We start from the raw sequence: 72,089 nt of genomic DNA on the forward strand, positions 1-72,089 counted from the left end.
GTAACAGGAAGCGGAAGCATTCCAAAGACGACGTCTTTCGCCTTGGCGAGGTTTCCTGTTTAATGACTAGTACAAAATATATAGCAAATGAAAGTGTTGGGTTAATCTGTCTGTCAAAATAATACCTATATGTTAATTATTTTAAATGTAAAGGGCGTTGTATTTAATGTACCCCGGCACATGTATTGTATGTTTGGATAATAAATCCCTTTTCACACAAATAAGCCCAGTGGCATTAATCTTTCCTTGAAATGCAGCTCGATGTCGCACTTTTCGGAAGCTTTATGAAATACAGGGAAAATAATGGTTTTGTTTTTCATATTTATGTTGTTTAACGACGGCACTCATTAATACTCCAGCTATTGGGCAACGGCATGTAAATGATGTTGTGGGGTCAGTCAAAATTAATTACAGAAATCATGAGCACCAATAAACGAGATTGGTGCAAACTGAAACTACTGACGTGCAGTCATATAGAAACACTGTGTGGCTTGAAGTAGACGATGTAAGTCAGCAAATTCCGATTGTATAACACCTTTGCCGTAACTGGACGCCAATGTTAAGGACGAACAAGATCTATAAACTTTCCAAATGCATCAGGAGGCATATGAAACCGACTTTATGTTCTTCGTGGTGAATCGATCATGATAACATCGACATGCGTGATCTTTTCGTGTTTGTGCTTATCGTTCGATCAAATAAACCCTCGACTGGCAAATACTTCGTCGTACTGAATGCCCGTAGCAGCTTACGACAGGGCGTAACCTCCCTCAAATGTGGTCTTAAATGTATTAATTCTTCGAATAATGAATTCTTAGTCCAACGAAAGTTTCGAGAACATGCACTCAAGTCCTCTTTTGTCCAAGCGACAGTCTCTCGAATTACGAGCGCCTTAACAGCCAAAGTTCATCATCGATTTACGACAGTCATAGCGTCAACACTGTGGGAAATTAGTCTCTGGTCGACGTGTCATTTTTTTACAATCTACATGTCTGTTATTTTCCTTTACTCCTATCGATCTACCAAAAGAGTGAGCATGATTCATCACGAAGTTATCAGGTAATCAAACCTACGACTCCACGGGTAAGTGCCTTACAAGCACTGAAATCCCTCCTTCATGAAGTTCTTGCGAAGTCTGCAGAACCACCAAGTTTTGAAAGTGAATCTATTTCCTCTGTCCGTGAGATATATAGAGTGTGAGCAGTGACAAGTGAATAATTACACGACTTCTCCAGATCCTGGATAGGAAGTCTGGATCAGCCATGTTTGATCTACCGCCGGTGGTATTGATCGGGGGATTTATGTCATGAGGTTATGTTTACCTGCAAATAATCACGCCAGTTATAAACCCATCAAATAGACGACTGTTTTCTGTCTATACACAGCAACTGACCAGCCGTGATTGCAAAGGCAATTAACCAACGTAAATTGCAATGTATATTTCTGTCAGACATCTAGTTACAGTGGCATTTCCTTTCATTTCATGACAGGTCGTGTAAACCTTCACATGATTAATGGACATTTGCCATGATTTCATTTCTCCCAAAGCAACGCTCTGCGGAATTATATGCTTGTCCAGCAACGTCGGGTTTTACCAAACAAGTGGCGATTACAGAGCATAGTTGAATATATCTATAACATTCCACCAGGTTTCATTTTATCTCTCACTGTAGAGCTTCACATCTGTGACTGTGGGCAAAGTTAAAAAAGCAGGCTTCCCCTTCCGGAAGACATACTACCTGACAGACAAAACCATAGTGAAAATACGAAAACTAAAAGATAAAAAAGCAGGAAATGTCGCCGTTTGAAGTCTGGTAATTTATTCCAATCCATTGCTGATATAATTAAAGCAGCTATTTCGAGGGAGGTAAACATGAATAGAGCATGCACACATTTATCAATTTGGGGTTGCTCATGCATGTTATTGCTTGTAGTATATTTGTAAGACAAAAATAACAAATGTGGAAAATATTTATTTGTTACGGGGTTTATTGGTATCCTTAATTGGTTAATACGGTATATATTTTAATAGTTCCAACGATTTCACAAGTGACAAACGGGATTCGAATTTATATCATTTTATGAAATAACATAACCAAGACAATCCAAAATTGTTTGATTATATACTACAACGTTCCAATCAACTTGGTAAGTGTTTGCCGAGTGCAATCCTCGCAAATGTTACTAGGATGTATTCTATTCTGACAATATCGCGAATGGGGAAGCCGGAAACGGGCTCCTTATTTTGTACCAATGGGAAACGAACCCATCTCTACGTATTGACAAGGAACGGCTCTAACAGACTGTTCCACCTACTTGGAACGGACAAGATAGACAGACACGTAGTCAAGAAATAGTTTACCAATCACCAATCACTCAATACGTAAGATGAAAATATTGTGCCCTGTACTCTCTATGGTGTGGAGAGTATAAAGGGCAATGTTGCATGAAAGGTACTTGCATTGATTGAGAAAATATTAGTCGTCACGTCTTGTTGCCCACTGAAATAAAGGGGCAAATCTCTTCACATAATTAAATTTACTGATTTAATATTTTTGTAAATACAAGGGTTCATTTCTGTAATACTACGATTCCGGTAATCATACATGTACTTCGGAATGTCAGCAACGAGAACAAGTGTATGCGAGAAGTTAATTATGGGTTCATTTACATGTGATGAAATGTTCACCTTTCATTGTTCAAATGGGGCGAAAATACTTTAATGACTGAACACAGACCTAAATGTGGCCCAAACCGATGTGCAATGAAAACTTAACTTTCACTTTTGTTTGGTACTTTTCCTGAACTTTTCTAGCTGATAGACGGCAGTCCAGTAAGCCCCGCATGGGCATTGATCTACGCAAATGGGATTTCATGCTATTTGTCAACCAAGGCAATGAGCCTGACCACCCCATTCTGTAAATCGCTTTTTGCGAAACGTATGGGCTGCTGAAGACCAATTCTAACCCTGATTTTCACGGATAATAATCTTCCAAGTGGCGAGTACCGAATTTGTACATATACACAGACATAAGGCTTATTCTATGGCGGACAGATTGTAAGTTATTCACTGGTACGTCGGGGAGCATGTATTGATGGTCTTCTGGACCACGGAACGTAAACAAACATCAAGGCTACCTCAAACCATGGTTCCCGGGGGACCAGTGAACAACGTATTTATCTTATCGGACACTTCAATGCTAGTTTGGAACTGTTTTAAACATGGGCATCGGGTCGTACACTTCAGCCAACCAGTGCGACTCACACGATTCGAATTTGGCATCTTGCTGTTTTTTTCCCCGTAGGTATTGTCTTAGTAAAGTCGCCGCGATGTAATTCCCCTTCCTGATATTCACAGGGACTATACTTGAACGTTTTGTAAAAATGTATGTATTGGAAAGAGAGTCAAATGTTTTCGTAGCCATCGCTAAATTTTGCGCAAGGCACAAGAAAAATATATTTAGAGTTATCTCCATTCCATCGATTTCCATTTCGCAAAACATTGGTAATTTCCATGCTTCATGCATCATTTAATGTTATTCGAGATAAAAAAAAATAATAACCACCACGAAATACCTAATGAGCTGCTATTGACAGAGTTGTGTATTGCAATGCATTGAAAATAATAGAGGAGCTCTCAGCCTCAGCTCTCAGCCTCTCAGCTCTCAGACAGCGGCATTTATGTGTGAGGTACGATAAAATATACTGTCAGTCGGTAAACGTGTGATACAGAACAAAATGAATGAGACGGTCGATGTTAATGTGCACGAATTAAGCCTTACTTAGAAAGGTACTGTGTATTAATCGGAACAAAAATCAGGTTTTCCGGAAAACTGGTTGCAACCTCACTGGACACTTCTGTATGTGCCCAATGCGTCATCCACGACTGTGAGTATCGAGTTCAGCAGTGTGGAATAATTACAAAGACCACGGGTCGAAAATAATCGTACAGTCAGGAACATCCCCTGGGTATGTTTGCCAGAACCTTGTAATTTCCTCTCGACCAGTGTGAGGTCAGAAAATGTTATTCTGGGTACTATAGAGAGGAAGTTGCACATCAATAGGATTGAAATTGACCACGTACTTACATCCAGCAGGCAAGATAAACATAGAAACAAAAGTCACCCTCACTCTTACACAAAACCTATTACCGAGTGGTAGCTAACTCCTGGTTAAAGGATTCGCTCCTTTCACTGAAGACCCGGTTCGATTCCCCACTTTGTGGAAACCATTATTTGGTCTTCCCGTGACATTGCTAGATTATGTAAATATATGTGTGTGTGTTTCTAAAAGAGAGTGTAACAATGCTCACATAGAACACAAGACGTACCCTCTACACATTGTCTAAATAAAACTGACATTGAAATCCACCTCATCTTGTTTGTCTAAAGAATAGCGGGTCTCAAATGTCAGGTGACCATTTAATATCCTTCCGAGAAGTGTTTTGTAAATGTCAAAACATCTGATCAGGAATTAGTCAGCAGCTTCTGTCTCTTAGCATGTGATCTTAAGAAATACAAGTTGCAACCAATGGTCAATGTATTGACATTCTTCCACTGTAGACGCACATCCTAATTCTTTCCTTGGCACGTTTCTTTGTACCTAAGTGTACCTAAGTAAGTACATGGTTGTCTGTCCATTTAGTATGTTTGAGCTTTAGCTGCCATGCTAAGCGTCAATTTGGGCTTTAATCTGTTCATTTCAATACTTAACAGTTTCGAGATCAACGTATGTATGAACATGTAAGTTCGAATCCGTGGTTTAGCCGTTAAATGTGTATTTTAGCCTCTGCATTTTAATTATGCCAATTTTACGTGACAATTGTCTATTGTGTTTTAACGCCTTTAATTGCAAGCATGTAAACAATCGTGCCTGGATCAGACAATCAAGTGTTTAATGTTATGACAGCGAGGAATGATGAAAGGGATACAATGGTGATCAAAGATATATTGATTTCAAATTCGATTCATATAAACGTTTTGGGATCAAATTTCTCTGCCTGATTTGTTTCTCCATGAAAGACAGTACCTATATTCGTGTATATATACTGCAAAATGATTTTACACAAGCTCCGTGGCCTGTTTGCTTGTCTTGTCCCGACGCAAAGAGTAGCATTGTAGATATATAAAGACGGACTGTAAATAAGTGGAACCAGACAATTCAATGATTGTCACCATGGGAATAGAACCACGCAAATCGGATACAGCGATAAGCGTAGACACAGTTGCAGTAGAATGTGAGATACGTATTGGTTGACGGACTAATTGCAATTAAATCACGATTGAAAATGTCTTTATAGGACACACCTGAAAGTGATGAACACCTCGATTTGGGTCAGATGCTGTATGTCGGCGAGCAATCAATACTCGAGTCTGGACCAGACAGTCTGGATTACATTACTCACCTCTTAAACGACCAGTCTGCTCGCAGGTCCACCCGACATGGAGTGAGTGAGTTTAGTTTTACGCTACACTGAGAATATTTCAGCTATATGGCGGTGGTCTGCAAATAATCCAAGTCTGGAAAAGACAATCCATTGATCAGCAGCATGAAAATCTATCTACGCAACTGGGAAACGATGACATGTGTCAACTCAGTCAGCGATCCTGATCACTTGATCTCATTAGTCGCCTCTTACGACAAGCATGCATGGGTTACTGAAGATCAGTTCTAACCAGGATCCTGCACGGGTACCACACAACAAGGACTAGAATAGTAGCTAGTTCTACATTTCACGTACACCTTGTGAAACATGACAATCATTTGTCTGTGGCCATGTTATATGGAACGCTCTATGTCAAGCAGATAGCGGCATGTGCTTATAATTCTCTTTTCTAAATTGGTACTAATTAAACGGCCAAGTGCTGACACGAAACATTATTTTTTGCAAAGAGCAAAATGCAGATATGTCAGTGAAACTCTGTCATTATTCCCCATCTTTAAAATTGAATTAGGGAGTAAATATTCCCCATTGATGTGAATTTTCCCATAAACGTAGAAAAGAAATTCTGTTTTACAGAAAGTATATCTTTGCATTTCCAAAACACCATTGAAATGCCTCAGCAAGCTGTTAGAACCACCAATATAGACTGAAGCGGTGGTAAAAGTTTCGTATTTATCCTTTCTCGGGTCGTGTTTCTGTTCCAAGAATTATCAAGTATATATCGCTCCCTGATTACACTCCCTGAATAGATATATTGTACTGCCTTGAGCTTGTATGGCATTATTACTGACATACTTATTGCTTAACCATGTTTTTCAATGGATGAAAAGTTTTGAAAATTGTATTACAGAGATTAATGTGGATAAGACAAACAAAGTATCATTTTGACAATATTCGTCACTGGGTGCTCGATGCTGAAGGATTGTGCCGAAGCTGATATACCAGCCAAACATCTGCGGATCCTACACACAAAGGAGCGCAACTGAACAGTCAAGTGTGCCCGATTTCCTTCCTTGGAAATAGTATCAGAAATACATGCAGATGAATCTATACCACAGTGCTTAATTACTATGCATAGTGTTACATTGACTGAAAGTGCTGGTTTGTTTGTTCTATGTACCTATCCACCTATCCAACGCAACCACTCATTCCATTCCTTTGTACCTTCTCATTCATTCATCCATTCATCGTCATAATTCAATATACTCGTCAACACGGAGGTGTGATCTACGAAAGTATATCTAATCACTAACACTATCCGTGAAGATTCGTGCCTTCAGCAACCCATGCCTGTCGTAACCGGATCAGGAGGTCAGGATCGCTGACTGAGTTGACACATGTCATCGTTTACCAGTTGCGTAGATCGATGCTCATGCTGGCTTGTCCAGACTCGAGTATTTACAGACCACCGCCATATAGCTGGAAACATTGATACCCGCGTTAAACAGCAATTTCATTCACTTCCTAAATCACCCTAACGTCCACTCACTCACTCACTTACCAACTTACTTCCCAACTCTGGGCGATGCCGAATTATACGTCATACCTAAATCACCCCTACCGCCAACTGATTCACTCTGTTTACATAGAATGTGATTGTCTCCGTGTACAAACCCTGGAATATTGCATCAAATCACACTGCATTCCATAACGTCAAGGGAAAACTCTCCCATCTCATTTTTATATCTAATCATGAAAGTGCTTTTATCAACCGCATCTTTCAGAATATTAGCAAAATATGATTTATCATCATAATAACAAACCCTATTGTATCAGATGAGTACACATGCAAGAACAAAGCAAACAGTCTCATAATTGCAAAATGCCATAACAAACATCATGTGTTTAGACCCATAAGACCTAGCAGCAATAAACAAATACGTTAATACTGACATTCAGCGTGTTTATTATTGCCACGTGGGATTACGTCTAGACACTGGTAGGCATGACTGGACCAGAAGCGTTTGTGTTAAACTGATCGTATAAGTCCTCAATGCAGCATGTTTGGGCGGCATGTCAAGGTAAAGTCATGGTGACTACGTTATGAAAGATTGCCGCCTGTGTGATGTTCAGTTCATAGGATCCTTGGAATGTGTTATATCGTATTGAAATTATGCACAAATGGCTGAACCTTACATAATTCTTGTAAAAAGACAGACATTGGAAAGACGAAGTTGTCTATATTAGCAGTCCACCCATGCCATAACAAACTATTCAACTATTCACTCAACAACCTTACCCACGCACTCATTTACTCGTATGCCGCTTGTCACCACTGATTGGGCGGTGGGGTGGCCTAGTGGGTTAAAGCGTTGGCTCCCAACACAGAAGTCCCGGGTCGATTCTCCACATGGGTAGAATTTTTGGTGTCCATTTCTGGTGCCCCGGCCGTGTTATTGCTGGAATATTGGTATTAAACCACACTCACTCAGTCACTCACTCAGACTGATAAACGCTCCCTGTGTTATATAATCTGCTGTATATCTATCATTATTGAACACCTTTCACGTTCTGTCCCTCATCAAACTGACACGTCCTGATACAAATGAAATAGTGTCAAAACGGCATTTCACTCACTCACTCGCTCAACAACTCACCCCATTCACTCACTCCACTGGATCGTTTCCCACAAGCCACTGAAACGGAAATGAACACCGTCAGTTTTGAACATTTCTCGGAAGTAACCGAGTCTTACCGAATGAAGTCGAGTCATGTCGACAATACCGAGCATGACTCACTTCCCAATAACACGCAGACCGGCATGTACCGTCACATCTGGAGGTGTCATTCGCACAAAACCCTGCTTCTGAGTATAAAGCACAACAAGGTAATCAATCATCAAGAACATGCAAATATCAAGTAAATCGTTATTGGAGTTTTTTTCTCCAACGGATTTTTTGGGTAGTTTTTCAGTAGTTTTGGGAAAATGTCGGAAGCAGCCCCAAATTAAAAACAACCCATGCTGTAACTAGGCCCTGGTTATTGATTACATTGATTATTTAAAAAAAAAACCCAAAAAACAAAAACGGGAAGAACTGTCCGAGGTCAGTGTGAACGTGACCAGTCTTCCTTCTAATATCGTCACAAGATATTCACAAGGTAACATTAACCACAAAACTAATCATATGACTCGTGTGTTTTATGAAATAACCAAATAAAAAGAAGAAATTAATTTACCGAAATATGCCAACCGGTTACGACTATTAGGGAAGTAGAGTATTATATTTCGTTCTTGTGATAACATGATCAATATTGTAATGTCCACTCGTTTTGGAAATTTGATATGGTTTACGCCGCGTTCAATAAACCCATTGCGGTGTGAGTGACTTAGTGGATGGGAGGATGAGTAGACATACGGATTTTCTTTTTAACAGTAATAATCGAGTCTGAACCAGACAATCCAATGATCAATGGTATGAGTATCGGTATATATGTCAACCGATCCACCCGATCCAGTTAGTTGCGACAATCATGGGTTATTGAAGACGAATGCTAACCCGTATTTTCACGGGTGGGGTTATTGAGAGACTTCTTTGGTTGTTTGGGTTGTCAGTGCTTGGATTACTGAATTCTTCAACATGAAAGTTTAATGTTTTGTGACATATGCTGTATATACTGTGTATTTTGTGACGTATGCTGTATATACTGTGTATTTTGTGACGTATGCTGTATATACTGTGTATTTTGTGACGTACTGATCAATGAAAATTGAAACTATAAGTTAAATCTACACGCAAAAGAATTTAATATGAACCAACATCATTGCTGTTAATGACTACGTATACTTTACAAACGTAACTATGATTCTGAATTAATACAAATTATGGAAATGCTTTACACAAACAGCAATCCAAATGTGACAGTCCAAAAAGTATTGGCCCGTGAAGGTCCCAGGGTAAAATAGGCCTTCAGCAACCTAGGCTTGCCGTAAAAGTCGTAAGAGGCGACTAACGGGATCGGGTGGTCAGGCTCGCTGACTTGGTTGACACATCTCATCGGTTCCCAAATGCGCAGATCAATGCTCATGCTGTTTATCACTGGATTGTCTTGTCCAGACTTGATTTTTTATAGACCACCGTCATATAATTGGAATATTGCTGAGTGCGGCGTAAAACTAAACTCATTCATTCACTCACCAAAATGTATTGCCCGGATATAGAAGGTAGTTATAACAGTAAAGTCATTAATACATGTTTATCTTGCAGCAACGGTTACTGTAAAACTGTCCAAATAAGGCTTGGTTAGAAAGTAGTATCTTCTTACAAACGGCATTTGTCTTTTATGCTATATCGTCTTAAAAATGTTTTTGCTTGTTTTGTACTGTTCAGGATTAGTCTATGCTGTTCTGGAAGAATCAGATTACTGGGTATAGCAACTACCACATGACTGCCAATATTTAATAATAGGTCATTCCCAGCTAATTATAATAATTAAAAACACAATGTTATGAAGCAATACCGAATTTCAACACAATGTTATGAACCAAAACCGAATTTCAACAGAAACAGAAGTCCTAAATACTCCCAGGGGTACACTTAACAAACACGCCCGCACAGACACACACACACACGCGCACACACACGCACACACACACACACACACACTTTTGTTCTGAAATGTTGTTAAATGACCATGGACATTCGATTGAAAATGCAGCCACCATTTCTCGAGAACCTGTATACGTCCCTGATCTTGACCAGAAACATTTAAGCACTTTACATCTGACTTGGTCATTGGTACCCGGTATGGATATAACAAAATGCTTCGTTATAATAGTGCCCAGTCTTTACAGATGTCGCCCTCGTGTTGCATACCAAAGCAATACGACAGAGCAAACCTTTTCGCAGTGTTATCGCTGTTGATTATCGGTAATTGCTATCAGTATTATACCACGAGAACCGCACGTGGAACCATGGATGGCGTATATGGCATGACTAATTGAGTAGATCATCCCTCAGGTTTCTCTTGCCTGCCAGATGTTTCCAGCTTCGTGATGTTTATGCTTTTGCTGTTATTTTTAATGTGTTTTAGAGTCTGCCTTATATGTTTTTATCACAATCGATCTCCTGTAAAACGACTCGCGTTATTACCTGGTTGCACGTTCAGGGTCGTCCACGACCTTCACATCAGCGACGAGTGTAGTCATCAATCCCAAACCATACATCAACAACGTCTTCTTTCTGGATAATGCACAATGTCCATGCGAGTGAGAAATAATGGGTGTAGCTGTCACCATTACATGCCAGTCTTATTACACCAAGAACATTTCAAAACCTTACTATCTTCCGTGCTTTAAACACGTTGTGAAAGAGTCATGGTAAAATATATACTCATGGAAAGAAATAATGGAACACATGAAAATACAAATGTTCCTTCATTTTTTTTCAGTTTTCTTCACGAGGTATATACTGCACTGTTTGTCTGGCGCGGAATTACGGTTTATGATAGTTCGTGAGGGTTAGTACTTATAATCCACTTTCTGACAGGCGATGGACAACAGAAAAGGCTTCACAGAATCTACCCATATGGGGAGTCGAACCCGGAACGTCGGCACTTGAACCACTGAGCTACCCCAACGTTGATTCTGGTATATTATAATAGCCGTGATTATCTCACCTGTGAACTGGTGGTGGTGGGGTAGCCTAGTAGCTAGAACGTTTGCTCGTCACGCTGAAGACCCGGTTCGATTCCCCACATGGGTACAAGCTAAACTCACCCACTCTAATAAGATACAATACGTTTAAAACGCTATGTATCTAGGTACGAGCATTGATATACCACCGCTCTCAAATGAAAATGCATCACTTGCACAAGTGATCAGCGTTCCGCAAACATTGCCCATATTATTAAAGCGTTTGCACTTCAGTAATCTAAGAAGGCATTGTGCAAACCCATCGTACCATCTCTTATCTGCACTAAAACGTGACTGAATTAACGAAAGGTATTTTATACACACTCAGCAAAATTGCAGCTGTGACACAATAAACTGCAAATAAACGTGATTAACACCCTGTCTGAGCAGGTAACAAAACACATACAGAACAACTATAGGTACAGCGCGTGGTTGGGATTGGTAGGGATTGGTTTTGAGACTCTTTTTAATTATTGTTTATTATTAAAGACACTTATAAAAAAATAATTCTTATCATCAACAATGTGTTGTTTAGTCGCCCACACACATGTGTACTACCACTCGGATATTGCCATAGCAATAAATCTCGTCATAAACGTCTGTTCTCACGTGAGTTGGTGAGTTTACGTTTACGCTTCTGTTAGCAATGTTTTAGCAAAATCAAGACCAGAAATAGTGTTCACACATTGTGCCCATGTGGGGACTCGAATCTGTGACTTCGTTGTAAGGAGAAAACCGCTTTAACCACTGGGCTACTTCACCGTCCCTTGATGAGAGAAAGGGTTATCTTTATTATTAAAGGTAGTAAGTGAGTGGGTTTAGTTTTACGCCGCACTCAGCAATAGTGCAGCCATATAGCGGCGGTCTATAAATATTCGAAGCTGGACAAGACAATCCAGTGATAAACAGCATGAACATCTATCTGCGGAACTGGTAACCGATGAGATGTGTCAACCAAGTCAGCGAGCCTGACCATCCGATCCCGTTAGTCGCCTCTTACGACAAGCATAATCGCCTTTTACGGCAAGCATGGGTTGCTGAAGGCTTATTCTACCCCGAACCTTCACCTTCTATTAAAGGTAGTAAGTGCAGCATGTGCAACATGAAACAACGAGGTCACCACACACATATTTTCCATGGGGACCTATCGCTATCTTGTCATTGGTATTTGACGGATCGTAAATGCAAGCAGCCTTACTCGTCAATGGACAGACTGGATCGTTAATGTATACAGCTGAAGACCCAAGGCTGACAGCCGTTAGGTCGCAAAGTAATAAATCCCCTGGTGTAAGCTCAAGGTAACTACCAGCATTATCCGCCTCACATTTCTAGCCAGTCTGATCCCGTAATCTCTCAGCGTAAGCTCTCCGTTTTATCCACCCCGCCACTCTTCCTCTGTCTGAAGCTTGATGACATAATCGATTCCTTCCTGGTTTGCACTCGTTTATCCATTCCGCCTCTTCCAAGTGCCGGGATCCAGGACAAAGGATTCGTTATCTGATCACAAGTTATTGAAACACATTGTCCTCCACAAGCGTCAATTTTGTTAGGAAATAAGATATAGGTTATGTGACGGAAACACAAATATTGTATAGCGCATATGTTACTCCCATAGCGTTGGTTAACTAAGATCAATTCCAAGCAGCCTCCGGCTAGTCGTTGCCAACAGGTGGGACGGCCTCGCGATACTTCCCTACGCTCTCTGTTCATGGGAACATAAATTGGAAGTCACGTTCCATAACAAGGCCCAGCTTTGTCGTAGGGAAGCTATGGTGGACGTAGTGTGGTGTGGAGTTTGATGAAGGTGCATTGCAATCTTAGATCGGCCTCTTCTGGTGGCACCGACCGTGGAGCATCAGAAGACAGGGGTTCAGTTCTTTTGTTCAGCGATCATTGATCTATGACGACATGGGCAAAAAGGTAGGCCCTTCTCTTGTATCATCGTAATCTGTTATTACATGTTATTATATGGCCACCTGTTTCATGATATATCCATTGACTACCTGGACTATATGTTTTCAATTTGTTCTCAAAATGGCTCCAATGGCTCCAAAGACGTATGATCACCTCGTAACAGTGCATCATTGTTGTGTAAGGAATGCGATTATTTGCATAAAGTCAGTGTTTCCCTACTCGATTCCATTATGGAACTGTAGGACCGTTCATGTTTCCAAATGATGCCAGCTGATTTGAGCCTATAAAAAACAATCGCGTCATGAAGACTGGTAGTATATCTTATTTTGTTATTTTGATAAGGATGGTTAGTGGTTAAATTGTCGACGTTTCTTCTCGAAAGCCCGCAAAGTATTCCCGGATAGGTACAATGCGTAAAGCCCACTTCAGGGTTCAACTGGCTTGGAGCATTGCTGTATCTAGATCTTACGAGTTTTCTTCACTTGTAAGAAGGATGGTTTTGTATCTCTTATTATCATCGTCAAGAATTTATCATTCTGACACATTCAGAATCAGATTTTCAACTTTTCAACACACTTAGTATCTGATCAGATATTTAGCATGAAAACACCATTCCGGCATCATATATTCTTGGTTGTTTATAAGTGATAGTATTTGTTATAAAGATATTCATTCGTCTATGAACTATTTCAGGAAGAATAATAAAAAGTAGGTCAATATGATGCCTGCTTGTGGTTATTGTTTTCGATTACTTGGCAACATATGGTTTTAAGAGTTGTTTCCCAGTCAGGCGCGATGAGGATGACTGCCATTTCGCCATGAGTGTGATCCTGTCCCACAGGTGACAGTCATTACTCTCACAGCTAACAGATTGTTGTAGATAGGAAACTGAATGATTCGCGCACGGAAAGTGTCCGCTAGTGAGGTTGTGAAAGTCTGTTAGCTTTGACTGTTGCAGAATATTTACTGGTTTTAATGTGAATATGTATGCTTCGGACATGGAACATGTTCGCTAGTGAGGTTTGTACTTTCAAAATAATTTTGGAGGTAGAATATTTACTGTCAGGGATATTATTGTTACGGATTTTTTAATTCTTTGAGTACTTACGTTAAAATGGTATGCTTTGTTCACTTTTAGGGATACGTTAAGGTGCGATTAGAAACTAATTTCCTAAATGACCTACGCAGAAAGATATGAAAAGAATGGAAAGACTCACTCTGGTATTTTTTATAACTTTTAAAGAACAGTTCAATAGAGGAAATCATTTGTGAATAGATCACATTCTGCCTGCACTGCTTGAACATAGCATTGTTATGTTACAGACATGCTCTGATGCTTTTCAAAAACGTTTTGCAAAATACGATACAATCGATATGATACACATTTCTGATCATGCTTCTTCCTGAGTTTCTATGTTTGAATTGGTGTTAAAACATATTCATTTCCTCAATACTGTGTATACTTGTATTCCCAAATATGGTGTACACAACAATCTTTAATGCACCAAGTAGTTTAATGCCACAAATCCCACACATCCTATTGATAATTTTAGTTTTTGAAAAAGGTTCCTTCCACAGATGTGTGACATTCATATAATTACCACATATACATGTATGTGCTATATGTATGTGCATATCAATATAGTATATTCACACGCTAAAAGATGTTTCAGCTTTTCTTTAACAGATGAAAGTAAAAATCAGTAACTAACTCTGGCAGCAAGATTATAAAACGATAATATTTAAGATTGTTAACAGCTTCAGTTGCCTTAATCGTGGACATGCTAATAGGATCCTGCCTCAGTTTATGGTAAACATGAAGCATGGTATATATCTTAAGTATAGGAGGTCATCTTCATTCAATTACAAGCGAATGATTAACTATGGTTTCTCCAGTAGTTGTGTCAGTATATCACATGCTAACTGACACGGATGTTTTATAGGAACACCAACGCATGCATGGAAACACTGGATGAAATTGTGGTATTCATTCTCTGTGTTAATTGTTAAGTTTGCTCCAGAGTCTGCAAAGATTTCCAAATGTGGCAGATATGAGTGAATGACTTTCAATGTTAGCACCCCTTTTAACAGTAATGAACAGCAAAAGAAACGCAACTCTGTTTTTTTGAACACCCGAACGCATACCTGTATGAGATTTCATTTTGTTTCGGAACATGCGTTTCTTTTGCTGTTCAGTATTTATCTCAGCAATATCACAGCGTGAGAACCCAGAAATGGACTTCACGCGTTGTAAGCATGTGGTGAATCGAACCTGTGTCTTCGGCGTGACGAGCGAACGCTTTAAACATCTACCATACAGCACCTGTAGTACACGTGAACACTTGAAACATATTTTTAAAAGTCGAAACGCTCGTTAACTGTTGGGATTATCTCATCCAGATAATGGGGCAAATTTCCAAATACGAAACTACAACTTGATGGATACCAATGATTGTTCTCTTTGCCCATGGCCAGTGATAGGTGCCGGTGCCGGTGACGAAAACACCTTACAATATTCAGGCGGCGGTACAATGTTCGGTTTGCTATTAGTATGAAGTCCTTTCAGTGTTCTGCTATTCTATGGGCTCAGATGAGTAGCCGTTGTCATCCTCATCAGTGCAACTCGAGATGTATATTTTTACTGAACAGCAAAGGAAACGAAAGTTTCGAAAATGTTAAATCTCGTTAAAATAGTCGTTCATGTTTATGTTTTGTGTTTGAAAACTTGACAAAAAGCCTTTTGCGTTTATTATGATGCTCAGTATATATGCTATAGTCATATTGTGAAATCAGCCACTTCGTGCAGTGAATAAAAGGGTCAGTCATTTCGCGTCATTTTGTGTAATAACAATCAATATTCTTCAGTCAATTCATGAAATTTCCCTTAATAGCTTAATCTACAAAAGTGGATCACTATTTCAACATCACCCATGGTCAGCAACAGTTTAAACTATTGTGACAGAAACTGTTGCACTTCAGCTGGGTTTTGAAGCATTTGCACCAGTTTGTTTGACACCTGTTGCGTCCAGAGCAGCCACCCCTCACAAATCCCTGTCCACCACATATAGATAAAATGAAATTTCATGAAATGTCGCGAAATGGCTGGCCCTCATAGTCACTTCACGAAATGACTGATTTCACAATTTTAATGTAACATATAAACGTTCAAGTCAATGTGTAAAATCAGTCAGTTTGCAAGCTGAAACTTTCAGTAAATGTACAAATTATCTGATTTTACACATGGACTGTACCATACGCTATTTCAAGTATAATTGGTGACTGTATAAATTACATGAATTGATGTGATGGTGCGGTTATATTTTAGTGATTGAGTGACCGAGTGACTGAGTGACGTATGCGCCTGCTTGACAGCTTTACACAAGAACCAAGTACATGAAATGTTACCGAAAACTGCCCAATACGAAAGATCTATTATTATGTTTGTTTCTTAAATCATCATTTCACTTTAAATGTTATGCGAATGAGAATATATCTACTTGCTGTCACTGATTTGTATTATCAGTCATCAAATTACCTAACTGTCATTACCAGTTTGAATATTTGTAACGTTTCTAGCTTATGATTATTTGTTTCTTGTGGTGTTCATGTGAATGGACCAAAAGCTCTCAGTGCTAATGAATGTATTGTACATCGACTTTTACATTGCACGTTAAGATGACATAGTGATAGGGATGCTTGAAATACGTAAAGATGGTTGTTCTTTACGTAGATGGATGGGTTTGAGTACTGAGTTGATGAGGCTTTCCGTCGACTGTATCAATGTTCCAGAAGTAATATGAAGTTAACTGTAATTTTGTGTCCCTTTGTGCATCATAGGACATGAAAATCTTTTGAACCTGCATTCAAACTCAGATCTTAAGTGTCTGGTTCGCCTCGGCGACACAGATATGCACAGCTAACTGTGACAAAAGTGATGGATCCCTATTTTCGTTAACCCCTTTTTCGTCTAAGTAAACAGAAAGCTAACCGGAAATGACTCCTATCACCATGAATTTTACCGAACGTATCCAAATAACTGCATCTGTCATAAAAATAATGTTTGGACGTACATCATATTTAAGTGACACGCTCTATTACGAAATCATTTTCACAAAACCATACCAATGACGATTCAGTGGTACAGTTGGGTCGCTCTGTTAAAGGCAAAACGACACATAATCTTCACGTTGGTACTGTGGTTATTCGTAACGTTATAACCAGTGTGGAATCGTGTATTACACATTCTCAGCGTCGGCACATGTTATGGCACCAAAGGCAATTCATTCAGTCTACTGATTCTTGCAGTAACATTGACACCTTGCAGCATTTTCCCTTTCATACATTCTCATCTAGACATGTGACCGTTTGGACACAAGTGTCAAATCGAATGATACTGAGTATTATGCGTTAACACAACTTTCCCATTTACACCTTTCGGTTGAGGCAGTAAATGAAAGACATGAAATACCTGACACATTTCACCCATTAGTAACCGTTATTGAATGCCACCTCGATGAGTTCCATTTGTACGAAAACAATTTTGTGTTCAATCGAATAGTTCATGCAATCATATTAGATTTGTAATATCATTTCTCTGTTGAAGTTATATTTATATTTTTAAATGTTCCACAAATCTGATTGCCCCAGATGTTATGTCGATTATGTTACCCCTTTCAGTATTCAATCTCTGTTTCAAACACTGCCTTCCTATCCCTCAGAATCCCACAGGATCCCATACCCCCGTCTAGCCTGTACTATCGTGATGCTCAACCTCATCGTCACTTGCCACTCTCAGCTGGTATCAAATCAGTTCATTCAGTAGCATTGTAGCCAATATTCAAATATAATCCCAATGCTCCTATCATTTCCTTATCTCAGATTCACATTAACATTATCCTAATCATAACACAGACACACAGATCATAACACAATCCACTTCCATGCCCAACTCCCAGTTCACATTACAATCACATCCCAAAGTCATCTTAAACAATATCACCATCTAATGCCACGCTGCATCCCTCGATGTATACCCACATGAAGTGTCAGCTACTTGTAGCCAATCCTCGGATGACACCACTTCTACGTAAAGGCTAAATGTTGTTATAAAGTATCGCATGATATTTCATCGATCACAACAGACGCAAAGGAGAGGCGGCCTATTAAACATTTACAATGTCAAACGTAGGCCGGTAGTGTCTGGTAAACCTTATTTCAAGATGTACCAGAATACCAGTGTATTACTTTAAATAATACTGATTTGATGCAGTTTGGTATACACCATTTGGAACACTAAATACATAAACTGTACTTCCTAAATGATCAGCGGAATGAAATGATGTATTGTCTGTTCACACTAGTTTGAATTTTAAAAATACTTGGGTCTGATGAAGGTAACTGTTCATGAGCTATAAAAACCATTATCCGCACAGCTGCTCTCGAGTCCTCTCTCTTGCTAACTAACTGTTTTATGGCAGTGCATTGTATCAACGACATTCATTTGAGAATTTGTTAGTAGAAAATGTATTTTTGTTTGATAATGTTTTCAAGATGTAAAGTCGACTATGTCAACCTAATTCGATCATTGCATCGCTCCATTCTCTGCGCTCCCTCACCCCAAAACGTATAATTATGTATACACACACACACACATAAAACCACTCACGCAGATAGATAGATAAAGAGATAGAGATAGAGAGAGAGAGAGAGATGTACTCTCCACTCAACCGAATCTGTCTGATTTCTGTAATCCTTATCCCTAATCCTATCCCCATCACAATTCAAACCCATCTCCACCCTTACCTCGACATCTGATCCTTCCCATCCTAATCCATCCCCAGTCTCGTCCCATCCTAATTTCAAATCCTTTTCTTGTTTCCACTTGCCATCCACAGTGGCTATGCCATTCCCGTCCACCATTTCATCCCCACGCCCTTTCCCGTCATGATCCATCTGCCGTCCCCAATCTCTTCCCATCACAATCCCGAGTTTTTCTGCCATCACAAATTGAAACAATTCCATCACCATCCACAAAGACGTCTCCAGTCTATATTCACACATATATTAGTACACACCCACCCACGCTCATGTCTCAGTCCTCATACACCACCATCACCACCATCTCTATTCGTACCCTAAGCGCATCTATACCTCAATTAAAATGAGTTTTTACACAAATCCTCTGAGGATACATAGGGAGTATATATGTGAGGTAGCCTAGGAGTTAAAGAGTTTACTCTTCAATCTGAAGACACTGGTTCGAACCCCAGATGGGTATAATGTATAAAATCCATTTCTGGTGTTCCCTGGTGTTGCTGGAATATTGCTAAAAGCTGAAACAAATCACTTTAAGTACTAGTATGTACAAATGTATCTCTAACGCGAATGTATTCATGATTTTGTCCTTTCGTGCATTCATTTTCTAAATTATACCTTAAGAAAACTGATCGCAACGATCAAACGAAAGAACACTTGTATAGCGTACTCAGACAGCCTTGTCAGGTAAAGTCCACAATCGGAAGGAAACTGACCTTTATTCGTTATCGACATGCGCCGTTACCATAGAACGTATTGTGTGAAGCTAATTCAATATAATCGACACACAGGGTTTAACGTCGTACGTTTTTCCGAATGACGTCTGGCTGGAATTTGAGAAATCAATAAGACATTTGTCATTTAATGACATATCACAAGAGGGCACTGTGTAATACTTATTGAGCAGTATTTATCGTAAGTAGCGACAGTCGTACCGTTGTGAAAGATTGTTAGTTACAGATGGTTGAACAAATGTACCTCAGTCCCTGTTGTGTTTAACTGTTTTGCTTTACACGTCTAACTAACGTTCTTGTTGAAGAATTGATGGCGTAATGAATTATGCATATTTGCATCTTTATGTCTTAACGCTGCTTATTTAACTGCATCATCTTTTTATATATGTTGCTCAACATATGGATGCAGTTTTATTCATAGAGCGCAGATGCATTTTACTGAAGTAATGATACAGGGTAGCAAATTAATGTTACCGATATCTCGAGGTTTTGTTACCGATTCATTAGGAATTCATAAGAGGACCTAAAACAATGTTCCAGAACTTCTGAAAAATATTTATTCTAGCACAGGACTAGGAAATAATGTGTTTGTGTTCGAGGAAGTGATGGACATATACAGAGGTCAGGTTCTCTGAGCATTGTTGGATGTCCTGAAAATTCTTTTGTTTCCCCATTTGAGACCAACACTTTGACAAACTGAAATGAAGCAGACACCTAAAATGTCTGACAATAACAATTTAGCTACATTCAAACACGTGTGTGTGTACGAAACAATAACATTCAAACACTTGTAAGTATACGAAACACTAGCTGTCACATATGTGTATAGTTCAAGACATCTGATTATTTTCATTCAGATAATTTAACGGATTCAAGAACTTTTTGATTTGAATCGAATGATCCATTATCCTACCTCGAACTTATGTAGTGCGGATTTATCTAAGATGTTTTGACGATATTTGCCGTTTCCTTATGTGAAAACTGTTGGAGGTCACCTGTTCTGCGAATATACCAAGGTGTTATTGCAGTCTACCTGAAGTGGTAATTAAATAAGGATTAGTACAGTCACAATGTAGAGTTTTCAGCCAAACATTAGTTGGGTGATCACGCTCGCTGACTAGGATCATTGTTTCTTTGTGTGTCCCGAATCCCTAGGGCGTTACTTATGGCATCAACCACTAGTTTGTCGAGCAAACATCGAGCGAACATCAACAGACGGTCGTGTTATACCTGTAGACCAATGGTGCTATCTGGGACGTAAAACACCAAAGAAATAGACAAAGACAAAGCTAACTAAAACATAAACGTCATTAAAACACAATCATGCCTTTTGTCAGTCACGTTTTGATATTCATTCATCACTTGATAGTTTTCTTGTGGATTTAAGCTTTCAAATACAAACGCCTAACAGACTGTAATTCATAGTGACAGAGTGAAGCCTAAGGTACCTCGAGCCACACGTTTTCATTCATATGTCAGATCAAAGACGCCATTACCACGTATAAGTCAGCACCATATTACGCCACCAAAGGAAACAATTTTATTTGCATCATTTTTCACTCCACATAATCATCTGGGAGACAGCATATCAGCCAGACCCACCACGCAGCTGGCGACAGGCCCTTCTAATGCCAATTATTATATCAAAAGCTGTTGAATGCCGGATCAATGGACGAGGTAAAGGTATTCTCTGCCGCAGAGTGCCGTTCACGTCCTCGCGTTTAATATTCAAAGCCCATAGAGAAACAGGTTGGATAAATCTTTAATCAATTTTCAATTTGAGATTACTTGGTCTTTGTCAATGGTTTTGAATAGGCGACGTGAATAGGAAGGAAAACACTGTCACATTAAAAATGTAAGAATGAACCAAACCGGAAGTAACAGTCGTCATTAAGTTATGGCAGCAAACATATGATGAGTCTGCAGTGGCCTCTTTGTTCCCCGAGATAATGTAATATGCAACAATGGAATAGCAGTCGATTTATTTACGTCAGCGACGAAAATCCCATGTACTACAATCTAGACATAACAGTTTCTATCTCATATTATTTTGATACGGTTGTCACAGTTCTTAGTTTTTCTCAAAAGTTTTGTTTCATTTGAATCTGTCTAAATCAGACATGCGTGGCCCTGCAATTCTGTCCGCTTTAGTCTGTAGTCCGGATTAATGGGTTGTTGGCAGGAGATATACTGATACTGAAAGTAATGTTTTTACAAGGTTTAAGCTCACTGTGCTTTCTATGTTTACTGATTGTTTGAAGGAAGAAGTGTAGTGAGACGATGCTTGAACACAATCCATATGAATACTGCGAATTAAAGACTATAAACCGGGACAGTAAATCTAGTCGGTGTTGCGGTTTGGACACTTTGTTGTATTCTTTGTCCTGAAGCAATAAACGTTGGTACCTTGTTTTCATTACGACTACTACTGAAAGATCTGGAAAAGCAGGCCACAATAGTAGGTTTCCAAGGTGATTACTCATTCACAGCTGTCTTAAAGTAACAAACCATTTGAGCCGCTTTATGCAGAGTCGGTGCTGGTCCCCATGGAAGCTAAAATTACATTGCTGAGACTCAGTCTGACCTTTCGCTTTCCAGTGATCCCACATTGAAACAAGATATCCAGATCACGCACTGGCTTGGGCATTAGCAAAACGGTGATGGGGTAACAATATCACCCAAGGCTGTTTCGACTCTCGATATGGGTGCAGTGTGTAGAACAATATTCAGATGCATCATGCACTGTGGCAGGATTGTGGCCGTTTGAGAAGAGGACGTGACAGCTGCATTTCACCTCCCCCTAATCCGACGTGACATGCTCTACAAACGGAAGACATCTGACACAACAGAGCTCTACTGACGAACAGCTCTGAAATTCTCATGACAATGTTTAATTGATCGATTACTAGACTAGTTATGATTCGGTATTGCTTCTTACATTTACAAAGTTTGTGTCAATACCGATTCCCCTACTGTAATATGTAAAACCATTGCATCGAAGTTGAGAGGAGCTATATAAAAATATACATGTATATACTTCGAGTTGTCCGAGGTTCGACACAACCGCAAAACTATTAGATATGAAATATGTAGGGCCCAAACCTTAATTTCGAGACCAGCGTAAGATCGACACCAGAGAGTTTGACTGAATCAATTTCAATGGATGCCTGTGCAGTAGAGGCAAACCCACGTGGTTCACTTTGAAAGTTCAAAAATACAATGAAATTCACTCGTTTTTAACACAGCCTTGTGAGAGCTTATGCTGTACCATTTACTTCAAAATATGAGTGAGTTTAATTTACGCTGCCTTTAGCAATATCCCAGGAATATCACTGCGGAGGACACCAGAAATGGGCTTAAAACATTGTACCCATGTGGGGAATCGAACTCGCGGCTTCAGCATGACGAGCGAACCCTTTAATCACTAGGCTATCCCACTGCCTGTTCATAATATAACCGTTGGTCATATGCGCAATATAGTTTCACTTTAATTAACATGCCTCTGCTTGAGGTGGCACGACAGTCAGCTATCTGATGTTGGGAGTTTCAGTGTCATCCAATGATCATCTCTGTTCATGTCAGTGTGAGTGAGTGATTGGAATTTAAGTCGGCAGTATCCCTTCCACATTTTGTGACTCAAACAAGCTACACATATTCAAATAATATCTTCCAAACCAAAACCAGTCAACAAAGGTTGAATAACCTGATGATCACAGACACAACTTAAAAGCAGCATGCAAGCATCCAAATGTGACCGTTCATAACAACACAATATAAAACTGGTGTCAAGATCACCCGAAGCCAAAGGACACTCACCAGAGGGATATCACCGTTAAGACTGGATCTCCAGTCCTATGCAGGCCTACGTAGCGACAACACTGATTGGGTGGTCAGGCTCGTTTACATTGATAATCGAGTGTCGGCTTCGATCTTTGGTCACTATATCAGTCCTTAATTGTCAACCATGTTTGCCGCCATAGAAATGGAATATTGCCGAGAGCGTCGTAAAACTAAACTCACTCAGTCATGACTACCTTACACACGAACTCTCGGCATGTACACCGGAAACTGTAAGCGTGTATGCACCCTACTGCACAGCTAACAATAAAATAAAGGTAATTTTGAAGACGACATTAAGCCTAACTCAATCATTCTTTGTCTTGAAATATGCAGACACTGGACGACGAAAAGAGCCTATGTAGAAGCGCCAGCGAATTCTCCGAAGGGGATCAGTATGGCAACGGTGGCGGTAGTTTCTATGGCTCAATCTTCCATCAACTCCAAGAAGTAAACGAGGAATCTGAAGATCCGTGTGAGTTCCTGGGTCGGGCATTCGACATTATCTGGAATTCATGTAAGTTATTGTGTTTCATATTAAGTATTGCGATATTTTATATAGGAGGATAAATGTTAAATATATTACAGTCGTTTCAACTAAAAGAAACCTGTGCAGATCCGGATCTTCAGTATCCCATGTTTGTCGTAAGAGGCGACTACCGGAATCAGATGATCATTCTCGCTGACTAGATAGACACGTCGTTATTACGTAAATCTATGTTCACGTTGCTGATCACAGGATTGTCTGGTCCAGACTCGAATATTTACAGACCACCGACATATATCTGGAATATTTCTGAGAGCGGCGTACAACTAAACTCATCCACTCACACTGAAATGTAACCTATTTCAATAGCTTAAGGTTTAAGATGATGTGTTATGAAATATACAGAGCAGGATGATATGTTACAATTTCTTAAAAAGGATGGTAGAACTGTAACATCACATTAGCTTAAACTACAATAGATATGTTATAAACATGTCAGTGAATACATATATCATTATTCATTATTTCAAAATTTACATAAATGTCCGACTACTTTTGTCCAGTATGTATTACAATAGGCCAAAGCGATACGCCTATAAACAATACCGTATGCTCATAATGAACTCGCATATATCGAACTGACGGATATAACGGAGTGCCATTTTGATCCCGGACACTTGTGCATTAAACAAATAATTTAATTAGTGGTTCTTTTGTGTTTGGTATAACCATAGTTCACTGTAACTCGAACATACATATACCAGTCACCAATATCTGTTTGGAAACCCTTTTCCATATGCCCTACCTACCGACCAGAATTATGGTCACACAGGCATTCGTGGCTCAAGAAAGGCGATGAATATATAATTCATGTTGGGAGATGTCCCGTCTGCTCTAGCCATGGCAACACATAAATAAAAAAATAATATTTTGTCATTTAAGCATTATTTAACTCGAAGTTATACATCATTTTGGTGGTTATTGATTATTTTGTGTATGTTTGTCAGAACCAAATCAATAGCGGTACCATTAGCGTCAGATGTGCCTTAGATAAACATTCATCTCTGTAATACTTAATACCGAGTGACAGGTTGTACATAATTCATACACAGATAACAAGTTGTGTTTCATATGTGCTTGAAAACTATAGTCTGTGGAATGGCTTAATTAATGGCACACCATCAGATTCAGATCGTGGCATTGCAAATTTTCAAGTGACTTCCATTTGAATAAGTTTAAAGTATTTCATGAGTTATTGTTTTGTGTAATTACGTGTTACTTGTGGTCAGGTTGTTCATGTCCGTTAAAACACCCACTTTGGTAATACACACACCACACACGCACGCGCGCACACACACGCACACGGGGTCAGGGTTTGAACTGATCTGCAATAACTCATGTTTGTTGAAAGAGGCGACTAACGGGATCGCGTGATCTCCCTGATTTGACTGACAGATGTCATCAATTGCGAAGATCGATGCTCGTGATACTGACCACTGGTTGTCTAGTCCAGTCAGACTAGGTGCAAAGCAAGTTGCTTACTGCTCGTAAAACTAAACTCACTCACATACATGTAATCATGCGTTTATACTTCTCCTGCTTTTCTTCCTATTTTTTCTATAACTTACCTTGGGAAATATCTACTAAAAGTTGCAAAGTTTACACGAACGCTCTTATCCAGACTCAGACTCATTTATTCAATACTGCAGGCCGTAAGGTCACACCAGAATATATTATTTGTCACTTGGATTTGATATAATAAACAAAACTAATAAATAAAAACGGCATGCATTAAATACATGCTTCAAATATAGTTGTAATAATTCGATTGGCTATGGATTTTCTGAAGAAATTAGTTTGATGAAGTTACATTTGTTTGGCACAACATGGGCTGACCAAGATTTCAATCAGAGTGCAGAATATTTGGGACAGGAAAATATCATATGAACTTCATCTTCAAAGTTTCTTCTGCAACTTTCACAGCAGATGACGCATGTCTTACTCGGTATTTTCCGACCAGATTCTACAATAATTCTTTCCAACGTGTAAGCCAAGATAATACTTTATAGTTGTCCAGACCCAGAAGAGTCTTGTAAGCCAGGTTCCAAAGTGTCTTGTCCCATGCTGTCAGTAACACCGGAATGGACTACGAATGACGTGAAGATAATCGTGACGTTGTATGTCAAGGCACGAAGGCTGGGAGCGAGAACTGAGAGGCAGGCATCTTGCTATCTGTAGCACGAGATATATTGATCTGTTTATACCGAATGTCAGCATACACAACACATACATCACCCCGACCATTATATCGTCAAAATGACTACTTAACTAGACGATCATAGCCCGAACAGTATGTATATTACCAAACCCAGTATTCCTTGCGTTTGGGCTTAATCTTCGATGGGACTGAATGCAACGTCTTGTTAGCATTGTTTTGTCATTATTATAACTCGGTGACCACCAACGATTTGTCTTTACGCCACTCCACGCCATGTCACCCACAAATGAACTTCGTACAACATATTATCTTTATACAGACTCGCAAAATACTGCGTACAGCGGCCTGCCTTCGCAGCCGACCAACGAATGACCTTCACACCACAACATGTCTTTTTACCAATTGCCAAATGGCAATCACGCCACGCCACGCCACGCCACGCCACGCCACGCCACGCCACGCCACGCCACGCCACGCCACGCCACGCCACGCCACGCCACGCCACGCCACGCCACGGACGAGTGAACTTCGAACAACAAACAGTTTTACACAGAGGCGCAAATGATCTCAACAAATGAGCTACTTGCAACACCAACTGTCATATGACCTTCGAGAAACAACTTGTCGTTACACCCATTCCAAAATGGTGTCTGCGCCAAACGCAAAATATCCTTCGTGCAACAATTTGTGTTCACGTCCATTCCCTAATGGTTTCGTGTGACAACTTGTATCTGCACCAACCCCCAAATGGCCTACGTTCAACAATTTGTGTTTACGCCCATTCCCAAATGATCTAGTGTGACAACCTGTCACTCAACCAACCCCCAAGTGGCCTTCGTACAACAATGTGTCGCTTCACCAACCTCCAAATTTATGCTTGTCGTAAGACGCGACAACGGGGTTGGTTGGTGAGGCTCGCTGACATGGCTGATACATGTCATCGATTCCAAATTGTTCATGCTGTTGATCACTGACTTGTCTGTTCCGGAGATTCACAGACCACCACCATAAAGCTGGAATATTGCGGAGTGCGGCGTAAAACTAAACTCACACACTCATACAGGAACATTTCGTGCTCGGACCAGCAAGGACCTTTGTACAACAATTTGTCTTTACGCCAGATCTAAAATGGTTTTTGTAAGGAATTTATCAATAACTAGAAAACAGACCTTCACACACCAATTATTTAGTATACCCCAAAACGTACAGCATTGATAAATATACCATGGATGTCAATTTGCTAATATATATTGATTCTATACATATCTTGTTGAAAAACGGTTAAAGTTCATGTACACCAAACAGTTTCACAAGCAGTTTGAAAACGTCTTATATGTGAATCATGAACCGTCTTGTTACACAATGAATTGATTGTTGTCTGAATGTGCATCTGACGCCAGTGTGTATATTATTGATCTGTTTCGAGTTCATACAAACACATATCAGGTAATCTATAAGCATTATAATACATTATGAACTGTGTGTGGGTTAAGAGCCATGCTCTGAAACATGTGAAAATATAGGTTAACATACTTGATGAAAGAAAAAAAAACATGTGCAGTTCTAAAAATTAATACTGTTCGATAAGTTTTCCTGCAGGATCGAGCACCTCCTCAATGAATGGCCGTGCACCCCATCGAACGATGCTGCACATGCCATCCATAACAGAATTGCTGATTCAACGAATTCGGCTGCTTGTACGTGTGTTTTGCTGTCTCTGTGTAAGCAACGTATGCTGGCAATTACCCTCTGGGTGTCTATGGACACGAGGTGTTTAATTTACATTGGTTAGGGTCCTTGCATCGGATTGAAATATTAGTTAACCTTGACTTTTGTTCCGTTTAAGCTTACAGCGTGTTATATATCTACGAAGCGTGTATGGTGTTCATGTCTGTAAATGTATACAAAAGACGAGTATACTCTTATCAAGACCAACCGAGGATCGAAGTTGCTTTATTTCTGATGATAGTCAAAACTTGATAATTCTTTTCATATACCGTTACATATTAAAATAATGCTGGCGGATGCAATGAACATGTAGCAGGTTGATACATATGTTTATGACACTCGATAACTGACATTAAATTTATGTGATATTTGCAGACGCGACTGGAAATGGAAAAGAAAATTGAGATTTAATTCTCTTTTAACCTAAGTACAACTTTGCACAGCTACACTATCCTTACCTGTAAAAAAACTTATGTTTAGTGGGTACTAGGTAGTGTCACACAAGAGACAACGTTTCGCCGCTTCATCATTTGTTTATATTAATCAATGGGTGAAAAAAAAGTAAATGTAACACTGAGTCCTGAAAAGTCCTGTCAGACATTTTCCCATCGCATGCTTAATCCTTTATCAAACGCATGGAGGAGTTAGTTCCCCATTTTACTTCTCATGTTTCTCTTTGTGCCGTGACATACATTGACGGTGCTATATTCTTTGGTGTTGACATTTTATATTTCTTAGACAAAATCTATCATCTTGTTTTTCTATTACGTTTTTAAAATTTTATTTAAGATTCCATTTAAAATATTGACATTCAGATGAAACAGATTTCCTGATAACTGATAAAAGCAAACACAAACTTACAGATACCTATAGTTCACACGTGAGTACGAGGACCTCATCCACTATGACTCATGAGTTCTCTCTTAGACTGAGGTACTGGAAAATGTACAATTGCTTCACCTTTTGCATGAACTGGTTGTCATACAACATGCCCTAAAAATTCAACTTGTGCCTTCCCAAACTTACACTTGGCGAGATTCACTGTCAACTTTACCTAAGACAGTCTTTCGAAGAAAGCACGGGTCCTTTTCAGATGGTCATCCGACTCCATGTTGTAATGGATGACATCATCCATGTAAGCCTCGACACGATCAAGGCCTGATGTGACATTGTTGACGAGTCTCTGGAACATCGCTGGGGCGTCCTTCATACCACACGGCATTACCTTGTATTGATACAGTCCATCTGGTGTAGCAAATGCTGATATTTTCTTTGCACGGCCTGTAAGTGGAATCTGCCAGAAGCTCTTCAGTAAGTCAAACTTACTTATATACTTAGCTTGACCAATGCGATCAATGCAATCGTCCACTCTCGGAATAGGATACGAGCCAGTTCATGTGAGCACATTGACAGCTTTCATGTCAGCATAGCAGCCCCAACCACCTCCACTCTTTGGCACAAGAACACATGGTGAACTCCACGGACTGTCACTGTGTTCAATAATGTCATTGTCCAGCATGTTTTTCACCTCTTTCAGCAGACTTTCACGTTTCACTGGATTCATCCGATATGGGTGTTGTATTACGGGCACAGCATCACCTACATCTATATCATGGCTAACAACATCAGTTCGACCAGGCACATCAGGAAATAAGTAAGAGAACTCCTGAGTCAAAACTTTATGCTCAGGGGATAAATGTGATAGTTTCTGATCAAGGTGAGTTAAAACATTAGAATTTCTCAACATTATCACTAAGATCATTAAACTTAACATTGCTCACACAATCATCAATGCTGTCAACATTTTTACAATTGTGTTTAGTACAATCAGTAACTGGGGAGAGGTTGGTTTCTAACCTGTCATGATATTTCTTAATCATGTTGACATGACACAATCTCTTCTGTTTAAGATGACCATGTGTCAAGACGACATAGTCTGTATCACTAACCTTTTTGTCAACAACATATGGACCATGATATCTTGCTCTCAGAGGCTGGCAAGGAATGGGAAGCAAAACTAACACTTTCTCATCACAAGTAAAATTTCTCTCTTTTGACTTTCTGTCATAGTTTAGCTTCATTTTTTTCTTGTGAAACTTTCGAGTTTTTTCTGGCCATATCACTTGCTTTTAATAGTCTGTCCTTAAATGTAGACACATAGTCTAAGAGATAGATCTCAGGTCTATCAATGAGCCATCATTCTTTTAAGTGTTTTCGTGGCCCACGCACACCGTGACCAAATACAAGTTCAAAGGGGCTAAACCCCAAACTCTCCTGAACTGACTCTCTGACAGCAAGCAACAACAAATGCACGCCCTCATCCCAATCTTTCTCTGTCTCAAAACAATACGTCTTGATAATATTTTTCAAAGTTTGATGAAACCTCCCCAAAGCTCCCTGTGACTCTGGATGATAAGCAATAGATTTAACTTGCTTAATACCTAACTGGTACTTAGCTTTTTGAAACATCTTCAACATAAAATTTGAGCCCTGATCAGACTGAACAACATCTGGCAAACCAACTAGGGTGAAAAACTTGATCAAAACTTTGACAATCACAGAAGCAACAATCCTTCAAAGTGGAATTGCTTCAGGAAATCTGGTAGAAGATTATGGGCAAATACTGATTACCAGACATATTCGTAGGTAGTGGACCAACACAATCAATAATAACTCAACTGAAAGGTTCCTCAAGAGCCGGTATAGGTTTCAAGGGAGCGGCGAGAAATTCCTGATTTGGTTTTCCAACACTTTGGCATGCATGACAGGTCTTGCAAAATTCAGCCACATCTTGTCTCAAACTGGGCCAAAAGAAATGTGCCAGAATTTTCCCACAAGTTTTGTTTACACCCAAATGACCTGCCATGGGACTTTCATGTGCCAATGAAAGTACATGTCTTCCTCCACAGGAACATCCAGCGACCTATCTTTCCTCATCAGAATACAGTCCTTGTAGTATTAACAAATTGGAACCCTGCTAACCTCCTCAACAGAAACAGCCTTACTAGCCAACTTCTGCACTTCAACATCCTCACCATGTGCACTAATAAGCTGCTCTCTGGAAAGAATATGTTCACCACTTGACAAGCTATCCGACTTATCAAGAAGTCCTGAAGAGCTACTACCCTTTGAAGATAAGCCCCCACCTCACACAAAGAATGATCCATGAATGTACCTGACAAATTATGAATGGAATCATTCTGCAAAAGAAGTCTTGGAAGAAATGCCTTTCGATATTGAACGAGTCACTGCACAAGAATGAAAAATACCCGGAAATTCATCCTCCAACTTTTCTGTACTAGTTGAACTCTCTGGCAAAACAGTGACAATTGGATCAGCGCCTACTTTGGCCCCCATAAGATTATTACCAATCAACAAATCAACACACGGAACAGGGAGAGAGTCAATAACACAAATTTCGCCTCACCTGAAATCAGATCTGAAGTCAAATTCACAAAATGGAGAAGCGTTACCACCTATACCCTGGGCAAAAAATCCTTCTGAAATACAGAATCTGGAGACTTACTCTCACAAACAAAACTCGCCTCAGAACCACCTGGAAAGAAAGGCTTAGGTGCGAGGGACACAAAAGCATTTGGGGAACCTGTAGCCTGATTTCTAAACTTGAGTTTGTAACATGCAGAAATGAAATGACCTGGCTTCTTACTATATGCACAAACAGAATCAGAACCATTGGTAGTCTTAGGCATAGACTGAAAAGTATGTGACTGTTTGCCACTAGGATTTGAACCTGTTCTAACACCACTGTAACCTGCATGTCCTGAAGTCTTAACCGGGGAAAAGCCCTTTTGGCCAGAAACCTTTTACTTAAAAGAACTCTTGTGAGTCAAACAGTAATCATCTGCCAACATTGCTGCCTTATGTAACTCATGAAATTTGCAACAAATCTGATTTCCGCAACTGACTAATTGTCTCAGAGTCAAGGGACAATACAAACTTCTCAAGTTCAAACACCATTTTGCTGCCTCCACAATTAACTTGTTGCAAAATTGCAAAAATATCATTGAAATATATTTCACAAATGAATGAATTCTATCCCCCAATTTTGTTACGGTTACGAATTTGCCGTGAGGAACGATGTAAGAAACCCCCTGTGAACCAGCAAAACAGAACAAAGACAAGTCTAAAACATTCAAATACTGTATTATTAGATCTAAGCAAGAGAGCAAGTTATACAAAGTCACAAGTCACTTTCACAATACTGATTTCAAATACAGTACAAATGAGACAAAATCTAAGGCAATGGGTCACAAAATATAATAAAGCAAACTCACCAAAGTCTTAGTGCGAGAGGGATACAGTTATGCAGAATGTAACACAGCCAGCTGTCTGGCAGCGCAGACCAGGTGTTGACACATGCAGACGATGTATATACTAAAGTAATTGTGTGTGTCCCCAACAACACGGCAACTAACATTTATATATACATTCAGTCATTTCCCGAAACGCCACGAACGTGGAGAGCTGTAAAATAACCTCCCGGAAGTAAACAAATAGAACTTCAAGGGCAGATAATTTCCGGGGAGCCTGCTGTCAAAATATTAAAAATGCTGACCGTGTATTATACGAAATGTATTATAATAATTATTCAAAACACTTAACGTTGTAACCCAATAATAATGATTACTCAATTAATGTTATTCTTAAAGAAAATATCAATATGAACTGTCGTCTTTGCAATGAATTTACAGAGACTGTCCAACACCTTGTCAGTGGATGCCCTTCCTTGGCACAAACAGCATATCTTAAAAGACATGATGGCATGGCTCGCTGCTTTTATTGTCGTCTGCGCCATGCCTGTGGCTTTGACCCCGAGATCCATCCATGGTACGACCCTGAACATGTCCAGGGCGTCCTGGAAAATGATGCTTTTAAGCTTCTATGGAATAGGCCAATATACAGTCTGAGACGAATTCCAGCCAACAAACCTGATCTTGTTCTTTTTGATAAAACCAATGAAATTATTTATATCATTGAATTTTCTGTCCCTTTTGACAGCAATGTGATTGGCAAGATTCAGGAAAAGCATGATAAATATGCGGACCTTGCCTTTGAAATGTCTCGCCTGTATCCTAAGTACACTGTCGTCAGGCTCCCCATTGTTCTCGGTGCCCTTGGTTTGGTACCTCCTGATCTCTTGGCGCAGATGAGGAGAGTGCCCGGGTTCTCCACCGGGAGCACAGCCGTTCTGACAATCTGGGTAATGCAGAAGGCAGCAGTGTTGGGGAGCCTCCATTTTCTCCGAAAAGTTCTTGGTGGGTTCGACTAGGCAGTGTTTCCTGGGAGAAGTCCCATTCGCTGTCTGGGCTGCGTGTAGAGGGGGTGAGGGCCCTGAGCTGATGATGAGCTTTACCAGCCTGAGTGTGCCAGGATCACCCAAACCCTCTCTGCTGCATTTTAATCTTAATATGTAAAACAAATATACAGAAAATACACACTCGTAACTGTATGTAAATATATATATAGCATTGTTCAATAGTGTGTGAAGGCTATTTAATGGTTTTCAGGAATGAGTTTCGATTTGTTATTTCTACATACATGCATATGAATGTAAATACTTTTGTATTTTGTCAAGAAGGAAATGCGTTTTCAAATAGGAAGACGAAACTAGATGCAGTATACAACGTTAAGGGGAAATTGTTAGACGAGGAAGAACAAAATCATTAATTATTTTGTATATCCACAGACAGTAGTTTGTAGAAATATTCAGTGTGTTCTCGGTGTCAGAGGAGGGTTCTAGTAAAATCTAGCACTCTAAATAAAGTATACTCTAAGTATAGCTCACCGCCTTCCCAAAATTTATAATGTGTAACAGATGAAACAATGGTGCACAATGTGTAACACCGTCTCGTGACACTTCATACATACCCCAATGATGTAAAATTTGACGGAACATTTGTGTGAACTCCTCCATGGCAGTTAGTACAACAGAACTGATAGGCTTCTGAAGATGTTACAAATCCTATTTTTGCCGTTCCCTGAAAGAACTGTGGACATGCACATAAAGCGATTAATGTTTTAAAGAACATGAAGAACAAATATGGTATTTAATGCAAATGGCTGTTCAGCTGATTTTTTTATTTTTTAATGGACCGATATAGTTTAATTTATATTTAGATGTTTATGTCATGCTTTTGAACTAGATGAAATATTTGTTACTTAAATGACTGGAGTGATTATTAAGTTTCCAAAAGGAGATACAAAAGTGGAGATCAATATCTCTTTCGAACATTGTCTATCAGAGAGAAGCATCCGGTTTAACTGAAAGAGCTAAGAGTCTTACCATCACTTATTAATGAAGATCCCTTACGTTTCGCGGCAGATCATTACAGTGGTGATAACATCCGGTCGTTATATGATACTATAACTGACAATTGAAAAGCATACTCTTTCTAGGAAGATTTCAAAGAGTATCACAGAACGTTCTTTTTGCAGCGTTAAATATTCAACAGAGACGGCAAAGAAAACTTTGCTAAAAGCAAAGTCCATGCCACAGTTCGGATTGTATTATGCGTATGTTTGACGCCACACTGTAAGCAGTCGAAACAGGAGCGGACAATCCAGTGATTGACATCATGAAATACGACAGAGCATGTTTGTGACTCACTATGAAATAGCGATGATTCCTCGAATCCTGCCTCACCGGTAGCACCCGTCATAAACATTTCCAAAGGCTAGTCGGCTGTTCTCCTGAGAGAAAAATATGGTATGGTACAAGTCTAAATAACGAATAACTGGGAAAGAATTTTTATCACTGACGTTAAAATGACCTCCACATGTCCATCACAAAGTGTATTTAAACGTTTACCGACGCCAACCGTGTCAAAACATAAACAAAGTAATCATATGAAGAACGCACAGAAAGGGGCACTGACCCAGAGCAATTTCTGTGGACTGTTGTTGCTTTTGCTATTGTTTTTTTTCTTCTCTGGAATGATATCAACAGAATTCTCGACTGTTTCGAGACCTCTATTGCGCCCCCGCATGCGCAATTGACAGTATAAGTATATGATCAGCAATAATGAAATCTTTTTCACTTGATAATATTTCCATCTTGAAGTTCATGATAACAAACACAAACATTTGGAAGTTGAAAAATATGCCAGTGGTAGAAACTGCTAGGAATGAAAAATAAATGTGCGTATTTATACTTTGTCTTATAATCCTAATTAGTTTATAACCTTTTCTTGTATGCAATTTGAAACTTTATAAAAAGTATACGATGTGTTTATACTTGCAGTGAATTTAAAACATGACTGTACTATATAGACGTTTTATAGATTCGCTAACGTGAATCATTATTCACATACGCCATAAGTACGATCTAGTGCATGTTGTCTGTCTCAATACACTTCACTGTGAAAAAAAAAGATTCTGTTGAATGCTGCCACGCATGAATAAAAACAAAATGCAAATATTACAAATGAAACAGACTAATGTCTGAACAATGTCCGGCGATTACCTTGTTCGAGATATGTATCCATCAATATCCACATAAAGGAATGATTAAGACAAAGAATCATGTACCATGTCAAGTGTCTTTTAACAATGTAATATAAGAAAAGAGAACTATCGTTTCAGGCTTTTTCACATTGGTGCATCATCTCATTGGCCTAACAAGATCACATACCTGGCAACCAGTTGCATGACATCCGCCATTCTTTAAAACGTGTAAATAATCCTTTCAGGGAGGATGTTGTTTTTACACAGGTACTTTACGACAAGGTGTAATCAGTATAGATATATAAATCTACGCACATAAACAAATCTACTGTGCAGGATAAAAGGAAAAGGTTTAAACTTTTGTTATTATTTTTCTCCCTTGAGTACCCGGATGATATCGTGTTTCTTACAACAGTCTAATTTGCGAAAAAGTAACACATCGTTTCACGTCTTTCACATTAGTGAAACCTGATAAACCTCTCATTGGTCACCCAAGATACCACATCTGGCAATTAATTGTATAATGTCCACCATTTCTAAGTAATTTAGTTAACCAATAATGAGCAATCTATCAATTAACGCAATGGTAGTTAATTCTTTGATGGGAGGATGTTGTTTTTACACTCGCACTTTATGACAGGGTGTAGTCAGTATAGATTAGTACATCTACACACACTGCCTTTTGACAAATCCGCTGTGGAAGATAAAAGTAATTAATCAATCAGTGTGTTATCGGTTCATCCTTTGATCGATGTTTGTTTTTGTAACTCAGCTGATAAACCCTCTTGCATCACTTACATGCACATATTACATAACATACAATGCATTTGCTACTACAGACCTTAACTTATAATGTTGAGTATTTACTGCAGACAAGAGAAATGCCAAATGGGAACCTTTGTTGAGTAACCTGAGTGCTGTTACCACTAATCATACCTGTTATAAATTCATTAACTGACCACCAAGAGAATGATGTCAAATAACACGTGTAGGTTTACACCATCAAACGCGAGTTACAGCAAGAAAGATGTAATCTCTGTGTCGCATGCAGTGTGAAAACACTTATGGGCCGAAACTGTTTTGAGGATACCAACGGAACTTCGTTATGTAAGAAATACATACAGGCATTTGCTGTGTACTTCGGTAAATAGATGTAATTACTAATCAGTTTTTTTTTCAAGTACGAATTTTTTCAGATTTCTCTACCAATGGCAAAGTCATTGTTTTTAGTTTACGAATTCAACTGTGTGTTTTTATTATCATAGATAATATACCAGGGTAGCTACCATAGCTACCAAAATTTACGTATGATATTTGTTTTCACAGCTGGGCCAACACTCAAAACTACCTGAGTATAAAGCTTTGCAATCTTTCGGAGCGAAACTAATGGCTTTCAAAGTGCCTGTGGACATCATATTTTCACATAAAATGATTTAATATCGGGGTAAAAAACACAGAAATAGGATGGATCACTGGATCAGTCACTATACCATCCAAGCATCCGAAAAAATACACTGCTGGGATATCTTGTTACGATCAGAATACCATGGATCTTTTTAAATAATGGCATATGATGGGCATCCGGCCTCCTGACAGTTTAGGTGAAGAAATTCTGCTAAGGTGGACCGGAGCCCAGTCCCTTTGCCTGTCACGGTTGAGGGAGCGGGCGCTGACCAGTTTTCAGTTTGGTTTCGTAATTAGACCATGGCGAGAAACATTATTCGCTCGGCAGCAGTGCCCCTTTAAACAGTAATTAAAATTAAATTAAATTAATTAAAGGCAATTAATCAACCAGCATGTTATCGGTTAATCCTTTGATCGATGCCTGTTTTTGTATCTTAGATGATAATTCCTGCACTTCTATGTGTTTGATTTAACGTATGAGAAGCGTGTACAAATCTGCAGTCGCCTGCTGTTTAATGCTATTCTTAAAAGGCTTGCATTGACATCTGCATGTGCATCTTTTGATGTATTGGGATAACATATGTCTCCATCGTGACATTTGCGACGAAGAATTTTTTCTTTGTTTAGAAACTGTTAAAACCTGCATTGAGAATGCAATGCCGATCAGAATCCAATGCTTGTTCGTTTGGCATGCTTACAGTACAACTTTATACATACCGATTTTTGTTGATGCATAGAGGGGACTTTCCATGTTTATTCCAATGCCGTTATCAGTATAATAGTCACTATAACCAGGCGAAAGGAAGTGTATATGCATGGCATCAAGCAGCCAGTTAACAACAGGTACTTTAAATTTAGCAAGGGACACACACTCGGATGGGGCGAACAGAAGAGTAAGATCAGCAAATAATAAACAGGCTGTTAGAATGCTAACGGAACAGTTAATTGGCAGATTCTATCTATTAATCAAATCCACCATTACAAAATTAAAACCCACTCCATTGTCCAAGCGATGGAATCTATCAACATTCAATAAGCTTGTTTATCCCGAACGGTGTACATCGAATTGCCGCTCAAAGCAATAACAGGGGAGATGTTAGCACATAAACGGTATGTTTCATTATGTGTCCCCATACTGTTTACTGCAGTTTACGTGAGATAAGTGCATCTGTTTGCAAACGACTAATGTTTTGATGCTGATTCAAGTTCTACTTTAGTACTTTAGTAAACTGCTACCTAACAAACTGATATCAGAGTTAACTAGTGATTAAATACTGGACAAAATAAGTTAGGGATATATATATATATATATATGCTATATATATATTCTGGATAAAAATAGTTAGGGATATATGCAAGCATTTTGAATAAGGATATATATATATATATATATATATATCCTATAAGGATATTGATATACAGCTCATTATTCAAAATGCTTGCATATATCCCTAACTATTTTTATCCAGAATATATATTTTTACATGAATGAGTCATTAAAGCATAATTTGTGCCATTATAATGTTCTGTGATCCATTTCATTAAACAGCATTTATTTCATTAAATGTTTGGAAGCTCAGATGATAACATGGAAAATGTTATTTTCGTTCTTCTAGTGGTCCAACCAATAAAGTCATTATGGCTACAAATGGCATGGTTTTTAATGCCTGTCATGTCGGATATACATGTATATATGTGAGTATGCACACGCACGCACGCACGCACGCACGCACGCACGCACGCACGCACGCACGCACAAAATGTCCGTAATTGGCAATAAGTGAATTCTGTTTGGACGAAAAAGAAATTCTAATTTGAAAAGAATCACAATATAAATCTTTGTTCATATTTTAAATTATCTGCACAAAAGAAAGGATTATCCAAAACATGAAACAAACTTTAAGTAATACCGCTGCACCAATATTGCGATATTGACCATGGCATAATGTTAAGTTCAGTCTGTTTTTGATGTCATACTGTGCGAGGTTCCTTATTGGTTTAGACATGTATTTATTTATTTATGAAAGTGAATTTGGATTGGTGAACAAGCATTACTGCTTATATTAACATGCAACATAATGTACAACATGAAGTGGAGGATTCTACGTCATAAATATTGACTATTGCATTAATATATTACTTTAACTACGTATAAATATACACAGATAACATCAAAACAATAATTCTCTAAGTAGTCATGGGTTAGAGAGTTACAGTTGTGTGTGTTAATGATCCTCATTCACACATACATAAAAACTGACAGTTGAACACAAAGCAATATGCAATCAACTAAATTCAGTACAATACAATTTCCACCGCCTGTTCATACCACACTGTTAACGAATCCCTCAGGTGTATTAGAGCGATAATCACATCGCCCCAGTTCGAACAAACCTGCAGCTCAGCTGATAACTAGATAACTTACTTTTTTAACAAGAAAAACAAGATTTATTGAATAGCAAGACGTTTCGGAACGTACGCCTGTTCCTACATGAGGTGAAAATCATGCCACAATAAAGAAGTTGACCTCCATGAATCTTGGTTTTCGTAGACATTCCATTTCTAAATACCCTTCAAAGATATAACTGATTTCCAGAGGCCTCTGAAAGAGGCATATAAACTCGGGATTTGACCGCTATCATTCCAGAGGCAATTTACAAACAAAACCATTGTTATGAAATTAAATATTATAGGATATTCATACAGAGCACATATCCAACTAGTGCTTGCTCAAGGCGTTGGTATTTGTCTCCCTCGATCATTGGATGTCGATGTCAACGTCACATCGTAATATCAAACCCAACTCCCTGGGGAGTAACTATTGTTGCCTCCTAACGAGGTACCCGATCACAGCTTGGTGGACTGGGACACATAGTCACAGTACTTTGTCCAAGTTTTGTGCACTTTGCTGTACCCGCTACTAGGCGTTTGCACGTATTCATCTGGCCACCATCTGGTCATATACCACCGGATTCGGAGGTTCTTTTATTTGCACAGGATTGTGTACTGTACACTAGGGGTTGTGACAACACGGAGAGAGTCTGGACACTCTGGCCACCATCTGGTCATATAACACCGGATTCGGAGGTTCTTTTATTTGCACAGGATTGTGTACTGTACACTAGGGGTTGTGACAACACGGAGAGAGTCTGGACACAAACTTAACTTCAATATTTTTACACCCGGTCACAGAAGGGCTCGATACCGACACCTGAACCTCGCTGGATAACTAGTCTGGCGCCTTAGTCAGCTTGCCCTCCGCGCCCCCAAATATACAACGGAGTTAACGTTCTTGATGTTATTAACTCGAAATTGTTTTGCAAACATACGCTATGACACCTAGTCGCTGAGCGTTTTGCACAACTGTCATTTGCTTCAGTTTATGTTTCTCATGCGGAATTCAAGACCGACAATGTCCAATAATGTTTGTGGAATGATTACATACATAACACGTAAGAGAGTCTTTAGAGTTTCTGCATAGGACACGTAACATTCTGTAGTTGGTTTTCAACCATGTCATTTGGTTGTTTCGATAAATGAGTTTTCAGTTTTGCAAGTATATTCGTTCAATATGTTTGTTTCAAGGGTTGATGACCATCTTCTTGGTGTCACTCACTGGCCTACCCATCGCCATGATTGTCATTGGTAAGTGAAATCAAATATATCCATTCTCTGTTTTCTCTGTTACAGAAGAGTACAGTGTGTCTACCACATAGTCATTAGAGAAAATAGAACATTCTATCATTTTTTACGAATTATTCTGTAACATCCATTTGGTTGTTATGATAAATTATAATGTTATAGCCATGCACGATTAAGCATATTTCCATAATGGGCATATGTGTATCCAGTTGCTATAGGCAATGCCAGTTGATGCAGGAGTTTAGTAACTCATGATGATCGACCCATGTTCGAACTGGTCTTCAGCATGCTTGTCGTGAGTGGCGACTAACGGGATCAGCTTGTCTGGCTCGCTGAATGATGAATGTCACACTATCCCAGTTGTGTTGAATGATGCTCAAGGAATCAGTCACAAGATATTCAGGTCCAGGCCAGATTATTTACAAACCAGCATATTGCTGCAATATTGCGACGTTAAAGACTAAACAAACAAACAGAAGCTTGATACATTTTCAATCAACAGTAGAGCCATGTCCATGAAACATTATTATATACCCGTGTGCCGATTCGAATGTCATTATTTTCAGGAAAGAATTAACAATATCCCAGTATATACTTGAAATCCTGAAACCACAATTATTATAAAATTAACAACGTCTAGACTGAACGTCGTATGCGTACCAACCCCACGAATATTAAATGGACAGCCAGTTTATGTACTTGCAAGAACAGTCTACCTTGTAACATGAACACCAACGTATCTCACGTGTGTAGCGTATGAAAATAAGTAATGAACGTATTTACAATTGATCATTTCCTTTCTGCAGGAGGTTCTCACCGAGTAGACTGTCCACGTGAACCCAAGGTTCCCATCTACCTTCTCGTTGGAGGAGGATTCGGGCTCCTCAAAATGTTGCTGTTGCTATGGAGGCAGAAGAAGTCCCGTGACTACGAGCGTCTGGACGACGTTGTTGACGACGACACCGACGACATTGTGATGTCACGTAGCTTGCGCTTCAGCGGATACATCCTCACCATATTCCTGCTGACGTGGTTCATTCTCGGCAACGTATGGATCTTCCAGGTGTGGAAACCTAACTTTGTCCAGCCCTTACACGAGCCCATGAACTGGTGCAACGAGACGGTATACATGTTTTCTGTGTATCAAATATTTGCTTGCTATGGCCTGATGGGATTCTGTGTATTGGAACTGCTCACACTCCTTGTTGCTTATGGAGTACAGAAACTGTGGGTGAAGCCTTCTCAGCAGAAGTAGACGCAGAAGACCAGCAGAGACCTCTATTTTTGTACATTACAAATACTCCACGATAGCAATGACCGTTACCTAAGGAATGGCTTACATAAGCCATTGAGCAGAACAGCCTAAATCTTTGAGTTATCATCTAAAGCATGTGTTTCGCTGCATGACGAATAGATTAATGGTCATTCATCGACTCATTGTAAGTTTTACAAAATTTTCAACCGTAACTGAAAGGAAACACACACATACTAAATGAAGCATTTGTTCATTAGTGTAACAAAATACGTTTTGCTAGTGGGTAATCTGTCTGCTTTTCAGCCACTGTAATTTTCAACAACCCTCCCAAGTGCTAGAAAGTGGCTGGATAATAAGACAATAGGTAAATCATCCTAAATATCGAATATGGATTTTCTCTGTGACTCCATCGCTTCTTAACATCCATTATAACCCTGTCAAGTGCCACAAAACACCCACACAGTGATACAGACTAAAACAAGTGGTTGTTAGCATGAGAAAATACGTTTTGGTAAAGAAGCATAGTCCGTTGACCTTGCATTTTTTTAAAAGTTGTCAGGCAGTGATACGAGCCGAAACGTGCGATTTTGGCTAAAATTAATACTTTCCTCCGGATTATGATACGCTTCTTCTGTCACTCATTTCCACGTCTCAAGTGCTACAAAACGACAAGACAGAGATACCAACTGAAGCATGTGTTTATTGTCATAAGGAATACCTTTTGCTTAATGTGGATCATCCGTTATACAGCCTTTCAAGTGCTAGAAGTGGCAAGGCAAACATACCAACTAAAGTTTGCATAACTAAAGAACTTTTTCCTTATGGGCAATCCCCCGTATTATCATTGTAACTTTGCATGTGAGCACAGTTTGTGAATTTGTGGGTTTATGGTTGATATCCTCATTGCACGTCTCGGAACATTTGCTCACTGATTCAATGGTGCAGTTTTAACTTGGTATGAGCCCAAGAACAACCTCTGTTATATGTTACAAGTGACTATCCAACACACTGACCACAACGACCTACCCAATGTTGTATCAGTCGATGCTTGCAGGACGAAACTGTTCAGCTTGGAAATCGCCACTAATCGTGCAGAGTTGTGTCCCCTTCCAGACACCACGGATTGAGGTTCGTTCCGCTATTGTTTGTCTGTCAGCACCAAATTTGTGCTCATGTGTCTTGCCATATTGGTATATGTCGAAGGTGACTCGTACTGTTCCTTACTTTGACATAGATTGTGTTATTAATTGTACCAAAATCTAGAATTGTTGGTATCATACAATGACGTCCGAGCTTATATACATAACTAAACTGAACAGGAAGGGCAATGAATCACAGATTATCACATTTTAATTAATTCGGTGGACGCATAATTGACAGGTCCCTTTAGGTTTGCTTAAAATTAACAATTATTTCTTAATTCACACACATGTTTTAACTCACTGATATATAATTTTGTAAGATAAAGGTTAAAAGATTTCCGCCATACTAGATATGCTGGTAAAACGTTCTTCCTCCGGAACATCAACTCAGCTCAGTGTAATAAGAAACTAAGTATTTACTACTCTGAAGGATTACATACGGCGGATACAAGTGCCTCTGAACTGTCTATTTGTGTGCGTGTTGTGGAACGACAAGAGATTCAGCATGACAGCGTTGTTTGCAAACATGTGATGAAGGAGACAATCTACATTGTGGAACACAGATTCCAAAAGTGTGTATTGGAACTACGTCGTTAAAAACGTAAAGCATTCTCTGAATATAGGAAATTAAAAGATGACAATGTCTCAAATATATTATTCATACGACGTGAACTTTGTCTAGAGTCTCCACGAGATATTCGTAATTAAATGTTTATATGTTTACAGTACTACTGTCTTAGGTACTGTCTTGCATGTGAACAATATGTTTAATGTATTGAACAGACACTATTATTGGGTTGCTGAATATTCTGAGGGACATATTTATGTGCTCATTCCTCACTACAAGTAAGATATCCCTGAAATATTCATGAATGCAACCTTTTTGTTCCTCATTTATAGATATATGTCATACAGTTTGAACGAGCACATGATGATATGTCAACAGTGATAGAATATGTTCGATCTTGAACATATAAACTAAATAAATGTTTACGACTTCGTTGTTTACACCCAGTAATAACGTTGTTTAAGATGACCTACGTTTCAGGAATATTCTCTATCAAATATATTCATAAAATAGCATATTTCATGTACAGGGACTGTGATAGCTTCTAAATCAAAGTATTTATCATTTCCACCAGAGACCGTTACTATTGTCGAATAAGGTGAAATTAAAAATACTGCTGCATTGTCGGCGTTATTGTTTAGTGGGGAGTGAAAACATAATACTGCTAGCACTGTCATCATTAGGCCAGACATGGATGTTATTCTGTCAGCCAGTTAAGGTGACGCTCCTCATAAATATTAATACTTGAGAACTTACTATTTGTTGATTAGCAGATTTTTAATAGCATATGGACTTACGCCTTACAATTGTGTGACTAGGTAGGCACTGACGTTACTGACTACAAGATTCATCCGACAGAAAAACTTATTAATTGTGTGTGGTTTAATGAAAATGACTCATCCGTTTGGTCCTTATATTGATCGCTGACATTAATCTCACTTGATTTATATTAAATTACATCGGAGACATTTGAGATGTCAGAAGCAATTGCAAGCGACGCCCCGCTATGTCCATACGTTATCATGGAATATTTGAATATCCACACGTTGCCATGCAATAGCCACGACCTACTGACACTAGATCGGTGTCCAGTACTAACATCAGAAAATTGTCCAGTCCACCTCCTTCCTGTCTTATGGGTGACAATCATGATGTGAAATCTATGTGTTTAAGTATCTGGATGGAACATAAGATACTTGATGCTGTAGTGCTAAAGTTCATACATAGCATCTTATTGAGACAGCTGGACCAGGGATTATTTCCCTTCCTGATGGGAACTGAAGACGAGGTTTATGGGACTCTAATACAAATAGGGCTGAAGCTTCAGGCAGACGCTGTAGGCTTGCCACTGAAGTTGTCGATAAAGACATGAGTAGGTGGTCCCCGGAGGTATTATAAGTCTCGCTGTAGATATAGACGTAGACGTTCAGGGGATATAATGGCAGATTCATCCAGATCCGATAGTTGTTGTAACATGAGGCTGAAGGATAGGCGCAAAAGTTACTGTTCGAATGGAAAAAACAGAAATTAGACGCAAGACATCCCAGATAATGTGTTCTGTTTCTTTACTTTCGGTTTCTTTGCACGTTTTTATGAAGCAACCGACTATATATCCATTCTTAACAAACAATGCCTAACAAAACCCAAATGTTTAAAGGTGGGTCCATTTTCATCTTCCGTGTGTGTTTCGAAATATCAGTACGCTTCAAGGGCTTTGATGCTGTTTTGAGAAATATATAAGATACCACCAACGCCTGCTGACATTCTCGTACAAGAAGAACGTATGTTTTAAAAGACGTTTTGAAATAATCATACTGTCAGACAAAAGTAAGTATATACGACACATTTCGACTTCACTAAATCCCAGCACATGTTATGAAGACGGTATTAGGCAGATGGGTGTTTAAAACATATTTGGCAAATATAATAAATATGCTAGTGGACTATCCATTCCTGGTTATATTTTAACCTTTGTTAAATATTAAGGCAGTTGTTTTAAAAAAATACTAAATAAAAGAGTAGTCAATGCAAATGACCATTGTGGTTTGATCGTTGCAAGACGTCATTACACAATATATTTCGTCATCAATATTTTTTTATTGGTTATATTACTTGCAAACAAAAGAAAACTAATAGGATTTGGGTTTTTATATTTTTTGTTAGAGATTTGACAGATATAACAGGATATTAAATGAAATGCTATATTATATGGAAATATATGGTGAACGGTCATTTAGTACTTTCCAGGTGTATAAATCTCAGCATTCAACTCTATGTGTTGTATTGTGTTCCTCAAGAAAACAAATATATTTTTCTAATTCCGGCCTTTACAAACTTCTGTAACACAATCCTCTCTATTTTCTACTTTTATTAACACGTTTTAGTCTTGTTGTTGGCTACTAGTCGTTCCTTCAGCTTGAGGAAGCTCGTTGCCTGTGTACCCAGCCGTACCATTGCTGCAATATTGCTAAAAGCGGCGTAAATCCATACTCACTCACTCATAATCCAGTAATGTGAGAGGGATGTGATGGGCCTAACACAGTGAATGATTGTAACAGTGGATGAGAGTAACGTTGGACAAAGATATTACCTAACCTATCCATCATATGAACTTGAAATGAACTGTTTTAAAATCTGATACATTCACGTGTGTCGTTGTTGTTTTGAATGTTAAACTGTTGTATCGTTGTTCTGTTATTGCTCTTTACGAGTGTGTGTGGTTTTCCCGGCAGTATAATAACTTTCACTGCACATGTTCAACACACTACTATGAACCAATAAATCATTGCAAACCGATTTGGTTTAAATTTTGTTTTGTTCCCGACACATGACACAGATGCTGAATACCATATGTAATCACGTCAATACTGGAAAATAACTAGTCTTGACGTGTAAATGAACAGAAAGTTACAAACAGGAGTTGCACCCTTCACACACCCTATGTACATGAAACAGACTGTTTCAGTGAATGTACGGAATGTATGGGAATGTATGGGAAGGGAGTGGATTGGGAGGGGTTGGACTTCAAACATGTAGTGAATCGACCTGGGTCTTTTGTGTGAACCTATACCACTACGCTCCCCATCCGCCCAAAAACGGATGCAAACGCAATTCATGCAACCGTGATACTGGAGTGAATGAGTGAGTTTAGTTTTACGCCGCACTCAGCAATATTACAGCTATATGGCGGCGGTCTGTAGAAAATCGAGTCTAGACAAGACAATCCAGTGATCAACATCAAGAGCATCGATCTGCGCAATTGGGAACCGATGATATATGTCAACCAAGTCAGCGACCCTGACCACCCGATCCCGTTAGTCGCCTCTTACGACAAGCATAGTCGCCTCTTATAGCAAGCCTGGGTTGCTGAAGGACTATTCTACACCGGGACCTTCACGGGTCCGGGATACAGGAGTTGGACAAGGAATGAATAACCTCTCCATTTTAGAGTATCAAGTTCAAGCAATGGTCACAGGACAACAAGAATGCAACAAACCATCGATTTAAATTCAGTCATACGTTTCACAGTAGAAAGACATGTGCTTTAATGTGGCTGAGGAATGCATACCGTTCTCTCTGCTATTATGGCTGAACATACAAGTCCTCTCATAAAACATCAAATTGTATCTTTGCGATCATATATTTGAGAAAATTCGTATGATTTTAAGTCACTTCCAGATATACATGTCGTTGAACGCCAGAACGAGGTCCGCATAGGCTCAGAGGAAATCGAACAAAGGCCCTCGAAGTGCTTACATCACCGCTCCCCATATCGATATAGTGCACACCTGTTCCAGACAAAATCTTAGTCTAACAGTTACCGACACTTTGGATAAAGTCGAAACACATCTGAACATAATATCTAAATGTAATATCGGTCAATTCTAATATTTCTATATTGCTTGGTTTATCTGATGTTATCCTTGACATTCATACTTTTGAATTAACAGATATTAAGTACAAACGCTGCAATACACAGTTTGCACACAACTCTTTGAACGTGGTATAATACTTACCACGTATTGTATTTTGTCTACATTGATTTCATCATTCATATAATCATAACAATTTGTTTGAAGCCGCAGTCAACAATGTTTTAGCTACATGGCGGCCGTGTCTGAATAGTCGAGTCTCAAGCAGACAATTCAGTGATCGATCAACGTCCATCTACAAAAATTCAGATACCATGATATGCAGCAACGAAGTCACCAAACGTGATCACGCTAACCTGACAAGTTATCTTACTACAAGCATTACCTGCGGTACATTTTAAACTGGATGGGGTGGTGGGGTGGTGGGGTGGTGGGGTGGTTAAAGCCTTGGCTCGTCACGCCGAAGACCAGGGATCGAATCCCCACATGGGTACACTGTGTGAGGCACATTTCTGGTGTCATCGGACGTGATATTGTTGGAATATTGCTAAAGGCGGCGTAAAACCGTACTCACTCACTCACTCACTCACTCACTCACTCTAACCTGGTTCTTTACTGGTTACTAAGAAGATCCAGTTTAGTTTGACGTTGAGCTTCTCGTCCAAATACCCAAACCGTCTAATAAACACATTCCACCATTAGTGGGGTGGACAGCGTTCATATTATCACATCACACTGAAGTACAAAGAAAGATCCGTGCACTACATCATGCTAGTCATGGTAAATGATGGAAGCCGGGAAGATACGGGTTGGAATTGGTCTTCAACAACCCATACCTGTCGTAAGAGGTAATTATAACTAACGTGATCGGATGTTCAGGCTCGTAGTTGCTCACTGGATTATCTAGTCCACACTCAACTATTTACAGACTGCTACCATATAGCGGGAATATTGCTGAGTGTAGCGTTAAGCAACAACCAGGTTGGTCAATACAAGCACCATGGGTGTATTGTGAACTTATGTAAATATTTTACGGCCGCTTTCACGTATTAAATCCTGTTTATGTTCAGGCGTGCGTATAAAATTACAACTGGAGGTCATGACAAATTATCCTTGTATCTGCGTTACCGACTATTACCCGGTACCACCACTATTAAACAGCGACTCATGCGTCTTTCGTTTGCTTTTTTACCACCAAAGTCATTATTTACAACCATATGACAGGATGACTTAATCGACCATACAATCCAGTGACTGACATTATGTGCATGGAACTGTTGTTGTTGCATTCGCCGCAATATTCAAGCTATATGGCGTCGGTGCGTACATGATCGAGTCGTGGAACAGACAATCCGGTGGTCGACGCTATGAGCAAGGGATACGCTGATATGTGTCAACCAAGTCAGCAAGTCTGACCACCCGATCCTGTAGGTCGCCTCCTGCGACGGAATGGGCTGCTGAAAATACTGACGCAACTGGAGTGAGTGAGTGAGGTAGTTCAGATTTAACGTCACATTGCCAATATTTCATCCATATTGTGAAGAAACCTTTCAATTGTGTTACATCAATCCTAATCCAGATCTTCATGAATCGTGATCCTAACCATGTTTATGAAAAAGAGAGGGAATCTGCATGCCAGACATGCCTACATTTGGCAGAGAATTCTAGTGTATAGAGAAATGGTCGTGTTGCATGTATTACGATCATGAAAAATGTTTGTCTCCTTCCGAGTGACAGATAGCATGTAAATTTATTCTCACTTTTATATATATATGATATCACTGCTTGGTAGAAACTCAAGATTGGGGAATCACATGTGTGGATTCACACGAAGCACATCGTGCTTGATACACTTAAGTATACTTTTAGGTAACAGTTTGTATTTATATACAGTATTATCCCGTGTGTCACACACACACACACACACACACACACACACACACACACACACACACACACACACACACACACACACACACATACACACACACACAATCACTAAACACTGTCATTACGCTGTTAAATATTGCAATCACCCCGATCACTCCGTTATGTCACGATACGTTTATTGAATACAGTCTGCTTCAATGTGTTCTGGATGCACTTCAACACAATGGTTTTTGTTCAAAGAATCCCACATAAAATCTGACACCCGTCTTGATTGTTTTGTCCGTGCTTCGCTGAGACAGGTTTATTGTTCATCTCACTCAGCAACATTCCAGCTAAATGACGGCGGTCAGGGCCAGTAATGGACGTCATGAGCATCCATTGAGGCGGTTGGAAAAGGATACGCTGGCATACATCAGTCAGGCCATCCACTCACTTCTTACTATACAAATTTTCACACGTCCATGACTCTTTGAAGGACGAAAGTCCATGTTATGCAATCTGCTATAAGGTTATATTTCGTTCATTGCACATATCCATTTGTCATACCGGTGAAGATCCGGGTAAGAACTGATGTTCAGTAACACATGCATGTCTTAAGAGGCGATTAACGGGATCAGAAGGTCAGGCTCGCTGGTTAACACGTGTCATCGTATCCCAATCGCGTAGATTGATGTTCGTGCTTTTGATCACTGGGTTGTCAGGTCCACACTTGATTATTCATAGACCGCTGCCATACAGCTGTGAATATCTTCTAGATTACCAGATAGTAGTTCTGTTTTCACAGCTGAAGCTAATGCCATATTAACAGATCTTAAATATATTGAAAGACATACACAGAATATAATCTATTCAGACTCTCTTTCTTGCCTTCGGGCTATTAAAAATATTCCATGTAAACATCCACTTTTAGTAGAAATTATTGAATTGAGTAATGATCTTGCTACTGGCCAATACGACATCGTCTTCTGTTGCTTCTGTGATCGCTGCCATACAGCTGTGAATATCTTCTAGATTACCAGATAGTAGTTCTGTTTTCACAGCTGAAGCTAATGCCATATTAACAGATCTTAAATATATTGAAAGACACCCTAAACATACACAGAATATATTGAATTGAGTAATGATCTCGCTACTGGCCAATACGACATCGTCTTCTGTTGGTTACCAAGCCATATAGGAATCTCTGGTAACACATTGGCTGACCTTGCTGCTAAAGCAGCACTCCTTCTTATCCCTAACACTGATTATAAAGCCACCATTAGATCTTACATCCGAGGTCTGATGCAAAAGAATTGGGACTCACAAGTAGATATAAATAAAATACATGTGATAAAACCCAATATTGGTTATACCTACTTGGGGTGTCAGTCCAGATTTGAAGAGGTCATCATGCGACGATTTAGCATTGGCCACGCAAGGTACACGCACGAATATATACTAAAAGGTGAGGATCCTCCGTTTTGTATCCCTTGTGATATCTTGCTTGACTGTGTTGAGTATTCCATCACAAGGGACAACTATTTCAAATCAAGAACTATGAAGGATCTTCTTAATAATATAAGTTCTCTTTTAATCATTGCATTTTAAAAGAATCAGATTTGTTTAATGACTTTTACATAGATAAATATTTTATTTTTGTTAGTTTAAATGCGTAACTGTGCTTGTACCCACAAAGGGAGTTTAGGTACTGTAAAATTATTGTCCTTCTGAGAGGGTACGTAAGTCCACAAACATTCGAAGTAAATTAAAATTTTCCACATGTTTAATCGTAGAATATATATCCTTTTAATATATAATTTCTAAATTACTAACGGCTGAAGGGATGATGTAAATCCAGCTAGGGTCCATGCAGGAAGCAAATGTACTCATGTAAGTCCCCATGGTCCCTAGTATGGTGATCTACCCTCTGTCGTTGGTGATATATAGCCCGTATTTTAAATTGTCTTGTCCAAATAGTGATATTAGTTTTAACTTTGCACACTAGTTTTTAATTGTAACTGTGATATTCTAGTCGTTTTACTGTCCTTTGATGACGGGTTTTTAAGATGTACATATCTTCCATTTCAGTATTAAATGTTCTTGTCACGATATGGCTGAAATATTGCCAATGTTGAGGTTAAATATTAACTCACTCACTCACTATAGCTGTAATATTGATGAGTGCGGCTTAAAACTAACTCACTCCAGTTGTCACATAACCTCAAACTGGCATGTCAACGCGTTTGTATGCTTAATCGCCAAAGAAATATCTACAGTTGGCAAGTTTCACACAATGTTGTTCCCGTGAGTTAACAGGCATGAACAGCGCGTAACACGTCCATCAAACTGACACACCAGACCAAACTGAAGACCAGTACACACAAGGTAGTTTCAACCCGGTACATCACTGTCCGAGACAATCGTGATTCAGCTGTTAAGAGCTGCGGGTAGTATGACGAAAGAGGGGAACTTCTTGGAATCATGACGTATAGTTGTTGACAGAGGTTATTCTGAAGTCATGACACAGTTGCATGCCTCTTGCATACAGTGTTGTTTTCTACACATGTCTGCGATATCCACAACATATAGTAAAAGCTAGGGGCGCTTATCAAGGTTACTTACAGGATGACCAGAGTTAGAATTGATCTTTATCAACCCATGCTTGTCGTAAGAGGCCACTAAGGGGACCGGACTCGCTAACTTGTTTCATGAATGAAATCGTATCCCTTATGTGTAGACTGATGCTGGATTGTCGTTAACTTATCGCTGTCATATAGCTAAGTGCGTCGAACATCAAACAAAACGCACAGGTCTGGACATTGGTCTGGGCGCTTAGTGGAGCAAGGCGTTCGATATGGCGAATGAAATAAAGTATCTATGTGAGATAAGGAAACATGACATTAAGTTCACATATGCTAGTCGTGTGGGCATTAGTAAACACTATTGCAGTCTTACTGTCTGAAACAGACCCGTTATGCCTGCGGAAATAAAGAAAAAACATAATATTACATAAGAAATAAGGAAAATACGATCCCAACAAAAATATCAATATTGTTATTTACTGGAAACTCCTTCGGGATACACTTTTTTGTATCTCATTAATTTCATCCATGGAATACTTACATTTTTTTCCAAAAAAGATTTCCAAAACCGACGCGACAAAAGTTATTTTTTTTGGTTTTTGCACTTCGTTTAATATTATATTATTAGACACATAATTCATTCTTGTGATTACAAAAAACATTGTTCCAGAAGTGCCTGTTTCGGCAGTGTAAAATATCTAATACAGGCCACCTCGAAGAACTCTACTAAAATTTGGTGTAGGGAGGTATTAACGGACGAGTGGTTCATACATTCCTTACTTTGTGCTTTTGTGGAGCATAAATAAATTGTGCATAACGTGCCCGCCACTACAATTACTCACTTCTCACCAAACATTTATGTCCAGTTCTTCTGAAAATCTTTTGAATATAACTACTGCCATTAGCGACAGGAAAATTGCTTGACTTTAACATGGCGGTGTGGCTGTTAAAAATAAGGCTAATTTCAGGTACGCTTGAGGAAGGGGACGTTTCACCAATGTAAGTCCTTTGTTGGAGGTTCTCGTCACTTTATAAACGCATGCTACCAACATACTGGTTGGTTCAGAAACGTTCTGCCAAACAGCTTACACCTGAACAAAAAACATCGTAAGCTCCAATCGACCATGTTAACTGACGAAAACTCCCAAATATCTGGCTTCACTAACATCACCAAATTAGTCAAGTATAAAAACACCAACCATAACGGGAACGCATGTTGTATGTGTATGATCGTCAAATCGCACAGTTTGGCAGATATATCCTGTGAGTATGAGAATATCAAACAGATCATTTTATCTGTATGCATGCCTCTTGAAAGCGTGTATTTCATTCGTTTATATTTCTTACAGTGTTCATCACCAGAAAGAACGTAACAACAAACGTATACTGTTAGTACTGTAACAGAAAACGTTTAAACAAGAAAATGTTTCTTTACATCACTCCAATTCAATTATCTGTCGAAATCGGTACGTATATTGTACTTCTCATGGGTTTGCATACATGAATCTTTTTGTTGGTAACAATTTGTTTTTATTCTTTGCACGACTTTTCAGACCTACTTCTTGCTCCTTCAACATCCATCATTCCTCTTCAAAAAGCGTGATATCTATATAATACTACACAAGTGAAACGAGTGTCCTTCCTATGGATTCTGACCGAGCGAAAGCGACATCAGATACCATGAGAAGGTCACTCGTTTCGTATAAGTCGTATGTAATGAGACCGAGTTTAGTATTTTATTTATCACCCATGTCTAACATGCATTGAAATGACAAAATACCTTTAAGTTATATTTGTTATTTTTTGTGGTTTCAAACCGAAGAGGTTGCGAAAGAACTCTGTACCGTAGTCAAATAAATCAAGGACATTATAATTTTGTTCGTTTTCTAAAATGTGTTTGTTTCCCTGTATTTCAGAATGCCATCTCTACCACAGAAGTTTTGACTGAAAACAACCTTACTCGATCATTTCAGGCTTGGCTTTAACCAAATTAACAACTGGTTCTACATTTTTGTTTTTATCAAAGTCATTGCGTAAATGACAAAATTGGTGCAGTCATGAAATAGCACAAACTATCAGGTTCATAGGCTTATCACAAAAATGGGTAGAGAATTCGAAGGCAGACACAACATCAAGAAGACATTCAACTACCACCAATAAGGAAAATGGTTTCAGCACAGTGAGTTACAAGGCTTCTAACGCCCTGATGACAAAAGAACCAATTTGAGCTAAGGGGCGTGGCTCCACAAATGTCAGCGAGAACAGTAGACAGTGCTTAAATGTGCCACAGTTATACCAGTTATATATATGTAACAGAATATTAATTATTTCGTGTATCTTGTCATCTATAAGACTCTCATAAGTTGGCGATGCGTATGTCTTAAAAAACTGCGAATCTGACACAGTAATTCAGGCGGAGAGTATGTACTACTGGTTTGACGTCTTTACACTTAGATATTTGTTATGTTTGGTGTTACACCATTCTGGAACTGTATTGCTTCTGAAAATACATTATATATATGATTTGCATGCAGGTATCCTTGAGATTATTTAAAGAGTACAGAAACTGCGCTGCCAAAGGGAAAGTCTGGGAAGAACTTCTGTTCTTCATGCTAATGATTCAGATTTTCTGCTTCCATTGGCAGAATTGAATCACGGCAGTGTCGTTAAGAAGTTTGATTTAAGCTTCAGGTATATTGATGATGTTACATAACTGTAAAACGACCAAATGGCCAATTTTCTTCCCTGATTTACTCACCTGAATTATAAGTAAGAGGTGCTGAAACAGCCTGGTGCAGTCTTATATTTGTCGTATTTAGAACCACATATAAAGATTCAAAGTGACAAAAAGCACTCCATAGATGTGTATAGTAAGATGGATCACTTCAACTTCCCAACTTTTCCTTGAAAGTTTTTAAATGAGAATCTCTTGAAAAACACTTGAAATTCCTTCTGTCCTTTCCATTTTGTTCTGAACATTTTACACTTGTTCATCAATAGAGGCAAAGAGTAATCTTTGTTGCATCACACCAGTGTATCTGTATGGACATCGGGGGCGTTGAAGGAGAATTATAATAAACTTCAGCATGCATTCCATCATATTCAGAATAGACCTTTACATCTACAACTCGTAAGACTATCGTAGCGCCAATAAGGCCAATGGTCGAAGACTTACTATAGAATGGTTTTCTACACCCAGCTGTTCCATGGACTTGTTTCTGCAATCAACTGCTCCTTGAAATCCTCATGCATTAGCACCACTTGATTGTTTTACAGCTATATGTTAATACAAGATATGCACATTACATTCATTTTATTAGGATTTTGTTTCATGTTTTATGACAAATTCAAGAATTTAACTCCGTTAAAGTGTTGCCGTTATTAGTAAATGAGTACACAGTGCCGACTGAAGTGAAGATGCAAACCACATCAAAGTGCATATTCTCAGAAGTAAGTATTTCGACGGCAATGTGAACATGTGCCATGATAAACTACTTATCTTAAAAATGTCGCTCCTCATCCGTTTATCAATCATTGAAATCCTTACGTGTGAAGAATCCCATTAACACTTTTGCAAATGTAACGACAGTAGCATAAAATATTGCAATTCCATGTGCTCATTACGGTTTTGTGGAGAAATGAACCAGCGTGGGATAGTTCACTTTTAATTACTGTACCGTGATTTCAAGAGCATTTTCTAAATACTACGTTTCTCATAGCATTTCCATTTTCAACCAAATCTTCATTTTTACCTGGTGAAGTTAACGTTTATCAATACAGCCACGAAAAAAATCCTTCAATCAAACGACGATGATTATAGTTTTTGTTACTATTAATATCACGACTAACATTAAAACTTGTGTTTTGCCGTTTCCAATTTCTGTTTATAAGTCATGACAACGCATATCGCTCGCTATTCTGACACAGGTGGGATCTGATGATGAATACGGTCCATTCAGTCATCTTTAGAATGTCAGTTTAGAGGGAGGACGTCAAACAGTAAAACGTAGAGACTGAATGTGAGTGTTGTGTTTCGCAAAATATTTATCTTCAAATTAACATTTTGTTCCTGGTTACATGTCTGGTAAAGTATTGAAAGCATGCATAATTCACCAACTGTATTACTTTGGAACGGTCACCATTACAGACATGTTGACCTGCGTGCGCGTTAGAGTACCCAGAGACTGTATACAGCAGTTTGTTTCCCAGAATTTCTAGTAAGCAGAGACGCCGATCTGTAACCACGCACACAAGTTATAAACTGCGAAATATTTCTTTTTTATTTCCTGAAAATTGTTCCTGTAATTGTAACATTTCCAAACACTGTTGTTTGACATCATTTATCCATAGTTGAAAGATGAATGATTTATTTATTAGTTGTTTTACACCATCAGAAATATGACTGCAAAACAGTTTAGTCTCGTTCAAACTGAGAAGGACTCGTCCACAGCAGTAGACTCTTATCACAAACAAGGTGCTGGTATCAAGTGCGATTCCCACTGTAACAGAATGGAAGAATTCTTCACAGCCGTTAAATACAAGTACCAGAAATCATAAAAGAGTCTTTGTTTCTAAGATCGAAAACCAGACATGTTTCGTGTGTCTTTGTACGCTTTTCGCTGTTCTTTTAAAATTGGTGGAATGTCCACATCGAGTCCGTCGACCCCAGTAATGAGGTGATTCGAAGTTACGTAGGGATATAAAGTAGACAGCTCAGATTGGTGTATAAGAGGGAACAGAAACAATGCAGACACTAAGGTAGACATGCGTGAAATGTGCCTCTGGTAATCAGAGTAAATGGTGGTCGACATGTCTTTTAAGTTAACTAGAGATTAAAGCTGTTACTTACACAACTTCTAACTTGCTGCTCATCAAACTTCGTTTGCTTGTTCGATCCGATCGTGTTCAAACAAGGCCGTCGTACGGAATAAGAATATTGTTTTTGGTTCAGTAGCTATGTTGGCCGTTTGACTAATCCCTAAGCTAGGCAATGTAAGAAGCTCAATTCCTGACACAGAATCCTACTATGCAGGAAACTGGAGTCTCAGAGCACCTCGAGTCTCTTGACCAGTAGTTCCGTTAATAAGGTTGCAATATTCTCGGCTTCATTTGAGCTTCCGGAATATTTTATCTGTTTCTCTTCAGTCAAAGATGGTTTCAGTCAGTAGCTATGTTGTCCTTTTGACTAATGCCACTTTCAAAAAATGCACAGCAAGAAACAAACCTCTGACACAGAATCTTAACATGTACTCATTAGTTACATAAATTACAACCAGAAAATAGGAGCCCTACAGTAACTAGAGTCTCTTCACCAGTAGCTGTGTTACTAAGGTTACAACATTCTTGCGTTCACTATGCTTCGAAGATAATTCATACTTCTTATTCAGATGAACGATACAAACTGGATATGGGCGGTTTGCGGGATATTGGTGGCGTCAATAGATGTTCTAGCTGAGATATGTGGTTAAGTGTACAAGGGTAGCTGATTTTACATGTGGGATGAGTTTTGTTTGGAGATCTGGTGTTCTTAAGTCTAAATTAAGTCTAATTCAGGTGTGTCCACAGTCACATTGGATGTCATATCTGCAGTCTCTTGGATAACTCTTGTCCTTGTGTATTTGCTGGGTGAGGGTGTCTCTTGCGGGTAAGATTGTAAGTGATTGTTGTAGGGACACATCAGTTGGAGTCACTGATGCTGAGGGTTCAAATGGTTGAGGGTTTAAGCTGGATCTTGGTGTGAAGGGATGGCAGTGAAGGTGTTATCTATTTGCGATACCATCAGAAGGTTTGCTCTCGAATGCTGTCATGAAAAATTTCAGTGATGGCATGGGAGAATGGGGATCTCTTGGAGACACCTTGGATTGTTTTCATATGGTTGTGTTGAAGGTGAAGTTTCAAAGCAGTTTATGGCATAGAAAGAACGCCGTTTACGGAAAAGTATACTAGCGACTGCATCTTGGTCCTGTATGGAGTCGGAGGAAGAGGGCACGAAAGATCTTCGATGTTGGCTGGCGTCGATGTCTCCCCAGTTCATCCCACAAACGCTCATTAGGGTTGGGATCTGGAGAATACTCTGACCAGTCCATGACAGTAAGCCCAGCTTGCTGAGTGAATGCTTGTGTCACCCTTGCGGCACTAGGATGGGCGTTGTCATGTCAACATGTTAGTGGCGTTGGTGACGGCACAGGAATGGAACCACTCTGTGCCTCAGGACTTCACCCACATAAAGCTGTATAGTCTTATTACCTTGAAAAACAAGCAGATCACCCTTGAAACGTTGACGGTGATGGCCCTCCAAACAATACACTACCATAACCAGATTGATTTCTCTGTCTGATACATGGGCATAACGTTCCCAAAGACCTCTGTAAACACGCTGTCTTCCAACCACAAACGGCAAACAAAACCGTGGCTCGTCTGACAAGACAAGCCTATTGAAGAAACGTGGTTGTTGTTGCGCATACTGCTGTGGCAACTCGTGTCGAACCTGGAGGTGACGCATCTATCGATCTTGTCTGGCTGTCTTAAACGGAAGTGGTCCTGGTCAATGACGGTCGGCAACGCTCCCTTTCATCTGGTGACGACTGACAAGATGGCTAATGGTGGACTGGTTGACATTAAGGCGCCTAGAAAGAACTTTTTAGTGAAATCACCGTTTCAAGGAATCCCAGAGCGTGTGCATGTTGACACAGATTCAGTCGCGGGTTGTTTAAGACTTCCTACAGAGCTCTCTATACACGTTCACTATATGGGAAGGACCTCACGAAGTGCACGTACATTTTCATTATCAGGATTGCCTTGCTGTGTTGCAACGAACGATCAAAAATGATAATCAAGTCTTGAACATTCTTTTAAAATATCCAGTGCATCATTAGTATGTTTCATTTCGGATGAGTATATATATCCGAAATTATACTCGTAGTACACAAAGATGCTCTCTGGTTTGTTATTGTTCCCTCTTGTGGTAGCAGTGGAAACGCCTAGATAACTATCGTGGCACCCTTAAAATCAGGGCATTAAGCCAAAAGATGATGGGTCTAACTTTCTCTGTTAACCTTTAGCATTTTCAAGACATTTACACATGTTAGAGATTAATAGACCTTAGTAAGAAACATAATGAAGTGAATAATGACGGCCTGTGAATATAGAGTTAACCTATGCACAGTTCATTTCAAACGTCAACATCTTAAGCCAGGAGAGTTTTACTCCTTGGCTTACAGAGCTTTTCTACAGAAACGTCTAGTGGGTTTACGGTTCATAGTTTAGGAGTGATTTCTACAGTTTCATTGTTTGCAAACGTTATTGTCCTATTTCTATTTGGAACACAAACTACATGTATATGTTTTACCGACGTTTGATAAGAATCGCCACAGACATCAACGTAAATAAATAAAACAGGCACAACGGTCTGCGGAATTGTATAACCGACACGTCTTCCTCTCGAATTGTCACTTCTTTGCTTCAGCTTCATAGCGTACAACACAAATCGTTAACGAGAATCAACTCGTTCATGTCATAGGGGTCAATGCTGAATGAAATCAGGACCACTGCAAGGAATAAAGAGCCCTCCTCAACTAAGGCAGCCCTTCATGCCAATCACTTGGCAAAGAGACTCGACTCAAGCAACACACACGAAAGGAACAGGAAGGGTACGGGGCACTGATAAGTCCACACACAGGATGAAGCGTAAAGAAAGATGAAAATGAGAAAGAATGAGCCACACGAAATGGATTGCAGTACTTGATAGAAATATTTGATTGCAAGACATATTGGAGTGAACTGCAAATATTGCATTTTGGATTTCTTTATTTAATAGATGTTTGCTTGTGCCCTAACATTCACCTTTCTCCCACTCCCATGAGATATATAATTAAAGCCTCTGAAAACACATTAGTGATACATATGTTGTCTACACATTTTCTTACAAACGCGCTCTGAGTTGAAGTTTAGACATTTTGTCACATGACTGACACTTGACGAAAGCGTGTTACAGAATAAGAACATGGAAACCTTTTCCTTAACTGTATAAACCAATTTACAATAAACGTACAAGTGTGCTTCTAGAGTAGTTCAATATTTTTGTGCAATTATTATTTCTGAAAACCCCTCAGTTACGATCACATTGACACTACTTCATATGATCAACGATTGATGTGGTTGATTTTTTTTTCTTGACAGCTTTATGAATTGATTCCGAATACAACCTTAATTAAAACGTATAAATATAGCATTGTCGTGCAGAACTGTCGCCACATTGTCTAAGTGTGAATTTAAATCTTTCTACTGTTTAGTTTTCAACTGTGTCATCTATTTATTCTCAATCCATGTCATCAATTTTGCTTTGATGATACGAGTAGTTCACTTCGCATCCCATGTCATGGCTTCACTGATTTGCTGGAGTTATCAAGTTGTGGAATCAGATGACACTACAGTCATTGTTGGCACATGATCAGAGCTTAAATGCCAAGACCAGTATCTCGATATACGCGTAGGTTGATTCTTGGATGAACCAAAGAACCCTCTGCCTTTATACATACACATATTTTAAGGAAATATTGCGAATGGCCGGACCTTGCTGATCCCTTTCGTTAGCACATTGTGTCATTGTTTATTTTCAGAGGTCCATCCCTTTTATATTTACAGCTATTTTGTCCTGACCATTTTAAGCCACAACGCACATCACATACACACAATCATTTGAATGCGAGTCCCCATGCGTGTGCTAAATCCTGAAAGCAAGGTTAACCCCAGTTCATATGGATTCCATTCTCACTAAACACTATTCATTTCTACAACCTGCTTCCAACAGAGAACAAGAGGTGATGACAAACATTATTCCCAGTGGTCAGACATATGGACGTGTAAATGATTGTGACCAATCCATGAATATCACTGCCGGACGGCATGGCATCGAAATGCATTACTCCTTTCGCTGAAGATTCTGCTTCACATGCTTAAAGCGATTAGAACACATCGAGCATTCATTTCATAATAATGATCACCATAAAGTACCTGTGTCCACACACTCAAAGTGAGACCACATGTACTTCGTTGACGGTAGTCCCCCAAACCCCCGGGAGTCAGGCTGCCAAACATCGTCACCCTTCCATAACGCTCCCCGCTCAAAGTTGCTTGATTTGTGACCCGAGCTGTATGCACAGGATAACACATCACAATGATGACATGGATGATAAAATAGTTTGTCACTGGTGAAGTAAAACTCTTCACCTTTTGGCAAACACCATGCATCGTGATACGGTTTTGTGTATATTCCAACTATATGGTTCACAATATTGGCATAGAAAAATCGATTGCCTTGTCGCTTACGTTACACATATAGATGTAATGACACATGGTACGATTAATATTCAATATACGCAACAATGTAATACCCTGCCATATCATTTCACCTAAAATGTTAGCAAGAACATCTGGTGTTCCTTTGCTGATGGTAACAGGTACTCGCAACATTCAACATGTCTTGCCTGGTAGTATGTAAATATGATTTGATCGTTTCTTAAACCACATCCCATTCTGAAACGGCTTGATTTATTTGATTTAGTTACAGACCAACCAGAACACTGAATACGAGCAACACGCCAGACATGTTCATGTAACTTAAGAGTACACGATATCTTTAAAACAAACAATGAAATGTCTGAAAAACAGAGATGACAAAGTTAAATGACCAATCATTTATGCGGAAACAGATATGCTGTCTCATTCAACTGTCTCTACTTTACACTGCCTCATTTAGCTATCCCTTCTTTACACCAAGGCATTTACACCGATATGAAAGGAAGTGCGACAGTCCCACCAATTATACAGTTTAGATACAATATGTTCTTTCTGCTGTGTACTCAATTCCTTAGGCAGCAGTAGAGAACCATTACTAAAAAGTAATATAAATGGGAGACTTAATCAAACGTTGTCCAAGCATTTCAGCCGGCTCATTTCCAGAGGCCGTTGTCACTGTTATTTACTTAAGCTTGTACGACCTTCCTAGCTAAATTCCCATCTTACAAGACACTTCACCAGTATAGACTACCTGTAACGTCTTGAATGTATTTGGCTACAAGTGGTTGTAGAAATTAACTAATCTTGGTTTTCGTAGCTGGTACGGATCTCTCCATTAGTACACCTCCTGTAAAGTTCCTTCGATTACGTTTTATTGACAGAGTCAATACATCTTACTTTTCGATGGGGAAAAAGGATTAGGTGAGTTAAACTCAACGATCAATCCAGATATCGGGGACACGGAAATATGGGAATCGAGTTATCTCGTTGACAGACTGACACACTTCCTGTGTATGCTATCATTAAGAATATAGTATTTGCGATAATGTGTCTTGCGCGGTACATAACATTAGTTTCTCTCCTGGAGGGTGGTATATACTTGAATTAGATGGAGTGATCGTGCGTGCTGCCACATGATATCATAAACATAATTTGCAGGCGTCTAGGACTATTATGGATAAGATAATTTTATTGTCTAAACATAGATAAGGTGTAAACTCGCCAGTAGTTGCGCTTCCGAATTGCCCAGGGCAGTTTGGACGAAGACCGCCAAGTCCAAGTTTGGCTTTGACTTTACTGATTTGGTGATGTTAATGAAGGCATTTGGGTGTTTTCATCAGTTACCATTGTCTGCTGGAACCTACGATGGCACAACTTTTGAAGCAATCGGTATACTGATAGCACCCGTTGGTAGCACCCCCACAAACTCCCACATGAGACAAGTAATCCATCAGTCATGGCCAGAGAGGTTTCCACGCCGGTGCAAGGAGATTAACCTTGAATTCACTTTACAGTCATTCGTATTATCTACAGATCTGTATAAGCAAGGTGCGATCCCCTGTGTGCACAACGTCCATAAGATCCCTAGTAATTGTGTTATTATTAATCCTATCTCACTAACGTGTTTCATCACACTAAGCAACATTTCATGAGACCGGTCTGACCAAACAGTCCAGTAATTTATGTAATGTGTGTGACAGTTGTGACAGGACTAGACACGGAACCAAATTAGCGAGCCTGACCATCCAGTCCCCTTACGAGATCGGTGAGTTGCTGAAGACAGCCGCCTTATTACAACCAGATATGTTTCCGTTAAAATATTTTATAGAGAGCTGGGCATAGATGTTTGGTGAGAAGTGGGGAAATTGTTGTGACGGGCATATTGTGCACGGTTTAGATACACGGTATGGTTCCACATGAGGACTGCATATATAAGCAGTGTATGAATCGTTAATCCCCTTCTGCACCACATGTGATTGGAGTTCCCCTAGGTGACTTGCGTTAGATGTTTTATGCTAGAAAAAGAGGCGCTTCTAAGACAGTGATGAGTTTGTTGTAATCACCAGGATGGATTATCTGTCAAATATCCCAGAACATGGATCATTGCGACTTCTTCTAGATCTCCTCCCAGGAATAGTGTACCTTATATGTTGTTTTGTTCTTTAGAGATTGTCCGCTCTACCACCCTTGTGCACTTACACGTATTTGGTTGATATCATGAATCTGCCAAATAATGGTGACTGAGAATATTATTGTTTTACACTCTTACTTACACAGCCTCAGTTAGCTCTTCATTGTATTGTATTATACCCAGAAACATCGCAAACAATTGTTTTGTTGTATCATCCACAGTGGTGATGTCATTCAAATCATATTGTGACGTAAAGTCAGAATGGCGTCACAAATGAGCAGCTGCAGATGCTACCATGGGAACCAGCTGAAACGTCCAGCTGATGACACTTCACCGCTGTACCCGTACTCGATGTAAAGGAGTGCAGACAGTAAAACCTTTTGCTTTTCGTTTTGGTTTACAATGTTACAATAAACATCATGTGTTGACCAATTTCCGGGTGTTATTGAGTATTTGAAGCCCGGGATACATTTGGATGGAGTACCAGTTAGTAACATTTATCGGACATAAGCTTATCTTCAGTTTCATGTAGCCTAGATGTACGTCTTCTAAATGATGATGGTGCATATACTGCCTACAAAATGTCCTGCCACAATGTAACTAAAGAAGGAGCGTCATCACCAGAGAATAACCAGTCTGGATTTCCTCCGGGTGTAAACGGCACACATGCCTATATACATGGCCTACAAGGCCAATACATGCACGGTACTTTCAGTCCTATCATTCAACGTCCGAGACGATGGTGATTCTGTTGACAGCTGCAGCCGATGCAAGGGAATCCACTGAGAGGGGCACTTCCTAAACCCATGACGTATATTTGTTAACAGGGGTCATTCTGTACTCATGACACAATTACATACCTCTCCCACAATTCCGTTTTCCAGCCATGTCTGCAATATTGAGAATACATAGTACAACGAATACCATTATCCACGTTACTTACAGGTCGATCCGGGATAGAATAAATCTTCAGCAACCCAAACTTTTCATAATAGATGACAAAAGGACTCGGGTGGTCAGGTTCGCGCTGATGCACTTGGGGCATGTCATCGTATCCCATATCGATTGATGCACGGTTGTCTATGTTCGATTGTTAAACAACAAACGAAACATATAGGTCTGGGATTGGTTAGGGGACGCTCAGTGGGACAGGGTGGGTAATATGGCGCATGAAATCAGTCTTCTCTGTGACATAATGGGCACATGTCTCCACAAATGATATCTCTACGTATACCTGCATGTGTAAACACTACTGCCATTTTCACTGAAACCCAATAAGCAGGTCCATTTGCATGTGAGAAAACTTGAAAAAGTAAATCCCTTGAAGTTCAAAGATTACCTGTTCATTTTGTAATATGTTATTTTGGGATTTGCAAAACTAAAATATTTTCAAGTTAAGTTGTATAATTATATTTTGAGTTACGATCCGGCAATATCAGTGTCTGGCACCACACGAAGTCAGCTTGGAAATGTACGTTACCAGACTCTCTGACCTCTTAAAATGCTGATTATCCATAGAAATAGATCAGAGCAAATTTTAGTGCTTCAATGGAAAATTAGTAAATGCAGAAAAGGCGCAAGGATATGCTGGAGGGGGAGGGTAGTTATCATAATATGAATGCCTCACTCACATATGGACAGAAACAATTAACAACCTTGATCATTCGAATTCCAAAGTATAAAAACATGTAGTGTCTCAACAGTTAAAGACTCTTTAATCATACCTGCATGTGTAAACACTACTGCCATTTTCACTGAAACCCAATAAGCAGGTCCATTTGCATGTGAGAAAACTTGAAAAAGTAAATCCCTTGAAGTTCAAAGATTACCTGTTCATTTTGTAATATGTTATTTTGGGATTTGCAAAACTAAAATGAAATTATTGTATTATATTAACATGGTACTAACTATAGTCGATTCGAACCACTGCTTTACAGTTCACTGACTGCCGTAGATGCAGGCTTTTCCCACGTGGCGGGGTAAAACTTAATGATCTTTTCTCCCTCGCAAGGCCACGTGAACCAATCAGAAATGGACATTCTTAAATGGGGTAGGAGAAATATGCCCTGTACGTTCTTATGAACCTTGATCTTTCAGGTACATTTCATCAGTTGTGTACAAATACTGGTCTAGAATAATGTTTCAAACACTTTAATACGTATTGATGCAGGGGCTCCATATATGTTCTTGATTACGTCCCGCTCGTCAAACGTCAGAATAAATTTACAGGTATCAAAGCAGACTCACTCGCTAGGCCACTAGCAATAAAAAAAGCCAAACAAAGCAAAAACAGATAAATCAATTAATTTAAACAAATAGATGGGATACTAAAAACCACCTAAATATTAGTATGCACGCCCCATTTAAAATGATAGAGCGCTAAAGTGGCAAGATTCAAACTCAAAACTATTCAATCGTATTTTACTCGATAAATCAAAATGATCTCAATGTCATAATGTGCGTAGTTACAGAATCAAAGCAAAATATTTTAAATGTTTATGTACGATTTATTTAGCAAAGCCAGAAAAATCACCGACAAACACGGCCGCTTCTCCTCAAAATGTGGGTTTGAGAGAGTGAGGGTACTCCCTACAAGGCTCACTCCCATTACTTAACAAGGCATCCTCCCATTTTATGTATTTTTTACTCGATAGGTACGGAAAATTAATAAGGCGATGTGGGCATGTCATGACTGGTTGATTTCTCAGGATTAGGTGAATTGGGTATGGCAGAGTCGATATACTATGATCGTAGGGGATTTAGCAACCATGTTGGAGTGAAGGAATGACAAAACTCTGTGATAAATTAATGAGTGTCTTTTTAAGCATTATGAAAATGGGAATGGTAAATTAACACAAAATACCCTAGACCTGTCCAGCGTGTCATACATATATATATATCATAAAAAATAATTTATCAACTGATTAATACATAAAAATACTCTTATGATTATGTATAACATCACATTTTAATAAAAAGATGCATGCGTTGAGCTTGTTAGATGTTTTAAGATTAATGGAAGAGGTAGAAAAGGATACCCCCACTTGGGAACTTGGGAGCAGAGAGACGTCACGGTTCAGTGGTTACAGCTATAGGGCCTTCTGTGGTCTCTGCTGAATATATTAAGGGTGGTGATGTAGATGAAGGTTACGCAGGAGAAGTAGGTGATGTGGGCATACTACGTCCTAGGCAGCTGTGCAGTCAACCAGATAGTTTGTTGTTTTAACCTGTCTGACAATTGTTACGTCTGACCAGGGAGACAATAACAAGCTGATGTTAACACATGTGATCTAACGATAGTTTTGCGTAGTATGTTTTGGAAGGGATGGCCGTGGTGTATCATTTATTCTTTCATTCATTCACATATGTACTTCTTTCTTTTATTATTCCTTTCTCATTCATTCACATATGCACTTCTTTCTTTTATCATTTCTTTCATTCATTCACATATACTTCTTGGTCTTCATTCATTCATTCATTCATTCATTCATTGTAAGATTTTGACTGATACAGTAAAGTGGCTGAAGTACTGTTAAACGCAGCCTAAGTTGCGATGGAGACGAATCAGGTCACTGTGTGCATTGGAGCATGAGGAGGCGCATACTAATTAGTACAAATGGTAAAGAAAACAGGCGAGTGACCTACCCCTGTTGTAGATAATTTCTGGTCTGACAAATAGGAGAATACCCCATAAAACCTCGGACGAAGAAAAGCCGGGACGGGCAAACGGGAATTACTAAAAATGGAGTCCACACTATTAAAACGAAACATGCTAAACTGGGTAGGTACACTTAAAACTACTAGGTAGGTACATTTGGTGAATGTCAGTGGAATTGACAAGACATATTTCAATACAGTTTAAAGATCTCACAACACCGTTTATTAATGTGTCCCAGCATAGTCACTGGAGTTTGGTCACTCTTGATTAGGGCTTTCACAAAAAACTTCAACTTCATAGATATAGGTTGAATTTTGTTATATTTATAGAATACCTAAATTCAAAAGAATCTCAAGGCTTAGTATTCTAAGTGTACTGTATATGTTGCTGGAAGTAAAAGGCTTCAACAACCCATGCTTGCCATAAAAGGCGACTATGCTTGTCGTAAGAGGTGACTAACGGAATCGGGTGGTCAGGCTCGCTGACTTTAGCTGACACATGTCATCAGTTCCCAATTGTGCAGGTCGATGCTCATGCTGTTGATCACTGGATTGTCTGATGCAAACTCGATTATCCACAAACCGCCACCATATTGCTGCGATATTGCTGAGTGCGACATAAAACTAAACTCACGAAATTAACCTGAATTGTCATTAGAATTTCATCTATTTTAAAACCATATGTTTGCAAAATAAAGAAAACGAGCAAACGAAACTATTTTCGTCCACGAGCGAGATTAGTCGAATTAAGACCGGAATGATTTCATTTTTTTCTTTCATGATACTTATAAACACACTTTCATTCATATATTTACAACCTCCAAGACAATAAAAAAAAATATGAAAATTTAAGTGGAAGTCCAGATTCTTGTACTTGTTACATATTAGCAGAATTAAGTCAAAATGAGTTGAATTTTGTGCCATGATACTTACAAATATATCGTCATTCATTTACAACCTCCAAAACACAGGAAAAGATGTATTTTGAGTAAACGTAATTATTCTGGCATATTTTTTAAAAATCTTCCTGAACTCGCAAAAGTAAGTCAAAATCAGTTGAATTTTGTGTCATGATACTCACAATGGCACTTTCATTCATTTACATCCTCCAAAACATTAGAAAAGATGTATTTGGAGTGAAAAGGAAATAATCTCGCTCATGGGCCCAGTGTTTTTCGCCCATGGGCGAGATGTTTTTGAAAATCGGTCTCAGTTAGCAGAATTAAGTCATAATGAGTTGGATTTTGTGCCATGATACTCATAAATATATCCTCATTCATTTACAACCTCCAAACCACAGGAAAATATGTATTTTGAGTGAAGGCAAATATTCTCGCCCATGGGCCAAACTGTCTTTCTCCCATGGGCGAGAGTTTTCAAAATTGCTCTCATTTAGAGGAATTAAGTCAAAATGAGTTGAAATCTCTGTCATGATACTCATAAATGTACTTTCATTCATTTACATCCTCCAAATATTGGAAAAGATGTGTTTGGGGTAAAAGGAAATATTCTCGCCCATGGGCCATTTTGTTAAATAGCTCTAAATTAACGGAATTAATTCAAAATGAGTTGAATTTTGTGACATGATACTTATGAACATACTTTCATCTATTCACAACCTCCAAAACATGGGAAAAGGTGTATTTTGAGTAAAAGTAAATATTCTCACCCATGGGCCAAATGGTTTTCGCCCATGGGCGAGGCGTTTTGAAAAATCACTCTAAATTAGTCGAATTAAGTCAAAATAAGCTTAATTGCGTGTCAAGACACTAATAAATACACGTTCATTCATTGAAAAACTGCAAAGCCTGAAAAAAACATGTAGTTTCAATGAAATGAATTATTCTCGTCCATGGGCCAATATGTTTTTCACCCATGGGCGAGATTTTTTTTAAATCGCTGTCAGTTAGCAGAGTCAAGTCACTGCAAGCTGAAATTTGTGTCATGATACTTATCAACATTTTTTCATTCATTTACAACCTCCAAAACATTTATTCTGGATGAAATTAAACACTTTCGCCCATGGGCCTACCCATTGGCCACTGTTCGCCCATGGGCGAGCGAGTTTAAATTTTGAGTTTTCGAAAAAATGTTTTTCATTTTTTCATCCTCAGCACATATACATAACAGCTGCCTGTTTAATTTTGCGAAATCCCTTGTGAGAGAGTGGCCACAGTGCTGAGAGTTTCTGGACTTTTGTGAGTCCAGAATTAAATTGTGACGCGTTAGACTTTTCTTTTCCCTCCAAGTACAGTGTTTGTTTCTATTTCGGATAAATAGAGACAATGTGGTAAAACAATATCTCATACAGGTCTATATTGTAACTCAGAATAAATGTAACCTACATTTCGGACATGCCAGTACTCTATCGATTCGAGCTGTCTTACACGAGGTGAATGGTGTGTACCATGATTAGAGCACTTGTTCATAAGAGTGAGAAAGCATACAACATAATTAACCTATGGATTGAGGTTTTGTCATTGAAATTGTCTTTTAATGTACACGAAAATACTTACAGATAAAGGAAAGAACAAGTAAACAGGTTTTCTGTTAAATAGCCCATCAATAAATTGCGCCAGATCACTATTCACTTAGCAATGTAACGCACAAATGAGGGATACATAAAACAAATAGAACTACAAGAGAAATGCACCCAGTTTGTAAACCCAACAACGCATCTCTATTATTTCACACACATTTCAAATCAAGTTGTTTTTTCTCTTGATTTGTTTTCACCAACTAAATATTATGGCAGCAATGGGGGACAGGGAAGGTTTTAAGGTTGTAAGTTAATCAAGGAAATATCACAATCAACTCTGAATACCGCTGTGAAAAGAGCGGATCTTGATGTACGTTCATGATTCACATACTCAAAGTCTTACGTCAGAATAACTACTGTTCTTGTGAAGCTGAATGTTTTAGTACAAGCTGCATACTGTGTAGATCAAACCATTAGTTTACCACACACAACATTGTGTAAAATACTTTATGATTATACAAATGACATGGGGACATCACTTGGGCCTGCAGCTGCTTATTGGGTTTCAGTGTTTTACTGTCTGAAACAGACCTGTTATTCCTGCGGGAATAAATGGAAAAACATAATATTATATTGGAAATAACCGAAAAACAATCCAAACAAAAAAAGATCCAAATGGTTATTTACTTAAAACTCCTTCGGGAAATCTTTTTTGCATCTTATCAATTTTGTTCATGGAGTACTTACAAAAATGTTTAAAAGGACTCCCAAAACGGACGCGACAAACGTTTTTTTTCTTCCATACTACGTCGCTTCAAGCTGACAGGTCAATAGTGTAAGACAATACTATTCTCAATCACCTTTATTAGACAGATCAATGGCATCAAGCAAATATCTGTATGTGCAAAGGAGGGGGTGGGGGGTGGGGGTGGGGAGCACGGACAATCTCAAAAGATGTGTGTGCAAAAGGCAGCATACAAGGCAATGCACTAATCCTCTGAAGAGATCTAGAAGAAGTCACCAGGATCCATGTTCTGGGATATTTGACAGATAATCCATCCTGGTGATTACAACAAACTCATCACTGAGGTTTTTTTTATAACATAAAACATTTAACGTAAGTCAACTCGCGGAACTCCAATCGCATTTGGTGCAGAAGGGGATTAACGGAAGAACGATTAATACACTGCTTATATATGCAGTCCTCATGTGGAACCATACCGTGTATCTAAACCGTGCCAAAAATGCCCGTCACAACAATTTCCTCACTTCTCACCAAACACCAATGCCCTTCTCTCTAGAAAATATTTTGAATCTAGCTAAGGATACTGACGGAAGCTGCAGTAAGGCGGCTGTCTTCACTCACCGACGGATCCTGTAAGGGGACTAGTTGATCAGGCTCGCTTATTTGGTTTCGCGTGTAGTCCTATAACAACTGTCGCACACATTACATAAATTACTGGGCTGTCTGGTACATCCGGTGTCATGAAATATTCCTGAGTGTGGTGTTAACAAATAGAAACACGTTAGTGAGACCGGATTAATAATAACACAATTACTAGGGATCTGATGAACGTTGTGCACACAGGGGATCGCATCCTTGCTCTTATAGATCTGTAGATAATACTGTAATGACTGTAAAGTGAATTCAAGGTTAATCTCCTTGCACCGGCGTGGAAACCTCTCTGGTCATGACTGATGGATTACATGTCTCATATGGGAGTTTGTAGGGGCTTCAGCACTTCATCGATTTGGTGATATCTGTGCAGAAGAGGTGTGTTGACAGGGGATAGAGTGCTTTAGAGATTAGATGATATGTTCTGATGAGGCCAATTTCTTCTATGCTTGGGGATGGAGACGTTTCACCAATGTGAGTTCTTCATGGCATTTTAAACGGGTGTTACCAACATACCGATTACTTCGAAAGTTGTGCCAGATAGTCTACACAACACCTATTGATCGACCAAAAACCATCGTAGGTTCCAGTAGCCCATGGTAACTGATGAAAACTCACAATTGTCTTCATTAACCTCACAAGAGTAGTCAAGTCCAAGTCAGAATTGGAACGGCTGGTGAGGTCCAAACTGCCCTGGGCAATTCGGAAGCGCAACTAGGTGTCGAGTTTACACCTTATTTATGTTTAGAAAATAAAATTATCTTATCCATAATAGTCCTATGCAATATGATATGACAGCACGCACGGGTACTTCATCTAATTCAAGCATATACCACCCTCTCGAGAGAAACTAAGGTTTCTCCATGGTATGTACCGCGCAAGACACATTATCGCAACTATTATAATTTTTAATGATAGCATACACAGGAAGTGTGTCAGTCTGTCAACGAGATAACCCGATTCCCATATTTCCGTGTCCCAGACATCTGGATTGATCGTTGAGTTTAACTCACCATACCCTTTTTCCCCATCGAAAAGTAAGATGTATTGACTCTGTCAATAAAACGTAATCGAAGGAACTTTGCAGGAGGTCTAATGCAGAGATCCGTACCAGCTACGAAAACCAAGATTAGTTAATTTCTACAACCACTTGTAGCCAAATACATTCAAGACGTTACAGGTAGTCTATACTGGTGAAGTGTCTTGTAAGATGGGAATTTAGCTAGGAAGACCGTACAAGCTTAAGTAAATATCAGCGGCAACGGCTTCTTGAAATGAGCCGGCTGAAATGCTTGGACAACGTTTGATTACATCGTCCATTTACATTACTATTTAATAATGGTTCTCCACTGCTGCTGTAGGGAGCCAAAAGAACTGATTGTATCTGAACCTTGCAATCGGTGGGACTTGGGAATTTAAACAACTGTCAAGCAATTCTGTTTGACATGTGTCTGTGCGACGAGGAGGGTTTTCTTATTAGTATACCAACAAAACTTTCTTTTAAAATGTGAAACCGTTACCCAC

General features: G+C 39.1%; 1 protein-coding gene across 1 annotated transcript; it reads left to right on the plus strand.

The window, feature by feature from the left end:
* Positions 1 to 12,742: 12,742 nt before the first annotated feature.
* On the plus strand, positions 12,743 to 46,078 carry LOC137274274 (transmembrane protein 272-like). Its single transcript, XM_067807387.1, has 4 exons — positions 12,743 to 12,995; positions 23,711 to 23,891; positions 40,261 to 40,320; positions 41,124 to 46,078. The coding sequence occupies exons 1-4, from the start codon at positions 12,984 to 12,986 to the stop codon at positions 41,570 to 41,572; spliced, it is 702 nt and encodes a 233-aa protein (XP_067663488.1). The 5' UTR covers positions 12,743 to 12,983; the 3' UTR covers positions 41,573 to 46,078.
* Positions 46,079 to 72,089: the final 26,011 nt, after the last annotated feature.

This window comes from Haliotis asinina, chromosome 2 (genome assembly GCF_037392515.1).
Source record: "Haliotis asinina isolate JCU_RB_2024 chromosome 2, JCU_Hal_asi_v2, whole genome shotgun sequence".
Classification (NCBI taxonomy): Eukaryota; Metazoa; Mollusca; class Gastropoda; order Lepetellida; family Haliotidae; genus Haliotis; species Haliotis asinina.

Excerpts from the sequence above, each read along its gene's own strand:
- LOC137274274 (XM_067807387.1), top strand. Across the intron at positions 23,892-40,260 it reads CGACATTATCTGGAATTCAT|GGTTGATGACCATCTTCTTG; the intron begins GTAAGTTATTGT and ends GTTTGTTTCAAG. Across the intron at positions 40,321-41,123 it reads CATCGCCATGATTGTCATTG|GAGGTTCTCACCGAGTAGAC; the intron begins GTAAGTGAAATC and ends TCCTTTCTGCAG.